Raw genomic sequence first — 61522 nt, forward strand, 5'->3', positions numbered from 1 at the left:
AATTTATATAGCTTTTATTATCTCCTTGTAACTGTGTATCCTGTTATATATTTTAAGTTCAATACTCTTCGTGAGGATGTGGTCAACCTGGCTTTCAACTGAGAGTGGTAGTTTTTGGGGTTTAAGGCGCTTTAACAAATCACTTTAAAGAGTAGACCGTGGGGGTATTAGAATATTAGGTTCAAATAGGCTTTTATTTCATTTTGCATTGCAGAATTTGCAACATGGAATGCGGGGTGAAGCCAGTTGCATTTCGAATTTGATATGTGAAAGCCTTCAGGTTGAGGCCATTTAACCCTGTGTGGATTCTATGACACATTTTGGAAAAAATTGGTGGGAAATGGGCATAAATATGGCTTGCTTTTGTTACATTCGTGTCGTACAGTGAACGTATTAAGTTTGTCTTTCTTCCTTTTACGTCTTAGTTTAATTTTGTCATAAAATATTAAGTTTCTGCTCAAGAAAGGCCCCTGCAGTTCTGATTAGCATCTATTTTGCTTCTTTGCCTAGATGCCGCAATTTTATCTATTATTTTTTCCTAGGAAAACGTTTAAACTTATTTTCAGACTTTCATCATAACTTTGAACAGTAGCCTACGCTTACGCTGTCAAAATTTTACTCTGGTGAAAGTATAAGCTTAGATAGTTAAGAATGTTAGAAGACTTGAAGGCTCCTGTTGCTACTGCTGAAGATGACAGCTTAGACACTGATGACTCTAAACAAGTACTGGGCAGAGAACCCAAAGTTAAATATGAACCTGCCAAAAATGGGGTTACAGTTGTTGATATTGAAAATTCTGGCTCTGGTTTTGCTGGTCTTGGAAAAGAAGAGCTGATGAAAATAGCCAATCAGCCTTTTTGGGTAAGGCTAAGATGGACATTGTTCATTTTATTTTGGCTCTCTTGGATTGGCATGATTGCAGGTGCTATTGGGATCATTGTTATAACTCCCAAATGTTCACCAAGACCAGTGTGGCAGAAGTACCCAGTTTACCAAGTTTTTTCAAAATCATATCAAGATACTGATTTTACAAGTAGGCCTAATGGACAGAGCAGTGGTATTGGTGATCTTGAGGGTAAGTTACAACCTAGGCTAGGTTAAATTTTATGGCTGGGCTAATTTATACAAGATGGCAGACAGAAAAAAGGCAAAATTGTTTTGAATTTTTATCCATATAGCCTATTAACTTTGAAACCATTATATTAATCCTTTTTAGCCTATAGGCTACCCATAAACTACAGAAATAATGGACTTCTTGCTATCTCAGAAAGGGTTTAGGCTAGGAAAATGAAACTTTCAAGGATGAATCTACAGACTAAAGTATGTCCTGGGAAGGTATTATGAAGCAACTACCTCTACTGCTTCCCCCTCTAGAGGACCCTGACCTTTGATGACCTTTAAAAATATGTGTTACAGAAGTGAAACCTTGCAAAATAGATCTTCTGCTTAATTGAAGTACAACAAAACTGTTTTCAGCTTCATATCTTTCCTCAATTCCATTTAGGCTATAAGGTTTTAAAGATATATAAATACATTTTTAAATTAAAAAAAACATTGATATGGCTCAAAATTCTACTCAAATAACAGGAATTGCATTTTTAGAACTAAAGGCAGAGAAAAAGCAACTGGTAACTGAAAATTAAGGTAAAATGTTGTTTTGTCAAAATTTCAATAGGTCAACCTGTCATGTAGGCAAATTTCAGGGCCCTCTAGAGGGAGAAAGAGTAGAGGTGGGTATTGTAAAATACCTTACTGGGACATACTTTAGCCTGTAGACCCATCCCTTAAAGTTTCATTTTCCTAACCTAAACTCTTTCTGAGATAGCAAGAAGTCAATTAACAAGAATTTTACTGAGAGCCCAAAGCTAAATATGAACCTGCCAAAAAGTGGGTTATAGCTATTTGTATTGAAAATTGTGGCTCTGGTTTTGCTGGCAAATTTTGTAAAGGGTCATGATGATTTTTTTCTATAGCTTTGGGTATAAAAAGGGTTAAAACATTGGTTTCAAGCTTAGTATTTCACTATAAATCTGTCTTGTAAAAGTTATACAGCCTTGCTATAATTGAGTTGAAAAATAATCAAAACAATTCCACCATGTTTTTGTCTTATTCAATTAGGCTGCTTAAAAACTGTTATTTTGACTAAAGGTTGAAAAATATCAAAGCTGACAAAAGAATCTTGGCAGATAGAAAAATGGCAAAATTGTTTTCAATTTTTTTTTATCCAACTTCATTGTGACAAATCAATGTTTGTGGATTATGTAAGTTTAAAAAATGAACTTATAATCAAATTGTAAATTTGAAATCTTATTGAAATTCCTTTCATATCCAAAAACTATAGAAAGAAACTATAATTTTCAAGGGTCCAAAAAGGGCTCAAAATTCAATTTGCAGCAAAAGCAATTATTATATTTAGAAAGAGCATAAAATCTATTTTGTAAGGTTTCACTTTTATCTAAAGATTGTAAAGTTTATTATGCTCTAGAGAGAGGAGTAGAAATAGTTACTTCAAGATAACTTCACAGGACATTCTTTAGTCTGTAGATCCATCCCTGAAAGTTCTATTTTCCTAACCTTACCTGTTACTTATGTCTTATAGCCACCACAATCAAGTTCTTGGTATGAGTAAAACTGGTATATTTATGTATTTCAGTATGTACTTGGTGATAATTAGCTTAGCATGAGAGAGATAATTCAATTTAAAATGAGAGATAAAACCTCAATTTTATTTATGCTTTAATTAAATATTTTATAGACAGAGTTAGTATTTTGGTTTTGTTAGACACCATTTAATATAATGTTTTCTGGATGGCCTGATTTCCATTATTCTCTGCTGTAGTTTCCATTGTTTTGTTACTAAGTATTATATTTTTGTATTTTTTTTGGTATATTTCATTGGATTAACCTAAATTCACTTTTTGAGTGTGGTTGCTAAAAGACATAAGTGCCTTAACCCCTTTCCATGAAAAGAAGAAGTGGCTCATCTAGAATTTTACCCAATTCAGACATAAATGAGCCCTCACCCCTTATGGTCCTATATATAGCACTAACTACCTTGCCTATATTTACCTATATGTATGTTACCTATGTATAGCAGAAATCACACTTGCCAGCTTGGATGATTCTGTAGTTGCTGGTCAGTGAAGATAGTGTGCTGATTGATCAGGTGAGTCCCTAACTAATTGCCAGGGTTTTTTGCACCATTCCTTGTCATTTTTTGGTTTGGATGCCTCAAAACTGGCAGAAGAGACTGTTTCCTGGTCTAACAAGTGTGATAGATTCACCACCCTATTAGAAAAGAATTTGCTATGTACCCTCGAGTTTACAAACTTCTTGAAGTGTTTTTGATCATGTCCTCTTGTTCTTGAAGAGACATCTGGTCAAAAGATATTTGGGATGCTTTTTTTAATGGTTGGGCAGCTTGAATGCTCTAATCATATTCTCTCTGTTTTGACAATAAGTCAGTGAGGGCAAATTCAACTTTTCAAGCTGGGAGGGATAGGGAATGTTACTGAGACCTTGGATGCATTTAGTTGTATGCCTCTGAACTGATTCTAGAGTTTTTTGGTCAGGATTGTTAATTGGGTTGGCAATGCACATACTAAACTCTAGCTTAGTCTGAATTAAACCTTTATTAAGCCACTGAAAGTTTTCTAAAAAATATACTGAGAGCCTGAATAGCCTTTGCTGCAACAGTCTGGGTGTGCAAACTAAACTTTAGCTCTTCATCAACTAACAGAACCAGATCATGTTAAGCATGACTATAAACAGTAGGTTGCCTTGTTTGTCCACTCACTTAATTGGGTACTGGTATCTTGAGTTTTTATAACCAAAGTGAAAACCTTGCATTTCTGGATGTTGAACTTCAGCTTCCAAGTCCCAGCCCAGTAAGTAAGTGAGTCCAAGTCTGCTTGAATGATTTCTATTTTTTCTGAACTTTCAACTGAACCAATTACTTTTGAATTGTCTGCATAAGTGCTTGTTTCTTATTTTATTTTGTTGATGTTAAAGGATCATTAATGAAAATATTAAACAAAGTTGGGCCTAGTACTGTGCCTTGAGGTACTCTACTTCTCACTTCCACTGCATCAGAGAGAAGTGATTGCCTATTCTCCTCAAAAGCTTTAGCTGCTTGTTTTCTATTACTAAGGAAAAGCAGCACTCAGTCAATATTTTCTCTGCCAATAGCTTCTAGCTTAATATGAAGGCTCCTGTGGCACACCTTATCAAATGCTTTTGCAAAGTCATGTCAACTGGGAAATATTTGTCTATTAGCTCCATGACATATTTATATACATCAATAAGGGTTGTCTTATCTGATCTAGCAGAACAGAAACCATGCTGACATGTGGACAACATTTTATTTTAAGTTAGATGTTGAATGACTGCAGAGTTGACTATAGTTTCAAATATTTTTCCCACAGCAGAAGTGGTACTGATTAGTCTATAGTTAACTGCCTCATCTCTGTTACCACCTTTGTGCACTGGGGTAATCTATATATATAAAAATAAGTTGTTTGTTTGTGTGTTGACTGACATCATGTTTGTGTGTCGACTGACGTCATTATAAGGATTGAGCATTATGCTGTCATGAAGTTGTTTGTTGACTGATGTCATGTTTGTTGACTGACAAAATTACAGACCGGGACTCAAATGACGACTGGAACACAGGGAATATAAATGACGACTTGGACACTCGAAGAGAAATTACAGACTGGGACAAAGGGACACAGGGAATATAAATGATGACCGGGACACAGGGACACAACTACAACAGGGACGCCATGGGGCACAGGGGGGATATATAAATGACAACGGGGACACAGGGAATGTTTGATTAGCAATCACCGTCAACAAAGCTCAATGATGACTGGGACACAGGGAATATAAATGACAACCAGGACACTCAAAGAGAAATTACAGACTGGGACACAGGGGATATAAATGACGACTGGGACACTCAAAGATAAATTACAGACCGGGACACAGGGAATATAAGTGACAACTGGGACACTCAAAGAGAAATTACAGACTGGGACACAGGGAATATAAATGACAACCAGGACAGAGGGACACAACTACAATGGGGACGCCGGGGGGTTGGGCACAGGGGGGATATATAAATGACGACGGGGACACAGGGAATGTTTGATTAGCAATCACCATCAACAAAGCTCAAGGGCAATCATTAGAATAATGAGGTATAGATCTGAATACGGATTGTTTTTCCCATGGACAATTATATGTTGCATGTTCAAGAGTTGGTAAACCTGACAATCTATTTATATGCACTGACAATGGGACATCAAAGAATTTTGTATATTCACAAGTTTTACATAGTTAAAAACATATATATATATATATATATATATATATATATATATATATATATATATATATATATATATATTATCTATATTCACAGGTGGGACACAGGGACACAACTACAATGGCGCATAACTAATATGGCGCGCGCGGGGGGGCTTGGGGGGGTGCGAAGCGCCCCCACCAACTAGGTGTTGGGTTGGCGCGAAGCGCCACCCCAACAGCTAGTATGTACTAACTTCCATTCTGCAGGTATACACTTCAAATCTTGAGAGATCTTGGAAAACTGGCTACTGGGTAAGAGACAGTTCAGCATTTGCTACTTTTAGAAGTTGAGGTTAAATGCCATCTGGTTCAACTGATTTATTTAGGTTCTGGGTTTTTAAGATGGGTTTCAAGGTCAATTCTACTGATAGTAATAGGTGGCATTTCGCAAATGATGTTATGCTTGGGGTGGGGTCTGTGAGAGGAGCACTGTCAACAGGTGTGAAGACAAAGGCAAATTGATCACTAAAGGAATTTACTATTGCTTGGGGACTATCTTACATCCATTATGTACTAGCTGAGTAACTGAATATATTCCAGGCTTTTTTCCTGAGGCATAATTCCGAAATCTTTCAGGATTTGATTGAGCTAATGCAGCTATTGCCTCCTCATACTGCACATACATCTTTCTAGAGATATTTATCTCCTATCTATGTGCTTGTTTGTGTCTTTGCTAATGATTTGCATTATTCACATTCTGTGAATGCAACCTCTAAATTTTAGTGATAAGCTCCCCAGTTTCATGGACAAGGGATAATGGAATTGTTTTTTTGATATGCAGTCAGTTTCAGTTTTTTAATACCATTTAAAAATTCCCACGGTTTTCAAGATTATCACTTATTTTTAACTGAGAAGTTTTTTTTTTTTTTTTTTTTTTTTTTTAAGCTAATGTCTTATGTGTTTTTATGTAATCTCTGTATACAGCTACTGAAAATACTTGCGGGATGATTACGAGGTTACGAGGTCCTTCTAAATATGAAATTTCATCAGATCCGATCACTCCTTAGTAAGTTTGCCACTCTAAGCGTTTGCCAAGATTTCAGCCCCCCCCCAACTCCCGCAATGTCACCGGATCCAGTCGGTGTTTAAAATAAGAGCTCTGAAACACGATATCCTTCCAAACATCAAATTTCATTAAAATCCAATAACTCCTTCGTAAGTTAAAAATACCTCATTTTTTCTAATTCTTCAGAATTGACCCTCCCCCAACTCCCCCAAAGAGAGCGGATTCGTTCCGGTTATGTCAATCACGTATCTAAGACTTGTGATCATTTTTCCCACCAAGTTTCATCCCAATCCCTCCACTCTAAGCGTTTTCTAAGATTTTAGGTTCCACCCCCCTCCCCAACTCTCCCAATGTCACTGGATCCGGTCGGGATTTAAAATTATAACTCTGAGACACAATAGCCTTCCAATCATCAAATTTCATTAAGATCCGATGACCCGTTCATAAGTTAAAAATACCTCATTTTTTTCTATTTTTTCCAATTTAACTGTCTCCCCACTCCCCCCCCCCCAGATGATCGAATGGGAAACGAAAATTTATAATTTAGTCTGGTCTGGTTCCTGATACGCCTGCCAAATTTCATCGTCCTAGCTTACCTGGAAGTGCCTAAAGTAGCAAAACCAGGACAGACAGACCAACAGTCCAACAGAATTTGCGATCACTATATGGCACTTGGTAGATACCAAGTGCCATAAAAATCTGGACCATGCCTAACTCCTCATCAATTGGATGTAATCTTATCTCATGATGTCTCTTAAACCATTTGTCAAAGTATTCGACTCTATACTGGCATCCCTGTCTTACTCATAAAAATGTTCAAATTATCAAGTACACCTTTTTTTGCTAGTTGCCATTAGTATTTTCTCTTGTTAGCTTTTTTCCAAAAGAGGATAAAATTGGTGGTTAATCTAAGCCAACGTATCTCACCAACATATAATATGTTACACAGGAACTTTTTCTTTGAGGTGCAACCAAATCCTTATCCTCTTCAATTTTTTTTGTTACCTGTTGCCAACCTTTTACTACCACAAAAGGATAAAAGCTTATAAACCTAATTGTTTATTCTTCTTTTGGAATTGATAGTGCTTGTGATTGTATTTTTGATAGAGTAAGATGAAAACCTAAAAAGGAGACCAATTTATTTCAGAAGCATCACTTATGTTTGCATTAAAATTCCTAGTCACAGATAATAACCTAATTATATTATATAATAATATTATATATAATAATTAACTATTATATGTGATAAATATTGTATAATATTATATACAATAATTTTATTTTGCATTTCTAGTTTTCTGTCTTTTTACTGGTTTTCATCTTAATTTATGGCTGCTTAAGCTTGTTTATTTAATAATTATATGGGCTTTGCTTTTTAATTAGAATCTGTATCATACCTTGTTATGTGCTATACTGCCCACGCCATCCACTCCTATTTTTAGTCATAAAAACAAGTGATATGCTTTCTTTAGGCATAAGACAGCGAATTCCATATCTGGTAGACTTGGGTGTCAAAACTATTGGCCTCTCAGTTATTTTCCCTTCACCAATGAAGGATGTTGGATATGACATTTCTGACTTCATGCAAGTTGGAGAAGAGTATGGGACTTTGGATGAATTTGACAGAATGGTGAAGGAAGCTAAAGAACGAGGTATTTATTGTTTTATTGTTCCAATGTATACAACAAATATAAATAAAAAAGCCTTTCATAGTGAATGCAAAAGTGCTGACCTATTAAAGAGCAATATGTGTCTCCTGAAGTTTTTCCCCCTTCAGCTTTATAGATGAATGTGGTAAAAGTTAAGGAGAGGGTTTCCAATTATAAATTAAAAGTTCTAGTCTCATGTATGGGCTGAAAGATCCGTTTTAAAGTTTCTGCGTTTCTTTTTTGTTCTTTTTAGTTTTACAGGTTTGTTTTCCTGGCTGATGTGAGTCGATTTGTGATATTGACTTATCACAAGGTTGATCTTTCAAAATTGACAAACAAAACAGCTTCACAACATTGTCTACTCGTGGTAGTTGCTTTTAAACAAAAATGTATCCAAATTTATCTGACTGAGGGTAACATAATACCCCTAGGCACACCTGTTACTATGCATGGTATTGCATTAAAATTCAAAGATATCCATACTAATCCAAATAGCTAATCCAATAGGTCTAGAAAATGTCCTGCCCAAAGTGACACAAGTTATATAATCTATGGGCTGAGGGCACTGTATTATGCAAATAACCTGCATAAGATAAAGGCTTTGTATACACGTTTTATTAGAAACATAGATACGTTATGCCATGCTCAAATAAGAATCATAGGAGAATTTTCAATATGTATGCTTGAAGGGCGTAAAGTAATTTCTTGCCCTATAAATGCTTAATTTTCACCCTCTTTGCTAAACCGTGCATATGCTAAATCTCCTGTTACCTTTTGACCAACTCTTTAAGCACCGTATTTAGCCCTTTTTGCTAAACAGTGGACTCCCCTAACCTCTTCTAGTTAGCAGTGATCACGTTCTATCTCTATTTAGAGTACCTATAAATAATAATAATTTATTTATAACCCACATCATAACAAGTTATGGCACTTGTGGAGTAAAAAAAAAAAAAAAAAATGAAATACACTGCAAGTAAAATACACTACAAATAGAAAAAACACTACGCTACAATGAGATTAACCGAACAGACGGATCAAAGGATGATGAGGCGATAAACGATAAAAAGCTGATTCCGACAACCTTCCATGCAGGAGGGCCAACTTTGCACTTATATCAGGGACATCAAACTTACGAATTATCTTCCCATTGCTATACCAAGGGGGGAGATAAAGTAAAAATTTACAATATCTGAAATAAAAAGTCCGAATCTGATTAACATCTTTTTTCTTTAGAAGGGGATAAAGACCAGAAAGATAAAGGACAGAATGTAGCATATAGTCTACCGAGTGCACGTCTATTATACTTCCCTTGATTAGCAACTATCTTAGAATACCCCATTTGAATTTTCTTTTGAACATCACGAACAGTGCACTGCCGTAGGCAAGAAATTGAATTCGTAGCAGTAATACCCAACCACCGAAAGGCGGAAACAAAGGGTATAGAAAAACCGCGACAAGCTAAGGGAGCATTAGAGGAACTCGGACCATTAAAAACTAGAAATTCACATTTCTCAACATTAAGAGAAAGACCAATATTAGAAAATAGACGTAAAACTTTTGAGACCTTGCTTAATTTTACACAAAAGTAAAAGGCCATCTGCATAAGCAAGATAAGAAACATCTGAAAGTCCAATAAAATAATTTGATCTAATTTCATTTAAAATACCAGAAATGCACATTTTGAATATACTAGGTGATAAAACCCCTCCCTGTTGGACACCTCGACATAAACGGACAAACGGAGATTCAGATTTATTGATTCGGAGGAAAGAATTCTCATACCAAAAACGAAGAAGAAAAATGACTGAAAGATTTACACCATTATTAAAAAGGAAAAAAAAAGCTTGACTGTGAACTACATTGTCTCTCCAACCCCCAACCTCCTTTGTCTCTGTTTCCGATTCCCCTACATTGTCTCTGTTTCCAACCCCTTTGGCTAACAGTGAAAACACTCTTGTCTATGGCCGTTTTGTGACTGCCAATAATCAAAGCAATCAGTGTAAGAATTTCAAAAATGCTGTTTGATCATGGAAATTACACAATATTTGACATATTTCACAGTAGATGTTTGATTCTTATCATAATGAATGAAAAGATGACAAATATTTACACGTGAAGTACATTTCTTGCAAATAGTGTTTTTTTTTGTGAAAGGAGGGAAATGTTTTATGTTTTATGCTTCTTGCAACACAGATTGGAAAACCTTATGTTGTTTCAACCTAAATAAGGTTTGTTGTGCCTACCTTTGTCGTAAAAGGTTTGCAATGGGATAGGCAGGAGTTTTGCAGGGGTTATTAGCCCCTTTTGCTATCATGTATATTGTTAATCCTTTCTTGAGTTTGCTTTAAATAAAGTGTAACATGCCTACCTTTTTGCTAAAAGCTCGGTGATGGAAGTGGGGAGGGGGGGTAGCGGTGAAGGGAACACATGCTCTCTTTGTGCTTCCAACATTGTATATTGAAATCCTTATGTCATTCTGCTTAAAACTGGTACAACATTCATACATTTGTACTATAAAACTAGTGACGGGAAGATAGAGGGGTAGAGTACAGGCCCACTCTAAGAATCCTTGTACAATTTGCAGGTTAACTACTTTTCAATGACATGATTGTGGATAGGAGGTCTGGAGATCGCGGACCCACCTATATGCATCAAAAGCAGATCAAAAATCTTAGTATGGTTCTGCTTTGAACAAGATGGAGTATGCCTGCCTCTGCTTAGAAGCTGACAAGAACAGTAGGGGGCGTGTTAAAAGGGCTAGAGGCCAGTTATGTGCCTCAAATCTGCCTGGTTTGTAATCCTTGTATGATTTCAGCTCAAACAGGCCTGAAAACTTTGACTCCATTGTTTTTGTCTCAATGGTCTGAATCCTGCCCTAAGTGAGAAATATGCATCCAGGGGCCATAGCCCACAACTCTTCAATGCAAGGGTCACAACTTATACAAGTATCCGATTCCCCACTGACGCGCTTTCTCTTTAATAGGAAATATCGCTTTCTGCTAAATAGCTTGCCTAAAAACGAGTTAGGGTTTGACATTGTGTAGACAGTGGTGTTATTTTATTCAAAACTAAGGGGGGGGGGTTAACTTTCGTGGCCTCCCTAAAGGGGTTGGCTTAGATTCGTTTAAGAGCAATATTTCTTCACAGTGGTTAACACAGGCCTCTCCCAAAATCAACTAATAACAGTAAGAAGCAATTTAAAAGTACTTGACAGAGAGAACTAAAGTTGGAAAGTAATTTACAGTTGTTTATTGCAACGCTGGGAATCGACGAGGTTTTGTAAAATTATCTGATTATAGTATCGAAATCCAACGATTGCACAAGAGCCTTTTCACTAAACATAAGCATCGGACCATTGAGTCTTTCGTTGCCCATTGTCGATCTTATATAGGTTTTAGTCGGGCTTAGTAGGTGTTTTGAAGACCATATTGCCCTTCCATGAATAGAAATAACAGTTCAATAGGGATAAATCCTTTTATTAGACAGTGAAAACAATGGCGAAAACTCTGGATATTTTAGTTTCATACTCAGTGACCATCCTCAGCAGATAAATATTTTGCTTACAATGATACAATGACCACCCTATACAATGAGGGTGGTCATTGTATATGTGACCAAAAGTTTTAGAGATTCGGTCATTGTCTTCTCTGTCTAATGAAAGGATTTACTTCTATTGAACTGTTATTTGTAAATCAGGCTTAGTGAAGAAAAAAATATTTCATTACTAGCCGTTTTGAAGCAGATTGGTGAAGATTTGTAGAATTTACGATAGGCCTACCTCGAATACACTATTGATATTGCCTTCAAAAAGAATCGCGAAGTTCAAAAAGATCTTTGGAATAATGGCTTAAGAGTCGATATATCTTCTCACAAGATCCATTTGCAAGACTCACAGGGTTGTGTCATTTTAAGCATTTTTACCATGTGCTGCTGCCCTGGCTGGTTGCCTAGTATCGAGAAAACTACGACAATTCAATTTCTAATGCAGAGATTGACTCTTAACAATGAAAGAACATTCATGAAGCCGCTTTCAAACTCGGATCACAATCTGTCTATCACAAGAAAATAATCCCTTCTGAAACCATCTTTCTTTCACTTCAGCAAGATTGCCTTTTTCCAAAGTCGACGTGGTTACAAAATCACATGAGCGGAAGGCTACTTTCTGTGCATTTTGGTCTTTTACATGAAGAGTCAGAATTCTGGGAATTTGGTGAAAGGTCTTCAATGAGGTCACAGTTACGAGAAAATTCTTTTGCTCAGAACTACCTTTTGCTCAGAACTACTTCATCAAAAGCTTCATCAGTCCGCATATCTGTAATTTTATCCCTCGTAGGTGCAATAAGACCAGTTGCTCTAGAGAAAACTAGGTCTACCATCTGCAGCTGCTGAGACCGAGAGTTAATGACACAAATTTTTTTCCCCGCTAGATGGAGCGTAAATACAAATTCAAATGTATGGAGTCTGGTTGCGAGTCCCTGGGCATGATCTGCCAATTATCTGTAAATAGATATTTTGGTATATTGATAAACTGGACAAAATACAGTTGTATCTATTCAGTACTTTGTTCACCAATTTTATACCAGCATGTCCTCTTATAGTAGAAGATTTTTACAGCTGAAGAATAGTCATCCCAGCGGCTTTCTTAGCATTAACAAACAGTTGGTAGCATGTATTACTATTCGCAATAAAACAGTACAACTATTGAAGAATGGAGATGAAATATGCCATTCATCTCGAGTTCTGAATGCAATTACATAAAAAAAATAGTTTTTTTTAACTAAAAGTAAGGAGTGACATTAAAACTGAAAACGAACAAAAATTACTCCGTATATGAAATGGGTTGTCCCCTCCTCAATCCCTCGCTCTTTACGCTAAAGCTTTAATTGTTTTAAAAAGCAGAATTGTGGCAAAGAGTCGAACTTTAGCGTAAAGAGCGAGGGATTGCGGAGGGGACAACCCATTTCATATACGGAGTAATGTTTTTTCGTTTTAAGTTTTAATGTCGCTCCTTACTTTCAGTTAAAAAAACTAGTTTTTTATGTAATTTCTGAACATTTTTGAATTAATTCATGTTTGATTTTGGCTCTCCACACCTAAATTATTAAAATGAAATTTACATATTAATTCCTTTTTTGGCTAAATGGCTTTCTCTTAGCTTTGATCAGACGATTTTGAGAAATAAGGGATGGGGAAGGAGGCCTAGTTGCCATGCAATTTTTCGGTTACATAAAAAGGCAACTATAAATTTTAATTTTCAACGAATTTTTTTATTAGTAAAAAATATACGTAACTTAAGAATTAATTTACGTAACAAACTTTTATATTCTTTAATTTTTATTATGTATGTGAGGGGGTTTGTACCCTCGTTAATACCTCGTTTTTTACACTAAATCGTAAGTTTTGTTCCAATTCTCTAAGAATGACCCCTGAATCAGAAAGGCCGCAGAATAAATAGTTGAAATTACTAAAAATACTATTGCATAAAGAGCGAGGTATAAGGCAAATATTTTCAGGCTCGTAACTTTTGATGACAAAGACTAAATTTGATGAAACTTATATATTTAAAATCAGCATGAAAATATGATTCTTTTGATGTATATTTTAGCATCAAAAATCCGTTTTTTAGAGTTTCATTTACTATTGAGCCCGGTCGCTCTTTACTACAGTTCGTTACCACGAACTGTTTGATCACCCAACACAAGATAGAGTCTATGACCATGGCAATTGGGTGCAATTGCTTTAATACGGGCTTGCACACCTGAAAAGTGGGCGCTCATGATACTGGCTTGGTATTTTCATAGATAAATTGAAAAAAACAACAAATTTGCACCCTCCCTCCCTGGATGTTGAACAGTAAATTTGCACCCTCCCCCATCCTAAATTTTCTTGAATTGACACCAATTGATAGGTGTGAGTTTTTCTTTCAATGCTTAGATTGTTCTTGTATATCTCTTTGTTGTTTTGTTTTCCCTTGTTTTTTCACCTTTTTTAAAAGTTGGTTTAAGTTAAATCCCTGTTGAATTGATAAAACCTTTCTGTTGTGAAGTCGAAATATTTTGTCTTTGTTTGTTGGTACATTTCTTTTTAACAGTCTTATTAACAAATTTCGTTCTTTTTTCATATTCTCATTCTGTTATAATCTTTGATGTGTGAGATTAGGTACCGTTCTTCAAGATTTTATCGATTCTTTGAATTATCCTTTTATATAACATGTTTTCTTATCAGTTATGCCTACGGATTGTTCTGGGTACCCGGCTGACTCATCGTATTTAAAACAGTAGGCTGTATGAAGAGTGTGGTTCTATTTCACTTTCTACGTCTATGATGAGAGAAAGATTGAGATGGCTAGGGCATGCTCTGTGGACGAAGGATGACTGATTACCGAAGATGGTCTTTTTCGGCCAATCTTCTAGGACTAAACGGATAGCAGGTTGTTCATTGTTGGGGTGGGAGGATGTCATAAAGAAAGGTTTTAGGGAAATGGGAACTTCGTGGGAGGGTGTAAAAAGGGAGGCTTTGAATAGATAGGGACGGATGATGAGCTGTTTAGCTGTGTTGGCCTCAAGCGGCTGGGTGCTGTGATGAGTTGTTAGTAGTAGTGTTTTCTCATCCTTCCTGAAATAATAAAAAAAAGGATTGGTCTGAAATTTACACTTTGATTTTTTCAAGATTCAAAGAACTAAATTTCAAGACAATTCAAGAGACGAAATTCATGAAATAACCATTTTCAATGAAATCAAATTTCAAATTTGACTCGTTAACTGGAGGCAAAGAAGAAAAGTGCAAGGAACTAATAAAATCCCTTGCGGTCTGGCGTCTATTAACATTAATACGTCTATGACAACTAGAAACGCAATAAGTTCGTTGTGGTAAACAAAATGGTGTTTTATTTTCTAAGTTCAGAAACAGAGAAGACCTGGGTCACGCTTGACTCAGAAAAGAACATATTCAAGAACAGAATCAATCAAATATATAGTACGTAATATATATAGTACATAGTATGTAGTATATAGTAATATACATAGTACGTATATATATATATATAAAGGGGATCACTGCTCCAAAATCGCTTTACCGAGATGTATAATTTGTTATTGATGCGGGATCGATTACTCTAGTATAATGAAGGTCGGTCACCGTGGCTGTAACAAGGCAATAAACTATGCCGTAATTTCGCCAACTTTTTAAGAGGAAGGTAGGGAGGTTTTTATTTCGTTGATCAGGTTGAAACTTATGACCCTGAGCACTTTGGGTCAATGAGACATTAGGTATGATTTCTTGAGGCAGATGTCCCATCTTTAGCCTTTGCACAAAAGTATTCAAATGGACTTAAAAAATAGGACAAGTGTATGGATTTTCGAGGTGTATGCCACTTTCGAGCTTCACCTATTTCCTTTACTAAAATTGTTGGATCTGCTTGAAGTTTTTTGGCACAAAGCTGCAGTCAAGAAGTTTTTGACTCTGAAGTTTTTTTTTTCCCAACAAGACTCTTGTCTTTTGCAGTCCATGACTAGCAATTTTGAAAATTTCAAAAGTAAGGGGTTCTCAAACTATAAAACTTCGGAACCTGATAGTACCTGAATCTTAAAGGCCAGTGGTCGAAAATAATTCTGGAGAAGTCTCTTTGGCTATGGACATGGTTTCATTTAAAACTAATGTCAATGTGCATTATTTATTCTCTTTTCTATTCACTTTTAACCAGCTATCTGTGAAAAGGTTTTTGTTGAAAATTTATCTTCTGTAAATTTAAATCTTGTTATAGGACTTTCTGTTGTACTTGATTTTGTGCCGAATCATTCAAGTGAAGACCATGAATGGTTTCAAAAGTCAATAAACAAGACGGACCCTTTTACTGATTACTATATCTGGAACGATGGGGTGGATGTAGATGGACAACGTACTCCACCTAATAACTGGGTAAGTTTTGTCCTCCTACTGTTGTATTCTTTCAAAGGGAAGGAAAGTTTTTGGAAGGCGTTTTGAATTTGATCGTGATTTAGTTATCTGGGATAGTAAAGATGGATAAATATAAAATAAAGATACATATAAAAAATGTAAAGCAAAGATTGATAAATAAACAATGATTTATAAATTGTTTTTGATACCTCGTTTGGTGCGACATTTATGTGGGCAATAGACCAATTTTCATCAGGATTCTTGATATCCTTCTTGTCACACCTCCAGAGGCTTCAGACTGATTAAGGTTGGCCAGTGCTCTGCTCACGATCAACTTCTGGTTTTAAAGGGAAAGTTGGACATGGTATAACTATCTTTTGGGCGTAAACCCATTCAACACAGCTCGTTCTGAGTACTTGGAGAGGAAAACGTCAATACCAGGTTCTTATATATTTGGTGCTGTAAATTCATTTGGAACTGTTTCCCATGGAGAGAGGTATGAGAGAGACTTCGTCAAAGATGTGGGTAGATTCTCACAAACTGAGATCAGATACATGTATAAAAGCTGAAGCTAGGTAAAAGATTATTGTACATAATTTTTGTGCGTTTAGTGCTGTAAATTACATGATAAAGCATTGTCTTTTGTTTATGTACTGGTAAGATTTATCTGTCATGGGTTTTAATATTTGATTGAACTTTTTTTTAATAATTGTACCAAGGGGAAAAAGAATAAAAATTTGCAACGAAAACTAATTAATGCTTTTAAAATTGGAAAAAAATTTAATTTTGGCAATAAAAAAAATAATCAAAGCCTGCTAAATGGCTTAACCTAGAAGTTATAGTCTATTCTGTTCCATAGGAATGTCGTTACTCTGCTCACAACCCCAGCCAGATTAAATCGACTGAGAATGGTGATTACGAGGTAGAAAAAGAAGTTGATGTTGCGACCAAGGTAAGTTCCTTTTTTTCTGATAAATTGTTGTGCTCCAATGTTTGTCTTTTAAAAAGCTGTCAAAACGTTGAAGCTTTGGGAGTGTATCTTGTTATATCTATACTTCATCCATAGTTTGTTATTCGCCGTTTTAAAGCTCTCTTGAAAAGAACCTTTAATGCAGAGGAAATGGGATTTTCACAAAGGGTGTAGAAGATCAAGGGGTGATGGTGTGCCTAAAGTGCTGCAACTAGAGACTGCGAGGTTTGTCATCACTCGAGCTAGGTCTTTTTCCTGATGATGCCAGTGATAATAGAAATTCTTTGGTTATGTTTTTGGATAGTGAAGCAGTTTAAAAAAAGTACCTTGCTATTGTAGATAAATTACCAAAAGTATAAAAGGTAAAGAAGAAGACGAAGAAAAAGGCAGTTTTTCATAATTGGGTGGTGTTGATAAGTTTTGTATGCATTAGGTTTCTATTCTTCCCATCCAGTTTCATCCTGATCTCACCGCTTTAAGTATTTTCTAAGATTTCCGGTCCCCCCAACTGCCCCCCCCCCCCAATTACGTTTGATCCGGTTGAGATTTAAAATAAGATATCAGAGTTACGAGGTCCTTCTAAATATGAAGTTTCATGACGATCCGATCACTCCTTCGTAAGTTAAAAATACGTTATTTTTCTTATTTTTCAGAATTACCCCCCCCCCCGCAATTGAGCGGATCCGTTCCAATTATGTAAATTACGTATGCAAGACTTTTGCTTATTTTTCCAACCAAGTTTCATCCCAATCCCTCCAATCTAAGCGTTTCCCATCATTTTAGGTCTCCCCACCCCAAACTTCCCCCAATGTCACCAGATCCGGTCAGGATTTAAAATAAGAGCTTTGAGCCACGATTTACTTCTAAAAATCAAATTTCATGGAGATCCAATCACCCGTTCGTAAGTTAAAAATACCTCATTTTTTCTAATTTTTCAGAATTAACCCCCCCCCCCCAACTACCCAAAAGAGAGCGGATCCGTTCCGTTTATGTCAATCATCTATCTAGGACTTGTGTTTATTTTTCCCACCATGTTTCATCCCGATCCCTCCACTCTAAGTGTTTTCCAAGTTTTAGGTTCCCCCTCCCAACTCCCCGCCCCCATCACAAGATCTGGTCGGGATTTAAAATAAGAGCTCTAAGACACGATATCCTTCTAAACATCAAATTTCATTGAGATCCGATCATCCGTTCGCAAGTTGAAAATACCTCATTTTTCTAATTTTTAAGACTTACTCCCCCCCCCCCCCAACTACCCCAAAGAGAACAAATAAGTTCCGATTATGTCAATCATGTATCTAGGACTTGCGCTTATTTTTCCCATCAAGTTTCATCCCGATCCCTCTACTCTAAGTGTTTTCCAAGATTTTAGGTTTCCCCCCTCCAACTCCCCCCAATGTCATCAGACCCAGTCGGGATTTAAAATAAGAGCTCTGAGACACAATATCATTCCAAACATCAAATTTCATTAAGATCCAATCACCCGCTCATAAGTTAAAAATACTTCATTTTTTCTATTTTTCCGAATTAACCGGCCCCTACTCCCCCCCCCCAGATGGTCAAATCGGGAAAACGACTATTTCTAATTTAATCTGGTCCGGTCCCTGATACGCTTGCCAAATTTCATCGTCCTAGCTTACCTGGAAGTGCCTAAAGTAGCAAAACCGGGACTTTAGGTTTTCCCCCTCCGACTCCCCCCAATGTCATCAGATCCGGTCGGGATTTAAAATAAGAGCTCTAAGACACAATATCATTCCAAACATGAAATTTCATTAAGATCCAAATACCCGCTGATAAGTTAAAAATACTTCATTTTTTCTATTTTTTGCGAATTAACCGGGCCCCCACTCCCCCCCAGATGGTCAAATCGGGCAAACGACTATTTCTAATTTAATCTGGTGCGGTCCCTGATACGCTTGCCAAATTTCATCGTCCTAGCTTACCTGGAAGTGCCTAAAGTAGCAAAACCGGGACCGACAGACCGACAGACAGACAGACCGACAGAATTGGCGACTGCTATATGTCACTTGGTTAATACCAAGTGCCATAAAAATCAGAATGAATAATCATTCGTTTGTCAATAATTTGACTGTAACTGTAAAGTAATACACTAATAGGAATGAGATAAACAAGTATTTATGGTAGTTTTCAAAATTTCTGGTACCCATTTCCGAATAAGGAACAAGGTGTCACTTCAGGGGCCCCTTTAGGGCTAAAAAAAATTGTCAAGGAAGTAGTTAGCATATTTGGAAAGAGCACAAAAAGACGATCCAATAGTACATTCACCTTCCACTAGCTAAGTAATGGAAAAAAACCTCCAGATTTACCAAATGATCATTTTATTATGCTGAGCCCGTTTTATTTTACGATTGCCTCTTTTAATAGTTACAAGCCTTCTGGATGAGTAGTTTGGCGCTGTGAAGAAGAGCCCATCCATCTAGGGTTAAACGAAAAGCACGCTGTCCTCAAATGAGACGGGAAGATGTCATGAGGAAGGATTTAAAGGAAATAGGAACTTCTTGAGAGAAGGGTTGAATATGTTGGAATGGAGGAGAAGTTTGTGCAGCTGTGTTGGCCTCAGGTGGCTTAGTGCTGTAGTGAGTTGTTAGTGTTGGTATTAATAGTTACCTTCCTATTCTGTTGTTGCAGTTGAGAAATTTCCAAAAGAAAATAAAGGTGCCAAAGGGCAAGTATCTGGAGATTTAGAACTTCTTTTAAAATTTATGTTGATATTTTTATTTCTTGAAATATCCAGGGGCCTACAGACAGGAAAAGACCCCCACCCTCTCCAAAAAAGGGTGAAAGATTTTTTTTTACTCTTTTATTTGATGTGTTCCCGTGTTATATCTATTTTTTTGCAATTACTTTCTTCATTTTTTTTTTTTTTTACTTAAATTGCTAAATGATATGGCTTCACGTTTCGTGTCTCCTATTGATCATTTATAATATTTGGTAATATCATCTTCTAATTATCTTCTTTTTCTATGATTTAACCATATTGCCGTGGCAAATATATTCGATTTATATTTAACTTCTTATTTTAGTATTATATATTCCTTTACAATGTACGTTTAGTAGGATCATTACTATATTATATTTATTAAGACATAATGTTACTAGTAGACACAATAATAATAGCTAGTTGTGTTTATAATTGTCAGTCCAAATAATTTCTAAAGTTGGTCTAAATCTAGTATAGGGTTATGTTGTGTTATAATTATAATGCAAGTAGCCTGAAAAATTGTTTATTGTCAGCCCTCTTTTATAATCCAAAAAACTAAACTAAGTTTACATTTGAAATATTTTCTTTTCAATTGTAGACTGGAGAATGTGGTTCAGCCTGGACATGGAACGAAGAAAGACAACAATATTATTTTCACCAATTTGCTCAGGAAGAACCAGACCTGAACCTCCGAAACCCAGCTGTTGTCGAAGAAATGAAGGTACGTAAAAAAAATGAAGAACTCGTAGTTCGCTGCAAAATGTAAAATATTTTTTTTATCGTTCTTTTAGCCCTAGAACTGTCAGCGAATTTTGGATTCAAAAAATTGTAATAAATTTACTATGCACTGGGTCACTAAGAGTATATATTTTCTTAAATAATCCTCAATTTTAAAATGTCATTCGCTCGAGCGTTCTTTCCGGGTTATTTTTATTTTATATTTTTTTTTTGTACTGAGGTCCAGAGGTGTCACGAGCAAAATATTTGAGGGAAGGGGACAAAGGATCTTACCGACTAGTTTGGGTAATATTGCTGTGTTCTTTTTTTTTTTTTTTTTTTTTTTTTTTTGAAAGAATCTGATCTCCTTTCATCGGTTTTACGTCAATATTTCTTTTAGCCAACTTACCTAAGTTGTGTTTTCAGGTACCAGGTTTGAAGCATTTTTTTGCACGGGTTTGACAAAAGTCGTTTTCAGTTTCTCCGTATTTAACACAGCCAAACATCAAAGCGTTTTCATCTTGTGAGTTCCAAGCGTGTTGGACGCGGGTTCTTCAAAATTGTAACGTGCCAGAATAGCATGGTTGAACACGGTCCTGTGGTGGTGCAGTGGATTTGACCTTAGCTTGGTAATACGGGACCCAGAGATCGAATCACGTTGCAGGAATGCACTGCAGGGCCGACGCAGGGACCTTAGTAGTCAAGAAGCGTCGTTAATTCTTAACTAAATAATAATAGCATGGTTGAACACGGGGTCTGAGAAGACCCAAACCCGGGTTGAATACAGCACTCAAAACGATAATCTGCACAGCTCATGTCAAATTCCGTATTGGATGTGGATGGCCTGAAAACGGAGCTCTAATGAAAAAACTTGTTTTAGCCAGTAAAATAATGCCGTTTTTGATCTTCTCCTACCAGAGAGATTCAAAGAGGCCAAGTTTCAGCTCGTTTCGCCTATTCGTTTAGGAATGCACAGGAAAAAGACGAATTGCTTTATGTTGTTGTTTGTATTACAGAAGATTCGTGAAGATATTTCCCAAAAATAAGGACCTGATAATGAAATAAAAACACTTTTTTAAGTGCTAATCCGACTAACACTAACATATTGATATTCAAGCATATAAGGAAATGAGATAATTTTTTCCTTAGGCTGACCAACGGTCCGCGCAGCATAGATACTGGACTCCTGATTCTATGCCTTCGGCCGGGAGTGCTCTACGATTTTGGTGACGGTGGTTGGCGTCTACCCCCCCCCCCCCTGTGGAAAATAAGGCTTTCCAAATTTGAGAATATTATTTTAGTTTATTTTTTTTTCATAGGGGCTGGAATTTGGTACTTGTGTATTATGTGCCACTCACTCAAGTTCATGATGCATAAAACTCGAGGATAAACCGGTATCTTAATTTGTTCAAAATATGTTAAATACAATTATTCTGCATATTATGAAGTAAGAATTGTTTTTTTTTTTTTTTACTTCAAACTGTCTACATACTTTACTCCCCTCCCCGTCTTATGTGCAAATATATAGTCCAAATATATATTTTCCCTTATATTCTGTCACTTATCTTTGTCTTGTCTCCCTCTAAGCTGAAAGAAACTAATGAAGAAACCGGTTTGTTCTCGAGTTTTACACAGCCTAAACTTGAGTGTGTGGTGAATCATACACAAGTACCAAAATTCCTTCTCACTGCGGAAATAAAATCAAAACTCAAATAAGATTTTCAGTTGGAAAGCCTTATTTTCCACGGGGGGGGGGTAAACTCCTGGAACCGTCGGGGACAAATTACCCGACGCTTCCCGTGTTTTTCCTCAGGTACGGAAATAGAAAAATTGAAATTGAATCTCTTCCATAAAATGATCGGTGGTTTATAATCAAATTAGCAGTGTTTGATCGGTCTTCTATGTTGCTTGTCTTATAGATTCTTCTTTTGTGATTGATTCTTTTTTCTTCTTCTTTTATACAAATTTATATATATAAAATATAGGGCAATGGTGAAAAATAGGTATTTTAATCATATATAGTTGATTGATTTTGCGAATGTATTTTCAGTACATTTTTGGTCATTATTGAATTTGAAATAAATTGTAATAACTTGAAATATTTCTTTTGTTCTTAAATATTTCTAGTGGGAATGCTTGACAATCATCACTTGAAAATATAAATTTATAATACAGAAGGATTTTACGTTTCATCTATTAATATCATCTTTTCATTTTCGTCTTGTTTATCAGATGCCTTATTTGGTTGACTTCATTCTTGGAGTCTTTCCATCAAATGTTTTGACTACTTTTTATTTACTTCCGTCGCATTAACACATCACCATAGAATAATTGTTCTGAATCAGTAAATAAGATCTATTAACGTAGTTTTCTTTCTGACATCGTATTGATTTCCAGATAATGTAAATTTTCTTATTCAATGCTCTGCGTAGAAGCTGAGTTCTTAAGCGTAGACCTGACAAATTCTTCTAGTTGAAACATGATGAGTCGCGAACCGTATCCGTTTGCATGTTACGAAGCACAAAATTCTTTCAGGAACAGTCTTGGCTGTTGCCAGTTTTCCCAAATCAAGTGAAAACTGTAAAATGAGTCATATAGTACCATAAACAAGAAAGCCAAAACTTTTGTCCGTAGATTTTTGAGGAGACTAAATTTCAGCTGGGGAGGGAACGGGTCAGGAAGGGGCGATGGTGGTAAACCAAGGTCTGAGAGAGACAGTTAACCCCCCTGTTCATAACAAATTGAGCTTCTGCTTGCTCAGCCAATATAATCCAGAATGTTATAGAATTATAACAAGATGGGAAAAAAAAAGCTGATTTCTTGAATGTAGAGTTAACAAGTTTTTCAATTCTTCAAAAAGTTTGTGCTATCTTATGTACTAGGAATTCATGAACGTAGCAAAAAATACATTATTATAATCGGAAACTTAATATGAATACTTAATTTGATTGCTTAATTAGTAATTTTTCAAGTTTAAGTTACTAAAAGCAGCAGCTTTTTTTCAACTTTAATGTTGAATACTATTTTTCAAATCCTCTTAGCATTGAAAGGTTTGTTCAAATAAAATAATTCCAAAGACCTCACTGGCTATGCATGAAAAAATGAAAGAAAATCGTGAAGAGGAAAGAAACAGGACGGTTTTCCAACCTTGAAGCTGTTCTTACGGTATTTATGTTCAACCAATAAAGGAAAGCTTCTATTAATTTCGATTTTTTTTACATCAATGAATCTGGCCAGTAAAAAAACAAGATAAATACTTAGATATTTCAGTCATGATCTCCGCCCGACTGTCCTCAACAAACTCGATCGACCGTCAAGGTTTGATGATTTTATTTAATTACTCTTTCACCGTTGCTTCGAGAGGGTCTTTTTTGTGTTTTAAATTGAGTGTTTTGAGGTTCGTTCTGATTTACTTTGTCCTTAGGAATTTTAACTGTATATTAACAAATAAACGTTCGATAAATGGGGAGAAGTCCATTTATTTCTGTATTTCTAATGATGACAATCGCTATAAATGTGATCGAAATCTGTAGACTTTTGTACCTGTTTTCGCTTCTAAATAAATGGATTTATCCCCACTTGAACATTTATTTGTTCGTCGTAGAAAGGCAGCGTGGTCTGAGAAAAGGGTACCTAATCTTAGATGTTACGTCGAAAATATATCTGTATGTATTGTTACTCTTTCGCACGGCCGACCGTCTCGACCGAGATAAATTCATCCTTTCTTTTTCCACTTTTTTGACGGCATATTCATCCTTTCTTTTTCCACTGCCTGGAAATATCCTCATATTTCTTTCTTCACGGTTTTATTAATTTACTAAGGCCTGTCTCTTTCATTTTACCTTATTATAAAAAAAGGCTCACCCCCCCCCCCGTGCCACCCTAAAGGTAAAGCACAAGAAATATTTAGAAAAGATTAAATATAACAATTATGCTCCTTAATATGTTTAATGCAGTTATGCATATAGGTAAGCAAAGATACAAACTAGTTAAGGATTGAGCTGGTTATTCAGAAGATATACCGAGGATTGAAGGATGGGTTGTTTGTAAGACAATGGCTCAAAGAGCCAGCTCCTCCACCCCGGGGTAATGAAGCTTTGGGCATCTATATACACAACCTTGTGCATACAGAGGAAAAATTTCCATATGTGTAAATAGTTCCATTTAAAATTTTGTAGAAAGTGAACATTATTACTGAATCTTTAGCCCTAGTAATTATATGATAATCTCAAATATTTCCATGCTTTGAATTAAATGCTCATTATTATTTCCTATCCTTAATTTAGTCCTGTTATTATTAGACTTGATAAAATATGAGTAACAACACCATTTTTCATATCATAGAAAGTGGCTCGCTTTTGGCTTGATAGAGGTATTGCTGGTTTAAGGGTCAATGCAGCCCCGTTCCTCTTTGAAAGTGAAGCTTTGGAAAATGAAATCGATCTACCCAATGGTCAGCTTAGTAATAATCACACATTTAACCTTCCTGAAGTATATGCTTTCTTGCTCCAGATAAGAGAAGTTCTGGATGATTACTCAAGCAAGGATGGGATGGAACGGTAAGTTATACTTACTTTTTTCTGAATGTATGCCGTGCTAAGGGATTTAAAGAGCATAGCACAATGCATTAAAAAAAAAAAAACTTTCCTGAAAACTTTCTGGTTGTTCAGGATTTAAAGAAATATAACGGTTTTCCAACCATATAGCTGTTCTTACGGTATTTATGTTCAATCAATAAAGGAAAGCTTCTATTAACTTCGATTTTTTTTTTCACATCACTGAATCTGGTAAACCAACGAAAATTTCGGTATTACCAAGTCTAGATAATCGTTCAAAAAACTAGAGATAATCGTAACGATAGAGATAATCGTTCAAAAAACCTTACGTAGGATAAATTCTCAGTTGAAAATTTTGTTTCTGCCATTCAATGTCGTGTTTTTCATTCAGTTGTCTTTCCACAGTTACTTCAGAAAGTGCTTAACCTTTTTAATGTGTCACGGGATTTTATCTTCTTCTCTAATTTCTTTCTGCTCTGAAGACGAATGAGCAGAGGTTTCGGCTGAGATATTTGCACTTTTTTTTTCTTCTTTTTTACTGTCTGTCCCAGTAAACCACCTTAGTTTTTCTACATGTCCTTTTTTTTCTCGTTTTGTTATATAGAATGCTTTAGAATACTTCCTATCTCCCTATTAAAAACGCTTGAGGCTCATTTCAAAAGACAAGATAGTAATCGAAGACTGTTCCGCTTTCAAAAGAAATAAGACAAACCATATTTCAACGATTTTTTCGCTTATTTAGTCTAGATGCTTATAGTATTAAATAAAAAAAAACAAGTTTTTTTAACGGAAAGTAAGGAGCGACATTAGAACTTATAGCAATTTCTGTTCGTTTTAATTTTTATTGTCGCTCCTTACTTTCCGTTAAAAAACTTGTTTTTTTTATTTAATTTCTGAACATTTTTGAATCAATGCATGTTTTGATTTTGGCTCTCCGCAGATAAATAATTAAAACGAAATTCGCATATTTATTTTTTTGCTAAATGGCTTTCTCATAGTTTTGATTGAATGATTTTGAGAAAAAAAGGAGCGGAGGAGGCCTAGTTGCCCTCCGATTTTTGGTTACTTAATGAGGCAACTAGAACTTTCAATTTTTTTACAAAGGTTTTTATTAGTAAAAGATAAACTTAACTTAAAAATTAGCTTACGTAGCGAACTTCTGTATTCTTATGTTTTTATTACGTATACGAAGGGGTTCGCCCCTCGTCAGAACCTCGCTCTTTGCACTAAAGCTTAAATTTTGTTCCAATTTCTTAAGAATGACCCCTGAATCACAGAAGCCGTAGAATAAATAGTTGAAATTACTAAAAATACTTTAGCTTTAAAAAGAGCGAGGTATTAGGAGGAGGTGAGCCCATCATATGCGTATTAATTTCTGTTCGTTTTAAATTTTTATGCTTCTCCTGACTTTCAGTTGAAGAAACTTTTCATATTTATTTTTCATTGTATTTTTTAAATAATGCTAGATAGTCCTGCGCTCCCTTCATGAAAGTTTTCTTCCCCCATGACAAATTCCTCCAAGGAAAGTTCCCCCAACATATCTCCCTCTTCTCAACCCCCCCCAACCTAAAAATCCCCCTGGAAACGTCTATACACTTCCAAATAACTGTTACTATATGTAAGCACTGGTCAAAGTTTGTAACTTGTGGCCCCTCCCGCGGGGACTGCGGGGGAGTAAGTCGTCCCCAAAGACATAGCTATAAGGTTTTTTGACTGCGCTGAATAAAATGGCTATCTCAGAATTTTGATCTGGTGACTTTGGGAAAATAATTAGCGTGGGAAGGGGCCTAGGTGCCCTCCAATTTTTTTTCACTTAAAAAGGGCACTAGAACTTTTCATTTCCGTTAGAATGAGCCCTCTTGCAACATTCTAGGACCACTGGGTCAATATGATCACCGCTGGGAAAAAAAAACAAATAAACACGTATCCGTGATCTGCCTTCTGGCAAAAAAATACAAAATTCCACATTTTTGTAGATAGGGGCTTAAAACTTCTACAATAGGGTTCTCTGATACGCTGAATCTGATGTTTGTGATTTTCGTTAAGATTCTATGACTTTTAGGGGTTGTTTCCCCCTATTTTCTGGAATAAGGCAAATTTTCTCAGGCTCGTAACTTTTCATGGGTAAGACTAAACTTGATTAACATATATATTTCAAATCAGCATTAAAATGCGATGCCTTTGATGTAGCTATTGATATCAAAATACCATTTTTTTAGAGTTTTGGTTATTATTGAGCCGGGTCGCTCCTTACTACAGTTCGTTACCACGAACTGTTTGATTGTTTTTGACCTGGCGATCAGCAACAGTACCGTAATTCCGTCAAAATCCATGGGGGGGACAACGTTGCCCTCCCAAGGAAATCAAGCGAAAATAACAGTGAAAAATGAAAAAATGAACCATACAGCTTCATGAGGCAAAGATATACCAAAAAACTCTCCTGTTTCTTTAAATGCTTGTATTATGCTGGCTTATCTTAGTTTTGATAAGATTTTTGCAGACACTGAATTTCAGCTGGGGGAGTGCAAACTGGGGTCTTGATGGAGGAGTCCCCCCTCCCCCTATCCTCGTTGCTCCATAGCAAATTACGCCCCAGGTAAGCGTATGTACAAGGACTAAGACATAAGATTCATGAACGGTTATTGTAGCAAAATTACTGGATAGGCAATATCATGAATTGTATCAATCTGTAATTTTAATTGTCATAATGTTCGCTTTGGATTGTCTCTTACTATTATTAGTATTAATAATATATAATAATAATATAATAATAATATTTATTAGTTATTATTATTACTATTGTCTCTTATATAATAGAACCTACTATTATTAGATTAAAATATTGAAACGTAAATTTACATAATTTTGTGTAGCTATATTACCTGAATATACACCATATAATAGCCTACGGAAAAAAGTATTGCAATGTGAGAGCAGGTAGAGAGCCAATAGATGTCGCCAGGCACCGTGCATCTAAGAGTGTGGCAACAGTGCTCTGAAATCAGGTACGGACAAAGTTCCAAAGCTGCCAGTAGCAGAATTTGACAGAACTCCAAAAGCTGCCAACACTTTAGCAGCACAACTTGTGTTTTGGTAGCTTTTTTGTGAGCAAAAAGTGTTTCAAAAATGGTATTTCCAGAGAATCTGCCAACAAATTAGAAAACTGCTAAGTAGCACTTTTTCCATGGCGGTCTGAAATAGAAGTAGATTTCAAAACGGAGTGTTTATGTGTAGATGAAACCTTAAGAAATCTTTGCCGGTAGCTTGTAAAATAACGAAAGAAGTTTGCCAAAATAACTGTCTGTAATTATTTATAAGTTACATTTAATATTATTAATTGATAAATATATTTATTTGTAATTAAATTAGTTTAAATTTTATAATTTGAAATTGTTCATAAATTTTTGAACGGATTCTGTCGTGGTAAATAGATTATATACTTGCTCAATGAAATTGGATTTGGTCAACTCCATAAATTGTTTGACTGAGCAATTAAAATTGCCTTGGTCGGCAGCTAAAATAGCGTTACATGCGAATATTGCTTAGGTGGGAAAATGTGTGTTAAGTAAGAGTAAAACAATTATACTTTTTTATAGCTCAAGCAGGTTAGTTGTGAATTTATTCCTTGGGAGTTATTTATTCTAACTGTATACGTTAAAGTTCATTTAAGAATCTTTCGTGTTTATGGCTTTTTTGTTTGTATATATGCAATATTTTATGTTAGATACTCTTTTATATTATTGTGTGATTTCAAAACGGACAGATAAAAATTTTATAAACATGCAACAAATTTTAATTGTAGTTTGATACATGAGAGACTACAGAAACATAAAAAAAAATTTCAGGTGTAGTTTGATACATGAGAGACTCCAAAAACATATACAATTTTTTTAGGTGTAGTTTGATATACGAGAGACTCCAAAAACATATAAATTTTTTTTAGGTTAGTTTGATACATTTTGCACTTAAATATTTTTAAAAGATATTTTTTATTGTCACACCGGTTTTAGAAAGGTTGCAATAGTTCGTTGTTCCCAAATGTGTCACGACTGATCGCAGTTAGGCAGATAAGTAATCCTTGCTTTTTTATCACACTCCTAAAAAGCCTCAAGCTTTGGATTAACCTTTTTTGTAGCAAGGCTTTTGGTGAATGATACACGACCAATTACACCATGAATTTTCATTAGTCTAGACAATTATCTTTCTCAAGCATAAAATGGCTCAGATGTATATTAAGGGAGTCCAGTAATGGTTTTTTGAAGACTGCCTTTGCTCGGAGTCAGCGATAAATTACCTTTTTTATTGGAAATATAGAAACTTGAACATCAATTCAATAAGGCCCATTTATTGAGTAATCACTAGCTGCAATTGAAGTTTTTTTTTTCAAGTGCTTATTCCTTAAAAATTCGGGCAGCCCAATGTTTTTTGTTTTTTTTTTTCAGGCGACTAACATCAAAGCTTAATATAAGCTTACTTATGTAATGGATTGTTAAATGAGATCGCCTTGCAGCTATTGTGGTAGTTCTCCCTGCGCCGCAATATGGCTTTCTGGAGATTCTGCTAGGAGGTCGTTTCTCATAAATTAGGGATTCGGTATCCTAGTCTATTAAACTAGCTTTTAATATATTATGGTTTTTACGCATAAAATCTTCGAGAAGTCTATTCCCTCTAAATGGCATTTGCAGCTAACTTTAACATAATCTGAATGTATACTTTCTAAATAAAGAATTATTTTGTTTTATCCAAACGAAAGGGCGTGTCTCATGCTTTTTAAGAAACTAATGGTGAAAGCAAGAAAGACTTCGTTAACGAGTTAAACCAACCGTTTCTTTTTTCAGCAGTGGAATTATCGGATATATGGACTATAACGGTGGATAATAGGATGAGCCGGCCTTGATCGGGATGTAAATGTTTCTCGCTGCTTAAGACAATCTTACGCTGTTTATATCAGACTCCATCGTACATTACTGCGATCAGTTGCCGAGATTAATAAAAAGGAAATTTTGTGGATATTGCCCTGCATATTGATAAAGATTACATTTTTATGGCACTTCGTATTTACCAATTGACATATTGCGGTCGCAAATTCTGTCGGTCTATCTGTCTGTTTGTCTGTCTGCCTGTCCTGGTTTTGCTAGTTTGGGTACTTCCAGATAAGCTTAGACGATGAAATTTGGCAGGCATGTCAGCGACCAGACGATATTAAATTATAAATAGTCGTTTTTCTGATTCGACCATCTGGGGGGGGGGGACTGGGGGGACTGGGGGGACGGTTAATTTGGAAAAATTAGGTATTTTTAACTTACGAACGGATGATCAGATCTTAATGAAATTTGATATTTAGAAGGATATTTTGTCTCAGAGCTTTATTTTAAATCCAGACCGGATCCGGTGCCATTGGGGGAATTGGGGGGGGGGGTGGAGCCTTAAATCTTGGAAAACGCTTAGAGTGAAGGGATCGGTATGAATTTTGGTGGTAAAAATAAGCACAAGTCCTAGGTTGGAAATCTTGGAAAACGCTCAGAGTGGTGGGATCCGGATGAAACTTGGTGGGTAGAATAAGCAAATGTCGTAGATACGTAGTTGACGTAATCGGACTGGATCCACTCTCTTTGGGGGAGTTAGGGGGGTCCAGTGCTTTGGCAAGTTCGGTGCTTCTGGACGTGATAGTACGTTAAAATTTGTAGGCGTGTCTGGGACCTACACAAATTGACTTGATAACGTCGTTTTTCCCGATTCGACCATCTGGGGGGCTGAAGGGAGAGGAAAAATTAGAAAAAATTTGGTATTTCTAACGTTTGAATGGGTCATCGAATCTTAATGAATTTTAATATTTAGAAGGACCTCGTGTCTCAGAGCTCTTAATCCCGACCGGCATTAAGCCTCTGATTTTCCTTTTGAATCTATCTATTGATTCTTAGAATTTTGTTAGAGCTCATGCCATATGAGCTCTTGGCTCTTCTGACCTCATCACAAGTGCCATATGAGCTCTTAGCTCTTGTTAAATTTCTAAGCGTTTGAAAAATTTTCCCTTATGGAAAAATCCATTAGAGAGTCAGAAGATACCACAGGAAAATTCTCCCCTCGCTCAGCGGAAAATTCCCCCCTCCCTCGCTTAGCGGAAAATTACCCGTGGAAAATCCTCCCGTGTATAAATGACGATCGTATTTGTAAGTTCAAATGTATTTGAACTTCACTCCACAGAAAATCCTCCCCACGGAGAATTTTCCCTACTTGAGCCCAGTTTTTTTTCTTTTGTTTATTATTATAATTAATCGAGGCAAAGAAGTGTCTCTACTGAAATCTTTTAACGTTTTTTTTCATATTTTTTTAAATTTTATTAATTTTCTCTCTTATAAAATGATGAGAATCTGAGATATGCTGTTTTATTTTTAGTACGATTAAACCTTGTGTTTCGTCTTGGGATGGCCTCTCAAGTTTGCGAGAGCAGTGTAATTAGAATGATATGCTCTACTTGTTAATGTACATAAATTCTTCACTGAAACTCATTAATTTTTTAGCATTTTGATGACAGAAGGTTATGTTGATCTTGATGATTTAGCCAAATATTACAAGAACAATGGAGAAATGATCGCTCAAATGCCGATGAATTTGGGATTTACTGAAGTTACTGATTCTGACATGACTGGAAATAAACTTCAACAGTTTATCTCAGCATATTTGGAAAAGCTGCTGCCAGAATCCATGTGGCCTAACTGGGTGGTAAGTCTTCAACAGTTACTACTAAATACATAAATACTGGAAAACGTGAATCAGAATTAAATCCCTGCTACGCATCAGCAAATGTTTTTCTTCAGGCTTCGTTGCAGTTTGATAATATATGACTGGAAATAAACGTCTGCAGTTTATTTTTTACTTAACTTGAATAGCTAGTAACAGAGCACATGTGCCTACCTGAGTGGAAAATTTCGTTTCTTGTTTTGTTTCTAAAACAAAAAAAAATCAAAGCACTCAGGTCAGTATAAAATGTATGTCAAAAATTGGCTGAAATTTTCATTTCAGTTTTCTCGATGTAACGAATTGAAATAAAGTTAAAAAATTCGGCCTAGCTGGATGATACTTTCCGTCAAAAGTGCCAGAATAGGTTAATTGTATGGGAAATATAGAAATCTGTAGGAAAACTAGTAAAATGTTCAACTAAGTAGAAGATTTTAACAATAGTATTGATGTAATGAAATAAACAGAGCGTCACTAGCAAACAAAGTTGGCGAATTCATGTGATGATGTAAAAAAAAAAACAGCACTTGAAAAGTCTAATTTATCTATTCTAAACTATTAGTACATTACGCTACTAAACCTACAAGGCGAGCAAAGTTTGAACATTTGACTACTGAGCTGCACTGAGGCTTGTACCAAAGTTAATGTTCTAAGAAAGATTTGTAGCGCAAAGTTTAGCAGAAATTCTGCGAGAGTGAAAAGAAAGTAGAAAAATGAATAAGGGAAGAGTATAAATTTAAAAATGAAATCAATAAAAGTTACAAAGACAAACGGCTTACAAAGAAGAAAAATAAATCCTTGCAAGAGAAATATTTAGAGAGATACATTTCTTAAACAAAAAAAAATCAGTAGTAACAGTCGCACACTAAAATACACTAAAATAATACAAGAGTAAATAAATTCTCAAGCGACTAATTCAAATCGCGCATCCTAATTGGCACATTCAATTTTAACAATAAAATCATACCCCAACAGGTCATAATAAGTTATTCAATTATTTATTTATAACCCCAACCCCTTGCTACAATAAGAGAACCAAAAATCTGACGAGGCTTAGTTGTCGAAGAGATTGATAACAAAGCGATTTGGTCACCAAAATTTTTTTGAAAACTGGGAGGAGAACAGGTTTGATAATGATGTGAAGAACATGTGTAGAGACAGGATTGCTGCATCTTTTTTTCTAAATCTTGTCTCTCCTTTTGACTTTCTCCTCCTAGGTGGGGAGGGGATCATCTTCCCAAAATTTCGAAAGATCAATTTTTTGGTGTTTTCATTATAAAAAGCAAAAAAAAAACGACCTAAAATGTATCATTTTGAAAACATTGGTATCTTCATAAAAAAGGTTGGAAATGTCCATACTCCTCCCCTCCTCCAACACGTGTCTTGAGTTGGCAACTTTGCCTGTGTTTCTAATCTGGATGCCCTATAGATTATAGCGAAGGACTCGCCTTCGGAACTAAAAAAACGCTTCTTCCTCTTCCCTCGTTTTTTGTAGATTATTTAGTTTTTAAACACCTACTCCAAATTGTATACAACCGCTGACACCTAAACAGACAATTATCTGAATCAGAAAGAATTAATCGGATTTTTAAATATTTTCAAGTGAAATATTTTTTCACTTAACAATTCGGTGTTCAAAATTTAGCAAAGCAAGTACAGCCAATCTCGTTGAAGCCTCTTTCAATATAGCCACGCGATAAAGAACGCAATAAATATGTTTTTTGCAGTATAAGAACCCATAAAAATAATTGCGCCTTTTTTCTTTTCGTTTTTTATTGGCACATTGGATTCGTGGACAATTGCATATAGAAGTGTGAAAAGGTTGTGTAACAGACAGTGCTTATATTGCAATTTAATAGCTATGCACAAAAGGCACAATTGAATGAGAATGACAAAAGTTGTATTAGCAACATATTACGAATTGCGTGAAAATTATATGAATATGTAGACTGCTAATGAGCCTTTTTTATTATCCTTTTTCCATTCACAAACGTGCTTTTTCACCTGAAGGCCAGACCCGAAGGCTGAAAAGTGATGCGTTACGACATATTAGATTTTTGGCTGAATTCGAATTTAAGGAGTAATTTGTCTTGTTCTAAAGCAACATCGTGATCTCAATAGTTTTTAAACCATCCTTACCGGTCAGTTGCAGTGGAAGTTTAGCCACTTATGTTGTGCAAAGCTTGTTAAGTACTGAGTATGGGCTCTGTCGATTTTATATCTTTTGTGGTGCAAGCTTGGTAAAAAAAAGTCAACCCTTTTTTATTGAAAATTTGATGAAAAGAATAGGAATTTAGGATGGTACGCTAGGTGCTTAAAGGATATTATAAGTAAGGGTTTTTCATCTGGGTTTTATCACTTTTTATTTGGAGAAATTACAAGACAAAAAGAAATTTCAAGCAAAGGATCAAATCATCCCAATATTTTCTTTTCATCATCGCAGAAGATAGGAAAGACCACTGAGGAGATTGTAAAGCTGTAGACTCAGCTACAAAACCCATTTTTTAAACTAATGTAGTACTGTAGAGCAGGTCTTTTGAAATTGTCGCAGTGTTGAACTGATACTTGTTATAGAAATTTATATAGAAAATTTATAGTTTTGAACAATAAAATCTGATTAACATTTGTTACTAAATATTTTTTAGAGAAATTGTCTACAGACTGTTTTTGGTTTCCTGACTAACTCACCGTATCTCAAACAGTAAGTTCTGCGAAAAATGCGGTTGAATTCCGCTTTCTAGGGCTATAATGAGATAAAGGTAGAGATGATTATGGCATTCTGCGGAGGAAGGGTGACAGATTGTCCTGGTCGGCCCACCGTGTAGGGTCAAAGTAAAAAGCAGGTTGTCCTCGAATGGGATGGGAGGATATTATATGGAAAGATTGGCTGAAAATAGAAACGTCTTGGGAGGGTGTAAAGAGGGATGATTTGAATAGATTGGGGTGGAAGAGGAGCATGTGTAGCTGTGTTGGTCTCAGGTCAGTTGGTGCTGCAGTGAGTTTGTTAGTTGTAGCATTAGTAGTAACATTTGTAGTTAAAACATAAAAATAACATATAAACAACTATAATCGTACAAGTCAAAACACTGGAGAGTCTTCCTCGTGTCAAGATCGGCTAAGTTGTGGTTGAAAATTAACAGAATTCAGAGACTACGAACCGGTGTCTTGCTTCAAACTAGGAGAGAAGTTTCAGCCACTATTTCAGGCATTCTACAGTGATGCCTGGGTTCTGAAATGAGCTCACTTTTTTTTCAACATATAGGCAGTGGGCTTTGGTCTCCAAAAGTATTTTGAGTAGTACTATACTAACAAAAGTATTGTTTACATGCTATTTACTTACTACTTCCTATGTTTACTTATTATTGTTTGCTATGTTCACTTTACTAACATAAGTATTGTTTACTAACAATAGAAAATACTCCAAAAAGTATTACTATTGTCAACAATAGTAAAATTAAGCTGCAGTACAATAGTATAGCAATAATGAAAGCTATTAAGCAGTAGTATTTAACAATAATAAAAATAATTAAAAGTAATTAGGCATGAAGAAAAGGGAAAAAAGACTACTAAGGAGAAGACAAAGATTGTGAAATCGTGAAATCGGAGAACAAAAGCTATTGACTGCTATTAGATAGGATTCTGAAACATACATGTTTATGTGTAAGTCTAGGAAACAGCATTACGATAAGATGATGCAGCTGGATAAGACATTAAATTTGTTGTTTTTTTGGAGGAGGGGGGTGTGTGTGTGAATTTGAAATAGCTCTTTAATGATGCAAATCTTTATGGATGGAGATAATTTTTAAGGGGGGATTAGAGGTTTTCTTTAAGAAAAACTAGGAGATTTTATTTCTTTTTTTTTCTAGATGGACTTCGATTAGTGGTGTAAAGTAAAAAGCGAAATTTTTTGCTAAGTTTTTGTCGTCCAAAAATTGTAAATGTCAGGAAAAGTCCGTTTCGAGAAGAAATCTTATTCTCAAGTATGGTGTCTTCCTTTTTTAAGTTATTCTGCTGATTATTAGTTATCCTTTTCAAATTCAATTTGTCTGAAGTGGTCAACTAAGAGATAGTCTACTTAGTTTTGGTTGATTGGCTAATTGAGACTATTGTTAAAGATCCTCTTCATTTCATTTATAGTTGGGGAATCATGACAGATCCCGTGTTGCAACTAGAGTAGGAGAAAATCTTTCTGATTCAATGAACATGATTGCCATGCTTTTACCAGGAACTCCGATTAATTACTATGGAGAAGAGATTGGAATGGAGGACAGTCCTGATTCGAAATTTATTGATAGAGGAAACAGGAATGGATTCAGAACTCCTATGCAGTGGTCCAATGAGACAAATGCTGGTGAGTTTAACATTAAATCCAAGGGATTTACTTAATTAAGGGTGCACCTCTTTGGCTTGGGTCTTAAATTCATTGTCGCCTCAGACTCTCCAAACTTACAAGGTATTGAGTGTCTTTCCAACGTTTAATGAATACACTGACATTTTCTACGATCGAACACTTGCCCCCTTTTTAAATGTCTCACCTCCCTCCTCTGTTTCTTGAGTTATATCTTATGTAGGGACTGGAAAATGAGGGCTGGGTTAAAATATTTCGTGGACTTCTTTTAACTGATCCCGAAACTACAAAAAATATTAAATCCACGGTCTTAGCGATAGCCGCAATACATTAAAGAGTGATCCCTGGGCCATAGCTACCGAAAATTTTAATAAAATCAAAGGCTGTGTTTAATGTGAGAAAAATTCCATTTCCGATTCCAAGTATACATTGGAATCGCCACGGCCCAAAAAGCTTTATCCCAATCTCCCACCTCAAATCTTGAAGACCAAGCAAAATGCATTCAATATTTGGTTGGAGTGGTCCCTATTTTCCTTTCTTGCCTAATAGGTCAGGTTCATTGGTCGTTGGTCAGTGGCTGATTGATCATTGGTCATTGCTCAGTTTCATTTGGGAAGAAAATGTCAAGCAAACTTATATGAGATGCCCCTATTTCCCATTCAAAAGACCGTTTCTATGACATGATTTGACGTCTTCGTGGCTTTTTTTGTATTTTGCGACATCTTATTTGTTAATCATAGAAGACAATTTGTTATTCTTCTAAGGAAAATTTTAACTCCTCAACATTCTTAAAATACACAGATCTGAAAAAGTCAAAGTTGGGATGCATATTTGACTCCAACCATTGCGGTGTAAAAGAATTATTTTCATTCTTTGCATTTGATAAACCTGTTTTTCAATTTGAATTTCAAATCGCATTAATGCCGCTTATATAACCACCTGGTCGTATTAATATATAGATGGGGGCAGCCATCTGTACTAAAAGTTATATGTATCTACACGGGCTACAAGAATGCAAATGTATAATTAACAGTAATGTTAATTATAATAATATTACTATATAATAAAATAATTTATTATTATCATTAATAGTTATATTATCGTACCTCGTGTTAAAATAAGATTTAATCTTTGCCATAAGGAATGATTTAAGGGAAATGGGAAGGTTTAAAGAGAGAACTTCATTGGAATGGAGGAGGTGTGTAGCTTTTGTGGCTTCTGGCGGCTCAGTGCTACAGTGAGCTATTAGTTGTAGCAGTATGTTTTAATAATTAAAATATCGATATTATTAATAAAAATAAGAATATTAGTCCACCTATAAATTGAATAATGAAAGCTTCATGTTAGTAATTAATTCCAATTCAAGCTGTGTTTGAAATTCATTTAGCAAATTACTTAGCGCTCTTTAGTAAGTTTTTTTACTCAAGTAAAAAAAGAGAATAATTTTGAGAGGGAAATATGTTTTAATGGTTTATAAAGCTCTGCTATCACATTGTCGTCATTCTCAATCAAGCTACCTATTTTAAGGTAAATATCCTATTTTAATATATAGTCCACAGTTGATTTTTGATCGAAGGATTTTTCTTCTTAGCTGTTTTTATTTATATATATATATATATATATATATATATATATATATATATATATATATATATATATATATATATATATATATATATATATATAGCCAAGTAAAGATAAGGAAAGTGAAGGAGGGATCAGAAATTGCTCATTCGTTTCTATAAATTTCTTGAAATTTATAGGTGCAGATGACATAAAACGTCAGGTTTGTTGTGGAAAAATGAAGCTGCATGGTCTTGTGACCAGTTGGTGCTATTCTAAAGGAAAGATGAAGAGTACATATTTCTTACCATCTATTTTTAAGGTTTCAGTGAAGTCGAACCTTGGTTGGCTGTTAATGGAAATTATCCAAACGTCAATGTGGCAGCTCAAGACGCAGCTTCAGAATCTCATCTTAAAGTATATAGAGAGCTTGTAAAAATTCGGGAGATGGCCTCTGCTCAGTATGGTGAAATCAGCTTTCCCTACGTAGACGAAGAGATTTTCTCTTTTGTGAGGTAAGTGAATGAATGGTGAAATTTATTTACCTATTACAATACAAAATAAACAACGTTACAAAATAAAACGGAGAGCTGGGCTGATGATCGTTGGTTTTAGGCTAACTTTGAAAGTTAAAGGTAATTTTGATCGAAGTCAGTAAGGGACAATCAGCACTCTTTTTGACAACAGTGGAACCGCTCGATGTGAATTTTCGCTGGATTATTGGTAGGTGGCTTCTGAATTAGTTGGTAATTTTCGCCATGGTTGCCATACCTAGTAAAATTTAGCTAGTTATTTGCAAGAGAATTTGAGCTGTCCAAAACTGTACCCTGTAACTCATTGTTACATAGTGCTCATTGCTCATAGTCCTGCAATAGTGTTCATTGTTTCCTGCGAGTACTTCGTTTTTGCGGGGTAACTTCGAACATGTGTTCAAAGTTACCATTGACTTTTGACAGTCCTGATTTCAGTGTTATGCAATAATCAATGTTTTAAATTTGCGTTGATGTTCGCTGATCGGATCTTTAGGACCTTTAGATCAGCTCATTTGGACATAAAGATCTTTAAGAGACCTTTCCTGAAAAAAAAATTATGCCAGCTGTGCCTCTCACTCATACTTTCTTTCCTGGCAACTTAAAGATCTTGAGATCTTTAGGATGTTCAGATCTTTGGGACCATTGAGAATCTGATGATCCCAGGGAGGTTCAAATCAAGCTTATCTGTTCTGCTATGTTTGCCTACTGTGTATATTTTAGCATTTCTTTATTATTTCTGTCCTACTCCTGTTTCCTCTTTGGATAGAAGTCAGTTGGCAACCAGGGGGGGTAGAAAAAGGGATTGTAATGTTTGGTATGAGGGAAAAAATAGAGCGTCGCAAGAAAATATGGTTTGTTTTATTTTAGGAAATTATGCTGGTCTGTATGGAGCAGAAGTAAAAGTATATGTATATGTATATATACAGTATATATATATATATATATATATATATATATATATATATATATATATATATATATATATATATACTATCATGCTCCAGATGCTTATTGTAATCCAGAGTCCATCAAGACCACTCACTTCAAGGCCAGCAAATTCCGAAAGAGTGTACTGACAACGTCAGAAAAGATTTATTGGATGTCACTTAAGCCCGCAGATTAGAAAATTCCGTCAGGAACATCAGGGGCAAACGTATCAGGGAAAAGCATTGAAAATGCAAAGGATTTTAGTCCGAGACGATTGAAGTAGAAGAATGCGGGAGTAAGTCTGAAATGAAAGTGGACGAGTCAGCGAGTAGTGTCCCTTCTACGGTGTCAAGCAGGGTAGCAGTCAAAATGGATTGAAATTACCTATCGACCTTTGTGGATAGATGTTATTTCATTGTAAAATTCTTCATAAGCTATGTTTACAAGTACTTTTCGGTGTTGGAGGTAGATATTACTTCGTCTGACGTCTTGCCGAATTTAATATACTTGCAAAAAAAACAAGATTGGATTCTTCCATTTTCTTGGGTGAACCAGGAGCCTACCTGGTCTGGACCAGGTAAAGAGAGGTCTTCCAGTCCCACTGACTAGCTCAGGTACGAAATGTGTGCTTGCTTTTGATCTAGGTCTTCTGGTTCTGTACTAATTCGAAATAACATTGTATTTCTTCTAATAAAGAATTCGTTTTTCGCTAGATATTTCCCGTCGTAAGAGCTGAAATTCCATACTCCTGTTCAAAGTTTTTAGTTTTCCAAATTAAACATCCCAAGACGTAAATTTGAACGTCATATTAAGATTAGTATAGCTCTCGCTACACGAAGATCATCAGATTAGTACAGTTACCATTTGATGTTTAATGATGTATCCCCCGAACGCCAAAAATGGTTTCGAGTAAATATAAGTTTAAAGAAACAATACAAGAAAATAAGCTTCTTTTTCCTGATTTTAGTCCTAAGTTACCCTTCTCTACTGTATGAATTTAACTTTAACATGAATAGAAATGCAAATAAATAAATTTTAAATATTTGCAAAGCTGAAGGAAAGACTGAACAAGAAAAGTAATAGCGTACAAGTATTTAGTATTAAGTAAATTTTCGCTTTTATTTCTATTTTTACCTTTTTTTTTATTATTATTTTTTTTTAAGAAAAGGGCCTTAGAATTAGTGTAAGCTGAAGGTTTTAAAAGTACCCCAAGTGTATAAAAGAATTAAGTAGTAATACATAAATGCTGCTATAACGTATTTCTTAACTGAAAGGGATTTTAATAATCTCGCTGAATCTGTTTCTAAATAGAATGCTCAGAAAAAAAAACCTACCTTTTCTTTTTGTTTCACCATTCATTGAAACAGCTTACCACTTTTAATTTTTGAATCGTTCACCAGAGAGATATAATCGATTAGCTTCTTTTCAAATCTCTGTACAGAAAGCATATGGCATTTTTATAGTATAGAATAGAAATTTTGATTTATGAAATAATTTCTAGATATATGAATATGCAAAAATATTTAAATCCCATCTTATATCAGAATTTTTCTCCGCAGTTTGAAAATTGCTTGTTTCAAAAAAAAAAAAAAAATGCCTTACTTTTAACAGAGTAAAACTCGTTCCCCTAGTATTATTCAACAATGCTAGATTAAATTGTTAAAATATGTATGCTGAATGCTGTCTGTACCATTTTTTCCCTGTAGCGTTTTACCAAAATAAGGGTTCGAACGTTGTGTGCCTGCGGAGATGGCTGTGTTTCTAGTGAGCAATAAATTCGGCTAAAGGTGCCAAAGCTTTCCTATTTCCTATAAATATGTTAGTGTTTAAATAAAGCTATTTTATCAATTTGGATAACTGTCAATATGTAATTTTGTTTTTGTGCTTTTCATTAAAAGAACAGTTAAAGTTTTGTTATAATTTCTTTGCCTTTTCTGCCCAATAAAAATTCATATTTCCGTTTATTATTTTCTGTATAATAATACTGTCTATGTAGGTATTTAATGCTGATGCGTGCAAAATTTCTAAATTGTTTGACATGCGGTCAATTGATGGATCTGATTTATTTTGACTTATAACCAGTGAATTATAACTGAAAACAATAACTGATTGCTGTCTGTGGAATAGTTCCTAGTCAGTCTATAATCCTCGAGGTTTTCTGATCCGATTTTAATCGGATTAACTGATATATTACAAACGACATCCATTTAAGAAGAGTATATTTTCCCATCAGATGATAAAATGTAATATAATCAAAATGAGCAATATTTCTTTGCTGTTTTTCTCTGTTCTTTGTTAGATGACAAAAAAAAGGTGGAGAGTTTCTCCACCATCCGCAAAACGTGCCCTAGTCATTTCAACTTTTTATTGTAGCCCTAGAAAGCAGGATTGAACCACACTTTTCTTACAGCATACTGTTTGAAATACGATCAGTCGTCCTGGTACCCAGAATATTATGTAGGGAATTTCTCTGGGAGACATCTAGAAAATCTTCCTCCTTTTTAGAGCGCCCAGAACCATATTCAGAGCCATATTTGACCACTGTCATCATTGTAGCTTCTAATATTCTAATCTTGATTTGCAGACTTTTCTTCTTATTCTTCCTAACTTCTTTTTTAACCATGGAAAAATAAAATATCTGTTGTCAAATAAAAAGAAGTTGTAGAGACACGGTACCTATTTGAGGCAAAACTCCGTGAAAATGTACATAATCAATGACTGCACTTTCTAGTGTATTTATGTTAAAATAGTCAATTTTTTTTTTTTTTTTTTTTTTTTTTTTTTTTTGTACAGACAGAGAATATTGATTGTATTTAACCGCTCCTTTTTTCTGATGACAGTTCCAAAAAAAGACATATTTCAGTAAAGAAAAAATGATTTTTCGAAGTTTTGGGGAGGGGGAATCTAAATAGTCATATACCCACAGCTTATTTATCATAAAATTTGTTTACTATTTGATACTAGTGTTTTATTTGTATCTGATTAGTGTACAGGATTTCAACAAACATTGACCAATATTGTTCCCGAAATTGATATGCCTTGTGTTATTGAGGTTGATAAAGCTTAATTAAAGAAAATTCTTTCCAAAAGTTATCTATTTTTTATTCAAAATGTATATACAACCTGACAACACTGGTTACTCTTTGAAGTTCTTCAGTTTTTCCCGTAGATATTTTTGCCACCTCCTAAATTTTAGAAATATATTTATTTTTTTCGTATTTACATTGAAAGATACCCTTTTTTGTATTTCCATTGTAATGTTATCTTTTTTTTACAAAAATCGAAAAATTAATTAAACCGGAAAATTTCATACCATTTAGTACCAGAAAAAAAAGCAAAAGGAGCAGTAGTCAAATTGAACCATATTTTCTTCAAAGTATTAAAAAAATAACGATGAGTCTTGGAACGTTCAAATTTAGTGATTTGAAGTAGAGATGATTCGTGACAATTTTTTTTAACCATGAGACTCCCAAACTTCTTAAAGGTTGATCGAAATCCACAAATTCATCAATATTGACAAAATTACATCAAGTGCTGAAAATCTCTTGAACCGACAAAGAAGTTGGGAAGCGTTATACTTATTATTTTATTACAGGCTTTGTTCTGAATTTTTTGATTTGTTTTGCAGGAACAAGAGTGGGAACCCTGGCCTACTAGTAGCTGTCAATTTAGGAGACAGTAACCGGTTCATCAACTTCTCAGGAAATGGTTTACCTGAGACCCTTACGCTTAAGTTGAAAAACGTTGGAGGAACTCCCGACATTTCCGTTGGGTGAGTTTTTTTTTCAATCTTGAAGGAGCAATGAGTTGTTGAATATGACATCGAGATTTTTATTAAAACACATTTAGATGACTTTCTATTAAGCTATCGCCTTTTTAGCTTATAATGCTGGTAACGAACAGTAAGTAAGGAGCTACACGGCTCAATAGTAACTGAAACTTCAAAAAACGGAATTCTGATATCAATAAATATATCAAAAGAATCGGCTTATTATGCTGATTTTCGGAAAAGGGGGAAAGCACGCTTTAAGGGGAAACGCTTAAGTTGAAGAACGTCAGGGGACCACCTGACATTTTTGTTGGGTGAGTTTTGCTTCAATTTTTCTTTTTTTTTTTTCTCTCTCTCTTTTTCATTCTTGAAGAAGAAATGAGCTGTTGACTATTATGTCAAATTTTGTTATTAATACAATAATTAGATAACTCTTTTTTGAGCTATCGCCTATTTAACTTCTTAATTTAAAAAATTCCACAAAAAAAAAAATTCAAAGAAAAGTAAAGAGCTGCATTAAGCCAAGAATGAGTAAAATGACTCAAAACGAACAGAAATTGCAATGAATATCCGAATAAAATTCAAAACGAGCAAAAATTAACGTGAGTAGGGCTGATAACCCACATACCTTCTCAAAAATAGAACACAATTTGTGTTTTACAAAAAAAAAAAAAAAAAAAAAAAAAAAAAAAAGGATTGTCAGTTTCATTGACATATAGTGATATTTATTCCTTAAGTTTTGATGATTTTTTTGTTATGAAAGTAAGAAAAGTGAAAACATTTCAAACTGTTTTCAGTAACGCGAAAATTGTGTTCTGGTCTTGACACTGTTCTGTTCTGGTCTATGCATAGACACACTATGCCCACACAGGTTGTCCAGTGGATGCATCAGAAATACTTTAAGAATCGTTGATGGCATTAAGCTGAAACTTTCATTGTGTTTTGAAGGGGATGTTGAAGAAGATAAAAATGCTATACGCGTACGTCCGCAAATGCTGCTACAAGGATTGCTTCTGTGCAATCTAATGGTATTAAGGTGAAGCTTTAAGGAACATTTAGGCGAATGTTGGACTAAATCAAAACAAACTATGAGCATGTGGACTTTCAATAAGTTGACAGCAATATCTGAACAACAAATTATGTTGTTAGGTTAGACCTTTAAGGTTAAGTATTGGATTTTGAACAAGCCAGAAGGCAATATGTGTATACTTTTAATACTACCACACTGTGTCCATGTATGTTTTCAAAAGGGCATATAAGCAATATCATAGGCTGTACCATTCAATAATAGCTAGAAATATTATTGAAAATTTTAAAGGAGCTAATTCGATCCAAAATTAAAAGTTTTGGTGCCCTTTTCAAGAGTAAAAAAGATTGGAGTGCAAGCAGCGCTTCTCTTAAGCCCATTCATTTCCCAAGCACATCCAGTCAAAATATTGAGACGACCATTTTGTTCACGATAGTAGAACGGTCCAGCAACTGTATCTTTAGGGGTATTGGGTATGCCAACCCCCCACGATCGCAGAATTGGCCCATTATGCTTTAAAACTAAATGTTGCTGTAAACTAAATCAAAAGACATTTTGTTTATGGTTGCCAAGAAGGCACCTCAGCAATACATCGGGAACGACTGGGAGTATTAAGTTAAAGCTTTTGGAGCTTTCTACTTTTGTTCTTATAATTTAAACAAATAAAAAGAGTGTGAGTGCATCCATGTTGTCAAAGATCATAGATAGAATATTTTGGGAATGATATTGTTTTATTTTTCACGTCAACTTCAGGAGCTATAAATTTAAATTAAAAGATACTGTTTGTGTCAGGATTAAAAACTATTGAAAAAATTTCTCCAGCATACAAATAGCAACCCAAACTATGGATCCTTATAGGAAAAACTGAAAAGATATAAAATATTGTTTTCTTTACCATGAAAAAGACTATGTCAATAAAAAAAACGAGCCGAAATTAATTTAAAAAACTTTCCACAGGAAAATTTTTTCAAAGAAAAGCAAAGAGCTCCATTCAGCCAAAAATGAGCAGAAATAAAGTCAAATAATCTTCCGAGCTTAAAACTACCACAAATTATTATCAGTAAATAAATGAAACTCAAAACGACAAATTTCATTAAATAGCCGAATCAAACTCAAAACGAGCAATAATTAACATTAGTACGGCTGATAACCCATATTCCTTCTCAAGACCAGAACATAATTTGCGCTGAGCTGAAAACAAAACACGTTCTAAATGTTTTCACTTTTTTTACTTTCATAAATAAAAAATTATCAAAACTTTAAGGAATAAATATCATTATATGTCAATTAAATTGACGTTTAAACGTTTAATCGTTTGTTTTTTGTTTTTTTTTTTTTCAATAAAACGCAAATTATGTTCTGGTCTTGAGAATGCATGAGGGTTATCAGCCGAACTAATGTTAATTTTTGCTCGTTTTGAGTTAAATTTATTTATTGATAGTGATTTGTGGTATTTTTACGTTTGAAAGATTATTTGACTTGATTTCCGCTCAGTTTTGGCTTAATGCAGCTCTTTACTTTTCTTTAAAAAACTTGTTTTGTGGACAAAGTTTTTTTTTAATCAATAAAAGTAAGGGTGGATTATGTTAAACAAAAGATATGTTTCGATTATTTTTTTTGTTAAAATTAAATAAAAAAACAAGTTTCTTAATCTGAAAGTAAGGTGCGGCATTAAAACTTAAAACGAACAGAAATTACTCCGTATATGAAAGGGGGTGTTCTCTCCTCAACGCCCCGCTCTTTACGCTAAAGTTTGACTCTTTCTCTCAACTCTACTTTTTAAAACAGTAACCCCCCCCCCAATGTCACGGGATCTGGTCGAGATTTAAAATAAGAGCTCTGAGACACGATATCCTTCCAAACATCAAATTTCATTAAGATCCCATCACCCGTTCGTAAGTTAAAAATACTTCGTAAGTTAAAAATACTTCATTTTTTCTATTTTTTCCGAATTAACCGGCCCCCCACTCCCCCCAGATGGTCAAATCGGGAAAACGATTTCTAATTTATAAACAGATCTATTTCTAATTTAATCTGGCCTGATCCCTGATACGCCTGCCAAATTTCATCGTCCTAGCTTACCTGGAAGTGCCTAATGTAGCAAAACCGGGACCGACAGACCGATAGAATTTGCGTACTACTACTACTACTACTATTACTGATAACTCACTGCAGCACGAAGCCGCCTGAGGCCAACATAGCTACGCACGCTCCCCCAACCTAATCAATTCAAGGCCTCCCTCTTTACACCCTCCCAGGAAGTTCATATTTCCTTCCTTTAAATCTTTATTTATGACATCCTCCCAACCCAGACAATTACGACCTGCTGTCCGTGTAGCCCCAGACGGTTGGCCAAAAAGGACAATCTCTTTGGCAATCTGTCATCCTTCATCCGCAGAAAGGGGCCTAGCCATCTCAGCTTTTCTTTCATTATAGCCCTAGAAAGCGGATTGAACCACATTTTTCGTACAACCTACTGTTTGAAATATGGTCAGTCAGCCGGGTACCCAGAACAATCCGTAGGCAATTTCTCTGAAAAACATCTAGTAAATTTTCATCTGCTTTTTGGAGCGCCCCTGCTTCAGAGCCATATTTGACCACTGTCATCACTATAGCTTCCAATATTCTACTCTTGGTTTGCAGACTTATCTTTCTATTCTTCCAAACTTTTTTTTAACTGTGAAAAAACACCCTGAGCCTTAGCTATTCTACTTTTAACATCTTCACTGCTCCCACCGTCTTTACTAATAATAATACCAAGGTAAGTGAAGCTAGCAACTTGATCAATCTTTTCGTTACCCAACGTCACCTTTTCATCTTCACTTATTCCTAGCCTTAGTGACTTAGTCTTGTTTACATTAATTTTCAAGCCTATTTTAGCACCCTAAACTCGCAAAACCTCTAAAAATTCATTCATTTTGCTCACACTTTCATCTAATATGCTTAAATCATCAACATAATCTAAGTCCAGGAGCGTTTTTCCTCCACATTTGATTCCATGGTCTCCAATTCCCTTTCCTGTGCTCCTTAAGACGAAGTCCATCAAAATGATCCATATAAAGGGGAATAGAACACAACCATGCTTAACTCCTGATTTAATACAAAACCAGTTACTAACCTCATTTCCTACCTTAACCGCAGCAGTATTATTCTCGTACATAGTACAAATCACTCTAATGTATTTTCTGGTATACCATACAAGGATAAGACCTTCGCTAACGCTCTTCTATCAACAGAATCGAAAGCTTGCTCATAATCGATAAAACTGAGGACCAAAGGTGTTTGACAACGAAGGGACTTCTCAAATATTAACCTAAGACTGAAAACTTGACCGACACATCCTCTACCTTTTCTAAAACCGCACTGTTCTTCCCTGAAAACTTAGTCTACAGCATCTCTCAGTCTAAAAAGTATCATATTACTCAGAAATTTGCTACCTTCATAGACCAGACTTATGCCTCGATAATTACACTCACTCTTGTCACCTTTCTTATACAGTGGTTTAATTAAGGTTTTCCTAAAATCATTAGGTACTTCCCCTTTTTCAAAAATTATGTCCATAATCTTCAGTAGCTTATTCCTAACCTCAGAGCCACCATATTTAAGAAACTTATTTATCACACTATCAGCACCTGGAGCTTTATTATTTTTTAATCCTTTTAGTACTGTCGCTAATTCTTCCTCACTAAACAAATCTTCCTTCCCATCCAAGGTATCACAAACTTTTTCATTTTCATCTATATCATTTCCTGCAACTGTATCTCGGTTTAGCACATTCTCAAAATGTTCCGCCCATCTTTCTTTAACTTTTTCCTTACCACTAATTGTGGCCCCGTTTCTATCTTTAACTGGGACTTGTCCGGATATATATATATATATATATATATATATATATATATATATATATATATATATATATATATATATACAGAAACCCCATAAGATAGTACTTACTTCGTAACGGTGTCAGGCGGATATCACTTCAAGTAATTTTTGCAGTTAAAGTAAAGTTATTATTGTTACAACCTGGAATACAGCCTTAGTTTTATGTCTTCAGAAAGTCTTGATTATCATTTTGTTTTTCGTCAGTTTCACTTCTGCTCTTGTAAGTTTATTCTTTATTTTAAATGATTTTTTGTCGAATTGTTATGATTTCTTTTTATTAGTTACCGCTTACTTTTTTTATTATGTTTATTTTTTAATTTACTTTTAATTACTTTTTCAAGTTATTTGGTCTTTATTTCATGTGATGTTTTGACAGATTTTTATGCTTTTTATTTATTAACAATTATTTACTTTTGATCATAAATGAGAACTTTTATTTTTCTATGATAGAATGTCTGTTTGCATAGACAAGAGGCTCCAATCTTGTTTAGCACAGCCTTGCTGAAGATTGCATCTCCTTATGTATGAACATAAGGAGGTGCCATCACGTCTTTCTTCCAAACTTATCCAAATTCTGTCCATGGAAATGGACATTATCAAAATCTGTCCAAGGTAGTGAGAAAGTATGTATGAACATAAAGAGGTGCCATCACGTCTTTCTTCCACACTTATCCAAAATCTGTCCATGACAATTGAAAATATCTGGCTTAAAATGTATTTTCTTGTATTTGGGATCTGCCCTCTATCAAACGCAGAAAGTTCTCTAGTACTCCTTTTAAATGTGGGATTTTTTTCCTCCAAAATGTGCAATGGGAGGTATTCAATTCATTGAAAAAAAAGATCTAGTATTCGCCTTGCTCTCTTAATATCCTCAAATAATCCCCTTGTCCGCCTTTCTTGCTATTCAGTGTTTTTGGGGAGAGGGTTTCTTTAATCTTAACGCTCCCCCAACTGAGCTTTTTCGTTTATAAAGGGAGGATTCCCATCTAGATTATATTCGGAGTCATGTGTCTAAACTAAACAATACCGAGCAGTACCGTATCCATGATTCTCTTTCGCGGGGTCCTCCAAAATGTGCAACGGGAAGTATTTACTCATTGAAAAAAAAAAGATCTAGTCTTTGTTGTCCTCGCTTAATCTCCTCAAATAATCCCTTTGCCTGCCTTTTTGCTATTCAGTGTTTTAGGGGGAGGGGTTTTTCAATCTTAGCGCTCCCCCAACTGAGGTTTTTCGTTTATAAAGGGGAGGATTCCCCTCTAGAATATTTTGGGTATCATGTGTCTAAACTAAACAATACTGAGAAGTACCCTATCCGTGATTTGCCTTCGGTTGGGGTGGGGGGGCACCAAAAATGTGCTTGAGAGGGGGTAGGGGTCTTTCACCTGCAATGTTAATACCAAATTAAGAGTTGGGAATATATATATATATATATATATATATATATATATATATATATATATTTATATATATATATATATATATATATATATATATATATATATATATATATATATATATATATATATATATATATATATATAAACCCTTTAGGCAAGTGTATTCTCCTGATGAGCCCTTGTGTTGGGTTGTTGCCTCTGAATTATTTGTCTCTATTGTTTTTATTGTTTGGTGCCGACATGACTGCCTGTCCATGGATTATTCTTTATGGTTGATTGTGTATGGCTATGCTGTTTGACCTATGTGATTGTATGGATGAGTAGGGTTAAGGCCTCATTCAAGTGCTGGTCTATATTAATCACTAATTTAGGAAAACAGTCTTCCTTTTCTCCTTCTGTCTCTTTTTTTTTTTTTTTTTTTTTTTAATGTGTTTGTGCTGTTGCATTGGTGATTTCTCTTTTCGTTATATATATATATATATATATATATATATATATATATATATATATATATATATATATATATATATATATATATATATATATATATATATATATATACGAATAAAAAAACGTTCGATTAAGTACGAATAGTGCGAGTAAAGTACGAATAAAAAAAGAAAAAGGTAGTATAATACAGTTTAACACAAATACATGCAACAGACCGAATGCACTCAACATTCAGCTATTAAATATGGTTTCTAATTTAAAAACATCGTCCCAAGGGTGAACGTCCTCCCAAGGGTGATCTAGAGTCCGGAACTTACTTTGAAAATCAATTACTCTCACGGGGAAAGCAACATTTGGATCTATTAGATCAAATCTTTTAATCAAATATTGGTTTCTGGTCCACGGTGGAAGCCCAAGAAATGTTTTTTGTATGAATTTGATTAAGTGAAGCGAATTTTTTTTTCTCTGGTATTAAAACTCGAATTAACGAATAAGGCTATTTCTCCGCTATAATGCTAGTAGATGCTCTGTTCTAATCGGTCGTAGTGTGCCGTTTCGTTGTGGTTGGGAACTGGGCAAACAAGTCTTGTAAATGAGTGTTATACACAGCTACTAGGTTCTGTTGATACTTCATCCAGATCATGTTTATGCCATCTATGAGAAATTTAATTCGTCGTTTGGTGAGACAAAGCATATATAATTTTTTTCTTTTTTCACTGACGTTTATGCGAATTTGTTGACCATCCAGAAAATGACCCCCCCCCCTCCCTTCAGCTTAAATGTAGTCTTACTAATTTATTTATGATTCTATTGAAGGAGAAAAGGTGATCAAAATGTGAGCTAATTGTGCTTCATTTTTTAATTTTTTTTTCTTTTAGGTCAACTGTGAGTTCAACGAATGTAACAATACCTGCAAAGAACGGTTTTGTCTTCAGCTATTAATTTCAAGTCACTTGAACTTTTGTGCATGTTCATTAATTTTATAAATCCCGGTTATCAGTGTTCAAATAAGTGTAGATGTATTGATTAAAGCATATTCAAGGAAAGATTCGATGTTTGGTTTCCATCATTTTGAGGAGCAGGTCTAATTATTCTACGTTTAATTTAACTGAGCTTATTTTCTTTTGCTATTGTCATCAGAATTGTCGAATGTCATTCTGGGTGTCTTCAGATGGCCACTCCATATTAGTATTAGCATAGTGTTTGGTTTTAGCGCTTCTCAACTTATTTGTTTTTAAAATCTTCAAATTCGATAAGTTTTCCCTTTTATTCTTTTTATTTAGATATATTTGGATATATTTATTTAGATATATTTTGGGCTAGGTTCCAAAGAGTGTTAAAAAATTTTTACAATTACAAATTTACAATTTTAAATTTAAATTACAATTTTTTTACAATTTTTTTTTTCTCACTTTGGTTTCCAGATGGTTTTAGACCAAAGCTGGTAACATTAAATCCATGTTTATAACGAGGGTATAAGAGGTGCTAATAACATCTGTTTCGTATCTTCATTAAATTAAATTTTTGCCTCTCGAAGTTTTTAAGTTTTGCCCCCCCCCCCACCTAATCCATGAATTTTCAACGTGTAAATGAAATCATTGAACACGTTGTCAGCTTGGGATAATTTGCGAAAGTATTGTGATAAACGGTAGTCATTTCGAGAAATAGGTGCATATTCGCATAGCCTAGCCATGTTCAGTATTTCAACGGGTTTTGAACAGCGTGGAGATGAGTCTGTTATACGGTTCAGCTAATTATGGACCGCATCTATTGTTCTGGCAGTTCTTAACTAGTGCAATAGAATGCCTCGCCATTCTCATCATTCATTTGATAGGCGTTCTTATTTTTGACCATTGAAGCTAAAGAAAAATATGAACCCTTGAAAAATATAGGAAAAATATGAACCCTTTATGTTTTACCAAAAAGCTATCTTTATTTTTTTTTAATGGAGAAAAAGAGCAATGTTGAAACCGAAACGATTTGAAGTTATTCAACATATGAAGGAATTGTCACCCTCTTAACCTACCTTCTCTAAGAGTAAAGGTAACTGTTGTATTCCTGAAGGCCTTTTAATTCCAACGAATATAACCAGTTAGTGATCGTAATTATGTATTTACTGGTTGCCTTTCAAATAGTTCAAATAAAAAGTTGTACTGAGGAAAAGATCTACTTTGTGTGTCATGGATGACTACTGCTACCCTATGAGAGTGCGCCGGATAAGACTGTGTTTCATGTTTAAGTGTCCTACAGTTCAATCCCTCATGCTGCAAGGAATCACGCTTCATTGTTTCAAGAGTCGTCCTAGCCGAATGGCTAGCCCGCTAGACTTTTGAACCTTTGTCCGTCAGGATAGGGGTTAGAACCTAGTGTTGCTGGCTATTTGGCTTGAACGGGGGTCAGTGGCATGACTGTAAGCCCAGCCAAGGTCGATCCAACTTTAAATGGGTACCTGGGGAAAGTAAACAGGTAGGGTGCGTGAAAGCACAGGATGGCTGGCCATAACCCCTCATTCCACTTCCTGGTTGAAGGACCGCGAAGCGAAGATCAGCACCGTCAGTAGTGATTATAAAAACCAATGACGTATTCTTCACCTTTAGCTTTTTTACTGCCACTGTAACTCAGGGTAGCGCCAATCTGGTTGACACCAACACTGCTGTGCACGCTCCTCCACTTAAATCTTTGCAAAGCTTGAAATTTTTTATGGATATTAGGGTAAAGTTTGTGTCGTATTGCAGTTGGGCTAGAACATTTATCACTGAAGCATTCAGTTAGAAACCTCAAATCTTATTGTATATGAGGGGGGGGAGGACGTGAGCGGTTGATCATCTCACATGTGTAGTTTTTTTGTAAGGTTATTCTTGCCTTTCATTTTATTTTCTGTCTATTCAAAAGAGTAAATCTGCTTAATTTAAATTTTAGTAATATACGTTGTTTCCCATGCCATGGTTGTTTAGCAGATAAATATTATATCATATGAGTAGATTGGTAATCGATTATTCATTTTGTGAGAATTAACGTTTTAGCTAGATTATTATGACTAGATATAACTAGATTATTGTGCTTACATAATTAGAGCAGTTCAGCGGTCAATTGTTCTATTTGCATTTTCTGTTCAAAGTGGACCTAAGCTAGGGCTCCATCTTTCCTTATTTTTGCCAATCTGGGCATAATACTCCAAATAAGCTCCCCTGTCACATTTTCTTGGGTTTTGTCACTTTGTCTCCGATTTGTAAAAAAAAAAAAAGATTTTTCGAATAAGAGTGAAAGCCATATTGAAACTTCAAATAAACAAACAAACGAAAGCTACTTACTAGGATAAATGAAATCTGTCAGAAAGAGAAACAAAAATGCGAACCAAGTAAAAATTAAAACCCTCAGAAACTGCTTTGAATTATCAAGTAAAGCTTCCAACAAAAAGGGACTATATTTAGATTTATGTCACTTGGATACTGAGAAATGTTGCAACAACCTTTGATCAGTTTTATCAACAAAAGGGTTATGGGAGCAACTCTGGCTGTCACTTCGCTTCCATCTTTTGTTTTGCTCCAACGCTTTTTCTGCTTAGAGCAATCTTTATTCTCTATTTAGTTACTAAATTCTGGGCACTGTTATAGCTCCAAGTGGGATTAGTGTGTCCTCAATTTTCCTGTTTTAGCGTTTAATATTAATTTTTAATCTTATCATAAGGGCATAGAACGGAAATTTTCTGGCCTGAAAAAACTGATCGAGAAGATCATGTGTCAGAGAAAATTTATTTATGCCTTAATTTCGTAGAAAAGTTCATTTATATACATTTCAAGAGCAAAAATAGCATCATTTTCCTCAACGGGTGATTCTATCCTTTTTAGCATCTGTGACAAATGTTAAATTACACAATATGACAAATTACTCTAAATAGCTAAAAGAAAAAGGCATGGAACAACAGCAGCAAAAATAACATTGGACTAGAAATGAAAATGTTGCACAGCGAAACCTGCGGTTAGAAGACAAAGCAAAATTACAATAGAATGAAGAAACGTGTTGGTCTAGCATGAATGAAAGACAAAGCTCTGTGAAACAAAGCCTAGCTCAGTGAAAGACAAACAGGAAGAAGGAATTGGTTTTCAGTATCTATGTTATGTGGAAAATTACACAAGATGACAAATGACACTGAACAGCTAAAGAAAAGGCAAGGAAGAAGAAACAAGCAAAAATTAAATTGAATTGCAAACGAAAATATGACTTAAAACTAAAGGATAATATGACAATTACGATATTGCCTAATTTAAATCTTCCTGAAGTTACATGGAACGAGGGATGTGTATTTTTGTGTCTGTAAATGATAAACAGGAAGTTGGAATTGCATTCAGGCAAATATTTCTTAGTTCAACTGAAGTTACTGATTTGACACTCAAGGACTTGAAACTAAACTTCATGCTGATGAGAAATTTTGACATTTCAGAGGGCATAGACAATGGAACATTCCTACTTGTTATTGAATTGAATAACAATGATTTGACACTCAAGGACTTGAAACTAAACTTCATGCTGATGAGAAATTTTGACATTTCAGAGGGCATAGACAGTGGAACATTCCTACTTGTTATTGAATTACATAAAAAAGTAAATAAAGCAAAATTATAATCTCTGGAGAAAAGCTGGGAAAGAAGTGTTTCGGTATATATGACAAGGGTCATAACACAAAAGAACATAACACACATAGCATAAAAGAAATAAACATATAAAAGAAATAAACAAATAAAGAACAAACACAACACAAAAGAAGTGTTTCGGTATATATGACAAGGGGTGATGTTGCGAGTAATTACACGTGATTTTGAATGAAGCAGAAGAGCTAAAGCAAAAGGCATGGTAAATTTTTTAAAATAATGATGCACAAAAATGAAGCGCAACAAGATCTGCGGTTAGAAGATATGCGACAGCAAATATTTTAACGAATCCCAAATGAATATAATGTACAAGAAAATTTGCTGTTAGAAGATGAGGACAGGGAGGATCACATCGAATCATGAATGAAGTCTGCGGTTGAAAAAGAAGCATCACAACGAGTCCCAGAAGAAAACAAATTTTAGAAAATGGAAGATTCTTTGATGCATTAACGGGAATGAGTGATTGAATTTGAAATTGTTTATCTGAAACACCATGGCTTCAAACTAAAGAATAGCGCAATGATTATGGTAATGCGTAATTAGAGAACGAAATATGTGCAACACGTTCCAAGTTCCAAGGCCCGTGCTTCGGGTTCTCTATTCTCTTTAAACGAGCAACTATGTTTATGTCCATAGTTTTTTTTTCGAAAACGGCTTCTAATGTTTTTTTTTTTTTTTTTTGAAAATCGGTATCTGGGAATTACTGCACTGAAAAAACTCTCTAGATAGGTCACTAGGGGAAGGAAAATCATTTACAACCTTAATTTTGGAAACACACTTTTCATGTAAATGACATCACTTTAATATGCATTTCAAGAGCAAAAATTACGTCAGTACAATTATACCCCCAGGGGTGATTATATTGCTTTTAGTACTTGGGACAAATACAAAATTACACATGACAAATTATTCTGAACAGCTAAGGAAACAGTTAGGGAATATAGAGACAGCAACGATCACATTGAATTGCAAAAGAAAATGTTGCAGAACCAAATATGCGGCTTGAAGACAAAGCAAAATTATGGGTGAATAAAGGAACGTGTTAGTTTATCGTGTGGGAATCTGTGAAGGATGAAAAAGAAGAAGGAATTGAATTTACTCCAGAATTACTTAATTTTATTAAAATTTCTGATTTTTGAATAATTGAATGAGCTTTTTTTTTCAACAAAAAGATATATATGTCACTAGTGGAGTAATCGAAGGAAAGACAGCAACAGAAAAACATCAAATAAGAAATGCACAAATATATACAAGCAGAATAGTAAATGGAAAATAATATAACAAAGCATCACACAGTTTATTTTCTCTTAAACTCATATAAAATTTCTCTAGTCTTTTCTTAATAACCATGTACGGGTCCAGTATGTTATATTGGTTGATAATAGCTGTGTTACACTTTCATGGAGGCTTATGCAAAAGGTATTTACAAAATGGTAGTAACAAGAACGTACTGTACGTTTATTCTTATCAGATAGGAGAACCCAAAAAGTGGAGAGCGCCAACAAATGTTTTGTAACTATCACCGAAAAATAGCTGGGCCCGAATCCGTCAACTGTATGAAGCTTTTGAAGATAGAATCATACCTTAAGCTTTTTGGACTTTACTGGTAAAATTATCTATTAACAAAAGACGAGTCGATTTGGCATTACAACATACAGATAGACCAAGATGTACTATCCTTGAAGAAGATTTTATTATTTTGTCACAAAGTTTTACTTCTGAGGCAGGAACACTTTCTTTACGATTGAAAACATTGAACTCTATTTTGTCTCGTTGGAAGACAGAACTATTTTCTCATATGATCTTTTCAACGCCACTGAACTCTCCTGAAAACAGGATAAAGAACACCTCAAATTCAAAATATCGTCGGCATAATTCAATAAAGAAAAATCGTGACCAAGATACAGAAAGCTCGGCTTGACCACGTGGGCCAAATAAAAAGAATTTCGTATAGGAATTCTATCAAATAATTCTATCAAAATTCTATCAGTTCTATTAAACCCATCCCAAGCACAAAATCCCCCTCTCCCGGAAAATGTCTGCATACTTCTGGATAACAAATACTGTATGTAAACAATGGTCAAATTTTATAACTTAAGGATCTTCCTCCAGCGGCTATGGGGGGGGGGTCATGGTATGTTCAAAGGTAGGGTTTTTTTAACTTTTTAACCATGCTAAACAAAATGGCTGTCTCGATATTCCAATTGAAAGATGTTGGGGAAAAGGGGCGTAGGGGGAAAATCATCTGCCCTCCAATCATTTTGGTCAATTTAAAATGGCACTATAACCTTTAATTTTCGTTCAAATGAGCCCTCTCCCGATGTTCTAGGACCATTCATTCGATACGATCACCCCTGGAAAAAATAACAATAGAAAAACAATAAACACGTATCCGTGATCTTTCTTCTGGTAAAAATTACTAAATTCTGAGAAAGGAGCTTAAAACCTCTATTGTAGGGTTCTCTGATATGCCGAATCTGATTACATAGTTTTCATTAAGGATTTTTGACTTTTAGGAGGTGTTTCTCCCATTTTTGAAAATCAGACAAGTTTTCTCAGGCACGAAGCCTTTTATCCAAGCTTAATGAACCAATATATTTGGAATAGGCATAATGAGCCGATTCTTTCAATATATCATGAAAAGAGAAATCACCAATGCTACAGCACAAACACAAAAAAAAAAAAAAAAAAAAAAAAAAAAAAAAAAAAAAAAAAAAGAGACAGAAGGAGAAAAGAAAGACTGTTTTCCTAAATTAGTGATTAATATAGACCAGCACTTGAATGAGGCCTTAACCCTACTCATCCATACAATCACATAGGTCAAACAGCATAGCCACACACAATCAACCATAAAGAATAATCCATGGACAGGCAGTCATGTCGTCAATAAGTATAAGTCGTCATTTACCGAACAATAGAAAAAATAGTATAGACAAATAATTCAGAGGCAACACCCAACATAAGGGCTCATCAGGAGAATACACTGGCCTATATAGGGTTTCGCCACTCTAAATTCTCTACCCAGCACAGTGTTGTGGCTACCACAGAATATCCATGGCATCCCCGCGTCAGGTATCACCCCCAAAATACATGCCTATGAAAAAAATTATATTGAAATCTATTTAGCAAGTTTTTTTTTTTTTTTTTTTTTTTTTTTTTTTTTTTTTTTTTTTTTTTTTTTTTTTTTTTTGTGTTCGATCAATATTTGATACGTTTTGATTGTAAGTGTTATCAGTTGTTTTTTCTTTATATTATATTGTAGCGTACTCCTCATTTTTTGAGGGAAATAAATAAAAATAAAAAATAAAAAAAAAAAAATTACTACAAATCCTTGCATAACGAAGTAACTGTGAGAAAAACGCTGAATACGTGATATTTGAGTGTATATTACTTTCAGGGAATGGGAAACTAATCACTTCAAAATCAAAATCATCCGTTTTATTATACATTTTAAAACTTAATTTATTATTATCACAAATATTAATATTTAAATCTAAGAAATGATCTTCATGACCAGCGCCATGACTAGGCTCAAGAATAAGTTCTGATGGATATATATTTTTAGAAATATCAATGAAATCTTTACAATTTAAGACCAAAATATCATCTAAATATCTTTTATTATTTGACAAAGCATGTTTTAAATTAATTGGATTATTCTTATCCATCATATATTTATATTCTAGTTGACTTAAAAACAAGTCAGCTATAAATGGGCTGGCATTCCCCCCCCCCCCATGGGAATTCCCATAATTTGCTTGTACAAATCACCCCCAAATCTTATATAAGTATTGTATAAAACAAATTCCAATAACTCAAAAATCATATCCAAGCTGTAACATATCAAAATTCTATTTTTAGAGTTTTGGTTACTATTGAGCCGCGTCGCTCCTTGCAGTTCGTTACCACTAACTGTTTCATAAGGAACCAATTAGATTTTATTTATTTTATGATAGATTTGAACACAATAGAAGGTTATACACGGGACAATAAAGGGAGTGGAGATGAACTGCCACTCCTTGCTTTTCAATAGTAGGCGTATAGCGTTGCCAATAGTTAAGAGCCATTGCCTAAGCTCCAATGAATTATTTCTCAGATGTACTTTATATGGAGGGGGTGGTCATATAAAATTCGAAAGGGTTTCAACTGATTGGCGATTGAAAGTCCAAGAGCTTTTTTGACAAGTCAATGGTGACCGTAAGGCAACTACTCCTACCCCCCTATGCTTTTCCCACCACAGTTATCTGATAAAAATTTTTATGCATACATTTTGTTTAATATAACCCTAAGTTCAAATAACTATGCCTTTTGGGTTGACAGAACCCCCCACAACGCCCGAGGAATGGGCTGTACCATCAGTGCCCTTTTCTTCCAAATGAATTCAATCAAAATTTTAGATGGCTATTTTTTCTAAAGTGTTTCAAAGGTCGAATAACTATGCCTATAAGGTTGAAAACCTTCTCAGTTGACAGAGCCCCGGGCAAACACTGTAAGTTATGAAGCTGCCCATTGTTGATACATAAGGTTCTTATGGAAGGTGTGGCTACATAAGCTTTGAAGGGGGATCACTTGATTGATAGTCGAAAGCTCTAGTGCCCTTTTTGATATTCAAAAGCAATCCGATGGTAAACCCCCCGACTTTTATCACCAAACACATCTGCTCAAAATTTTGAGATATTTATTCTGTTCAAAATAGTCCAAAGTTCAAATAACTATTTCTTCAGGGTTGACCCCCCCCCCACCAGTCCTGCAAGGACTATAAGTTACGTAAGTAGCTATTTGTTAACATAAAGACTTTTGTGAAGAAAAGAGATCTGGCTCTAGAAAAACTGAATCTAATTTGATGCTAGATCTCCGAAAAAGCTTATATAGTATTAAGTTGAAACTAATGAAATGGTGAGAGGTAAGTCAAACACAATCAAAACAAACTTCGCGCTTACTGGTTTTGAAACGAGAATGTCAGCAATCTTGGGAGCAGTTGAGATTATATAGTTGAAACTTCCAAGGCATACTGAGAGAATATTGAAAGGGAAACTGGAAGGCAGCCTGCCCCTCTCATCTTGCCCTTTTAGGTACCCTTCTCTCTACCCTTTATTAGTGCCCTCTGTCTTCTGAAATTATCAAAATTGTGTAACTGTCACTGTTCAAACATGTTGAAGTCTTATTGCTATGCCTCCAGGGATGTTATGCCCTATTATTCCTATTATCCCCTTCTCATTATTTACACATTGAATCCATCATTAGAAAAAGGGAAAATCTTTAATTATGGGTGTATTTGACTAGGCTAGGTGTTCAAGAAAATATTTGAGAATTTTCGGGGTTTTGTTATGCTAGAACAAAAGGTACTATGTGCATCCAGTTTATTAAAGTAAGGATCTGCAATAATTTAATTACATCTGAGGGTATTAAGTTGAACCTTTCAGGACATGTTGAGATAGATGATGAAAAGTAGTTGGAGGACTGCCAGCCATATACACAGATTTAATTTTGAACAAGTGATTTTGTTCAAAATAGTCAAAAGGTTTAGTAGCTATGCCTTTGAGAATGCAATACCCCGATATCCCCATAGGGTAAGGATTGTAAACTATGCAACTTACACCCACAACCCATAGAACAAGCGTTGGCTATGTAAGATCCCCTTTATTTATCTGTATAATGCTGATTATTGGGAAAAGGGAACGTTTTGATATTGAGTCTTCAAATAGGCTAAGGATTTCAAGACGATACTTCAGTTATTCTTGTGTTGTCAGGAAGGGCTACAGAGTTGAAACATTTAGAGATTGTTGAGGGATAATTTTAGCTTAAGGACACTGTGCATCCCAGTTATTACTGAGTGGAGCTCCAATCTTTCAGAAACGAACAAAGCCATTTAGTTGAAAAATTAAAGGCAACAAAATTGCGTTGCCTATAGTAAAAGGCGATAAGAGTTCAATTTTTTCTAGAGGCACTTTATATGGAAGGAGCCTTATAAACTTCAGAGGGGGCTGAATGTATATGAAATTGAACGAACTACAGCCCTTTTTAAGAGACACATAATTGTACCTACTCAAAATTCTGAAATAGCCATTAAATTTGAAATAGTCCAAATTTCAAATAACCATGCCTCCAGGACTAACAAAACCCCCCACAGCCCCCAGGAAAGTGCTGTAAGCTATGCAAGTTTCCCTATATTTAAATAAGGTTCTTTTTCTGGAAGGGATGGCTGCATAAACTTTCGAATCATTTGATTGAAAATTGACAGTTCTATTGTCCTTTTTAAGGGTCAAACTTGATCAAACGGTAACCAGCCTCTTTTCCCCCTACCTCCATGCCTTCTTCCGTAAATGTATCTTATCGAAATTTGAGATAGCTATTTCGTTCAAAATAGTATTAAGGTCAAATAATAGTGCCTTTGGGGATGACAATCCCCCAGTCCCCGGAACATGGGCTGTATCATTTTTGGGATATATCCAAAAACGCTATGGGTAATAAGCTGAAACTTTGGAGGATGTTGAAGAGTATGTTAAACTAAGCCAAAAAGGACTACGTACATACAATTTATCAAAAAGGAGGTGGGCGAGATGCCCTCCAATCTTTTTGGTCACTTAAATAAGGCACCAGAACTTTTGATTTCTTGATCAAAGGAGCCCTTTCCTGATCGTTTAGAATCACTTGTTTGATACGATCGCCTGTGGGAAAGAAAAAAACAAACAAATAAACGCGTATCTTTCATCTGCCAACAAATGTAAATTTCCACATATATAAGAGGATATATAATAAAGAGTTTTATTTATTAACTTTATTATTATTCATAAGATTCTGTGTAGTTATTGACGGATTTTCGACTTCTCCTCGATCAACTCTGCAAAATGTATTGGAATAAATTGTTATGTCACTTGTATCATTGAATGTTTTCGTAAGCTATTGATGTTATTTCCGAACAGTAGCAAATTTAAATTCGGACTTCTGTATTGTGTGGATAAACTACCCGGAAAGACTTTTTTCTCTTATTAACAACATCTCAAAAATTCCTTTCTCTCAGAACCCTTGTTTCATTCGTATTTATCCGTGTTGATTAATATATTCAAACTTAATCTATTCAAAGCAAATTAGTACGTTCTCCGAACAAGTAGCTGTCCACTTTCTGGGAATATACCCAAAAAACTATTTATTTCATATACAAATCAGAAATAAATTTACAAGAAAAGGTAAAGAAGGAGAAAATACTGAAGAGGAAGAAAAAGAATTATTTTGCACGACTAAAAATGTATACATGATTTTTTTTTGCTGCTAGAGTACGGTATTTGACTTGACTACAGTGAAGTTAGCTATAGTTCATGACTAGTTATTAGGACTTCTAATATTCCTTTA

The 61522-nt window shown here is 34.9% G+C and overlaps 1 protein-coding gene across 1 annotated transcript; it reads left to right on the plus strand.

The window, feature by feature from the left end:
* The first annotated feature begins 536 nt into the window (after window positions 1-536).
* LOC136028891 (probable maltase) lies at window positions 537-50569 on the plus strand. The gene is made up of 11 exons (XM_065706853.1): window positions 537-1075; window positions 7849-8028; window positions 15788-15942; window positions 16781-16873; window positions 20212-20334; window positions 24675-24889; window positions 31408-31609; window positions 35762-35975; window positions 37858-38050; window positions 42624-42767; window positions 50402-50569. Exons 1-11 carry the CDS (start codon window positions 652-654, stop codon window positions 50463-50465), a joined length of 2007 nt encoding a protein of 668 aa, XP_065562925.1. The 5' UTR covers window positions 537-651; the 3' UTR covers window positions 50466-50569.
* Window positions 50570-61522: the final 10953 nt, after the last annotated feature.

This window comes from Artemia franciscana, chromosome 7 (genome assembly GCF_032884065.1).
Source record: "Artemia franciscana chromosome 7, ASM3288406v1, whole genome shotgun sequence".
Lineage (NCBI taxonomy): Eukaryota > Metazoa > Arthropoda > Branchiopoda > Anostraca > Artemiidae > Artemia > Artemia franciscana.

Bases quoted from the DNA above. Each gene is read 5' to 3' on its own strand.
- LOC136028891 (XM_065706853.1), top strand. From the start codon at position 652: ATGTTAGAAGACTTGAAGGCTCCTGTTGCTACTGCTGAAGATGACAGC. The intron at 16,874-20,211 runs GTAAGTTCCTTT...TTTCAATTGTAG, and splicing joins AAGTTGATGTTGCGACCAAG to ACTGGAGAATGTGGTTCAGC. The intron at 38,051-42,623 runs GTAAGTGAATGA...TTTGTTTTGCAG, and splicing joins GAGATTTTCTCTTTTGTGAG to GAACAAGAGTGGGAACCCTG.